We start from the raw sequence: 70,636 nt of genomic DNA on the forward strand, positions 1-70,636 counted from the left end.
AGGAGAGACCAAAAGTGGAAGAATATGAAATTATATGGACAAAATCTAATTTTTTTTTTTTTACCGGGACTAAAATCGGAATTCGCTAATATTACAAGGACGAAAAGAGGTATTTACCATTTTTTTTATAAACACACCCAATTTCCATTTTTGTTTAATTATTATGTTACATAAGTTTTAACGGTGACTAATCTCTCGAAAAGTTATATACACATATAAAATGAGTTGTCCAATCTCAAGGTAAATCTTGCTATACTTTATTAAAGGATCAAGTGATTTACCACAACCATTATATTGGTCCCACTTTCCTAATTTGTAAACAAAAACAACGATTCCGGCAACCAAAAATAAGTGGAACAAACAACCACCACGTGAAAACAAACAAGAAAGTGTTGAAACAAACGAACCAACAAAGTACGAGGTTGGGTCTGATCCCAACACAACTAAACAAAACTGGTACTGCTGCAGGCGTTGAAAACTGTGTTCATTACAAATGGGGTTTCAGAAAATAAGGGTTGATAACCCTATCGTTGAAATGGATGGTATGTACCCTTCTTTTTACTATCATTATTAATCATAGATAGAAATTCCAATTATCCTTTTTTTTTTTTTTTGTTTATTTGATTAGATAGAAATTATATTTTCAAATTTCAACAACAATTTGTTCAAATATGTGGTTAATTACGTTCATTTGAATGTCCTTAGTAATACATGTGTTCAAATATACATTTGAAAATCGTGATTAATTGTGTTCAATCGATGATTAACGAGTTGCCACTACTTGTAATATCCTTTCACCACCTGCTGAGTGTAATTAACCATGTATTTGAATTGATGTTGTGATTTAGTCATTACTGAGAATCAAGTTCTAATAGATAATTGGAGTATGTCATCCTAAATAAATGTATCATGTTAATTGTGCCTTGTGGTTACTAGGTATCAGAACAGAAAGCATCATTTTGTTGACTTACACTTTCATTCTCCGAATAATCAAGCTTTCATTGTCTTTCACTTGCAGGAGATGAAATGACAAGAGTAATTTGGAGAATGATCAAAGATAAGGTAGTTATGTTATGTTTTCTTGCACTGTCTTGTTGTTAACAGACATGGTACAGAAGAGAGTATCGAGACAAGAGTGAAATTGCTATTTGATTACACCAAACCATTTATAGGCATTAAGAAAACTGTAACTAAACTACATATCAACATACGACTCACTATTAATCTCTGTCTGACTATATCTCGAATACTTATTCTTTATTTTTGTACTTTGTACATTTTGTAGCTTATTTTCCCATTTCTGGAGCTGGATATTAAGTATTTTGACCTTGGCCTTCCTCATCGAGATGCCACTAATGATAGAGTTACCGTTGAAAGTGGCGAAGCTACCCTGAAGTATGTAATCTAGTATTTCTCACGAGTCGTCTTTACTTGTCTTTGTTGTGGAGATTGTGTATGATTTTGTTGTTGCTATCAGTGTCACATTCTTGCTTTTCCTTTAATTTTTATTTGTTGTTTCCATGACTATTGTTATGATCACGATTTGCAATACAGTTAATATCAAGAGGAAAGTTCACCCCTATCTTGTTTATTACCCTTTGCATGTTTGAATTTCAGATAAGATATCCCATTTATCTCGATACCTTAGAGATGTCTTCTTTTATTCGAAATTGCCATGAAATTCTGAAAAAAGTATACATACAACATTTGTTTCATGTTAAATAAATATACTCACGGGAACATACATGTTGAAAACGAATATGCCCATGGCAGAGTAGCATTCCCATCAGAATGTTCTTTGGAATGTCATCGATTCCCAATAATGTATTTATATTAACGTGAAACAATTACCACCTTAATGCTGTCCACGTGTTTCTTAGAAGAGGTTAACTAAACTAGAACTGTAATGCCCCAAAAGTGTTACTTTAACAGTAGACTAACCATTCATCTCACTCATCACTTGAAACTGGCTCTCAGCCATTTGTTATTTATATCCGTGTTCCCATGTTAAATCATTATAATGGCACCCTATTATCAAATTCAGGAAAATTTTGCAGTAGAATTTTCCATCAGACGTGTGTTGGTATAAATATTAATCTTTTTAAATAATAATCTTCGGTATGCTGCAAATGATTTTTTAAATAATAATCTCTGGTATGCGCAAATGATTGGTGCTAGATGAGGTGTTAGCCTAGTTGGGATCTCTCTTATTACAATGATGCCTCTTCTTGCTTTCAATGTTTTCATTTCTATATGAATTTTTTAGAAATATTCTCATATGCCAGGCCTCCTAATATCATCATGGGATTTCTTTTCCTATCTTTGTAGGTATAACGTAGCTATCAAATGTGCAACAATTACTCCAGGTATTCATAATTATTTTTATTTGGAATGATGTGCGACTTTCCATGTCATCTTAACTTAAGGTTTTATTTGTTTACCAATATGATGCATATGTGTTAATGAAATTCACATCCAAAGGTTTTGTTTTTCATAGATGAAGGCCGTGTCAAGGAGTTTAACCTAAAACAAATGTGGAAGAGCCCAAATGGGACAATCCGGAACATCTTAAATGGTAATTAAACTCTGATGCTTTTTGCAACCCTTTTTTATGTTTTTTGTTTTTTTGTTTTTGAAGAAGCTGTTTTATGTTTGGTTTGTAATTGACATATATGGAAACTATCACTCTATATCCTTACAGGTACAGTTTTTAGAGAGCCGATTATCTGTAAAAACATTCCTCGACTTGTTTCAGGTGCCTAAAAATATAAAACTTATGAAATCTGAATGTTGCTTTACGATAGTAAGTGTTAATTGCTAGCTATTGTTTAGGCTGGACGAAGCCAATATGCATTGGAAGACATGCTTTTGGAGACCAATATCGGGCAACTGATGCAGTTATAAAAGGCCCGGGAAAGCTAAAGTTAGTGTTTGGTAAAGTCAATATCCAGTCAACTGTTTCTCATGAGTCATGGCTTACATAGTTGGTATATACAATGTTGATGAAGTTGCAATTTTTCTCAACCAAAGTTGACGTCAATTTCTAAAAAATATAAAGTTGGAGGTCTATAAATTTAAAGTATCTCACAAATTCAGTTGTGCTTTACAGCACCTAGTGGACATGAAGAACCTAAAGAGCTAGAGGTGTATAACTTTACTGGTGCTGGAGGTGTAGGCTTGGCCATGTACAATACCGATGAGGTTTGCATGTGAATGGCTTTTTATTATTATTCTCTCTGAACATATTTTTAACTACGGTGGCAATAATAAATGTGGTATTTGGTCTTGAAACAGTCTATTCGAGCGTTTGCCGAGGCTTCAATGAACATTGCTCTCGAGAAAAAATGGCCTCTCTATCTTAGCACTAAAAACACCATTCTAAAGAAATATGATGGAAGGTATGCTGTTATATTCGTTGTTCATTCTCTATATTTTGTGATTCTTGAATTAATCGAGATGCTATTATAATTGTAGTTGTCAGATCCCTAAGCACATTTCTAACTCTTTGCTTTTGTGAAGATTCAAGGATATTTTCCAAGAAGTTTATGACAGCAAATGGAGTCACAAGTTTAAAGCTGCAGGAATATGGTTAGACTAATTGCCTGTCATGCTAGTCAGAAACTTTTCTTTCATAAGCATTGATTGATAATTGACATTCTTGATTATTAGGTATGAACACCGTCTTATAGATGACATGGTTGCGTATGCTCTTAAAAGTGATGGGGGTTATGTATGGGCCTGCAAAAATTATGATGGGGATGTGCAGAGTGATTTCATAGCTCAAGGTGGGGAAATCCATATGCTCTTATCACATTAACTTAGTTTTTAGTTATTGAGAGTTTTGCTGCTTTTGTTAAGATCTGAAAAATGGTTTCTATTGAACAGGATTTGGTTCTCTTGGATTGATGACATCAACACTGGTATTGCGTTTGTAATCCTTTGTACTATTTCGCTTTTCCTTTAACACATATCCTTTTATTATGTTTCTATCTGTCTTTTCTTCGGTTACATACCTTTTCTTGCATGGATGTTCAAGAAGCTAAAATATGGTACAGGTTTGCCCGGATGGGAAAACTATTGAAGCAGAGGCAGCCCATGGCACTGTTACCCGTCATTTTCGGGTTCATCAAAAGGGAGGTGAAACCAGTACTAACAGTATTGCTTCAATTTTTGCCTGGTCGCAAGGTCTTGCACATAGGTAAGCATTGAAATTGAAATTCATATAATCGTTTTTTCTTCATGCTATAATCTCTAGAATTTGATCTTTTGTCATTGTAGAATTTGTACCTTAGATTAAACTATATGTACTGCAACAAAAAAACTGTATGTATGCACCTTAAATAATACAGATGGCAGGCTGAGTAGATTAAGTGGAGGTTTATTTGTGTTTTTTCTAAGAAAGATTTTTTTTTATAAAAAACATATGAACATTTTTGAAAAATTTACTCTATTAGATAAATATTTTTTATGAAAAGCAAAAAACCTTATAAATTATAATACAAATGTTTTATTGTTCTTCACTTCACATTACTCAAGGGAAGAAGCTTAATGAAAAAATCTATAATTGAAGGACTCATTTGTTTACGCTTTAAAGAAAAAAATTAATCACAGGAAAGGTTTAATGATTTTTAATCATAATTTAAAAGTTTTTGAAGATTGAAAAAACAAAAAACAATTCTCACAAGTTATAGTTTGTTCTCCATGTATAAGCTTTGCATAGAAGTTCTTATATAATATCATTTTCTTTTAGAACTTTCCTGTTATAGGATGGAAATGTTAAGTTTAATTATTTTTGTTTTTTGGTTTTCACTAATAAAAAGTGCCGCTATACTTCTTTGGAGAGACGAGAGAGGAAATTTTGTCAGAGACAAGTTTTAGAAGGTTATGGCTTTCGTTTGAGTAGAAGTAAGACGAAATATATAGTATAAGTTTATCATAAAACTAAGCACACCTAGTTTAAAGGTGAAAGTTGGAGACCTCATACAATTCAAATATGTTGGGTCAATTGTACAATGCGACAGATATATAGAGAAGTAGAGGGGAGATGTTAGGCATCAGATCGAGCGGGGTGAATGAAATGGAGGAGAGCTTCAGGGGATTTCTATTTTGTCATACATCTGTAAGACCAGCGGTGTAATTAATATGACACAGTGTTGGGCAGTAAAATGGCAACATGAGAGTAAAACTCAGTGTAACAGAGATGAGAATGCTACAATGGATGTGTAGAATTTCCAGCGAGATAGGATAAGGAATGAATGATAGCATGAGAGAGTTATGGTTGAACCTCAACTTAGGTGGTTCTGACATGTGCAGAGAAGATCTGTAAATTATGCAGTGAGGAGAGTATATCAGATGGAGGGTATCTCAATTGCTAGAGGTAGAGGGGGAAAAAACAACTATACAAGACACTATTATATATGTATATGTGTGCGTGTGTGTGTGTGTGTGTATATATGTTTTATTTGTTCATATAACTCATGTAGCCAACCCCACTTAGTGGGTTAAGGCTTGGTTGTTGTTGTTGTGTTGTTCATAAAAACAAATTAAAAGTGAAGTTGCACTTTTTGTAAGTATTAACAAAAGTAGATGTTTTGTCAAACTAAATAGACTTTAATATGGTAAAATAGAAGTGTGTTTTTTATTTTAAACTTTTTAGAACAACGTAACTTTTGCAGGGCAAAGTTGGATGGAAACGCTAGACTGTTGGACTTCACGGAGAAACTGGAAGCAGCTTGCATTGGAACAGTTGAATTGGGAAAAATGACAAAGGATCTTGCACTTCTTATTCATGGACCCAAGTAATATCTGGCCCTGTGATAGTTCTTTCAGAATGCTTGTTATTCCTCTTGCTAACAAATCAAAACTACTTGTTCTTTATTTTGTTGTAGGGTTTCTAGGTCCCACTATTTGAATACCGAAGAGTTCATTGATGCCGTAGCCGAGGAGCTGAGAACAAGATTAACTACACAGGCAAAGCTGTAGAGTTCCCTAGTTTCTCAGGTTTATTATGTCAAGTTTTGAATTTGGAATATGTTTGTTTGAATAAAATATGGAAGAAGTTGGGTGGAGAGAATAACAAGGATGATGCAGATACTTGACAGACACAACAGACAGAATCAAGCCAAGGGACAACACAAACCCCATTTGTGATTACTTAAAATAAGCACTTCCTAAACCTGGATTTCCCCCCTTACAGATAGAAAAACTTCTGTTTACAAAGAATTCATTGGCCTGGTTGAACTTCAACTTATTTTGGATTTTTCAAGCTCTAAAAAGGGGGCTATAAATGTAACAATATCCCCAAATTGAGGAGCTAGCTATTCTCTATCTTATGTTCTGTTGTTATAGATATTTTTAAATATATTTGTGAAAATGATTACATGCATTATAAAAATTTCTGTCATTTTCTATAGAATATGGAAGTTGGTATATTTGCTAAGTTTTATTAGTAGAGATTTTTGTTAAATGAGGCCTGAAATACACCAAACCCAATGATCAAATGGCCAAATTATGAACTTAGGGATTGGTTTTGTATTAACTAGCAGTCTTGATGGTAAAAGAAAAACTATCCAAATGTGGTGTTGTTGATAGTATATGGATGGGGTGTTTTGCCCTTTTGTAAATAATAGTCAAGAACATGCTAAAAATTGTTAAGTGATGACCCATTTCATGCCCTTTTGAAAATCATGATTAGTCACACTCTCAGAATTAAAAAAAAAAATTAAAATTGGAACACAGTCCCTAGACCAAGGGACTAATTTGAGTATTTCAAATTGTTATTGATTAATGTCTTTAAAGTTGGTGATCCTTAGAGACTACTCCCTCCGTTTCAAAATATAAGCAAATTTTACTTTTTAGGTTCATTCAATTAATGATGTATGTGGTTTATAATATGGACTACATACATCAATAATTGAATGAACCTAAAAAGTAAAATTTGCTTATATTTTAAAACGGAGGGAGTATCTGTGATTTTTTCCTTCCGAGGACAAACATTTTTTTGAAAAACTCAAAGGGTCTAAAAGTTTTTGTAATGTCCTTTTGCAAGTCAGAGTTGGAAGAGAATTTATGACTAATTTGGTCTCTCTTTTAAGCTACATCTTTATGTTAGTAACCTATTTGAGTAACTTGGACATTGTTGTTTAGTTTTTATGAAATACTATGCATATTAATAATGTAAGAGCATTATAACGAGGTTATAAAGGCCTTAAATGTGGTTCCTGCAACTTCCAGAGTGTTTTGTTTTATCATCACACGTAGCGTTGAAGCTTCGTTTTGCTACCCCCACGAATCTAAAAAAATAGTCTTCTTGCTCTCTTTGAGAATAGAAATTTAGAATAGTTGAGACGAACTGTGGATGGAGAGAACTGAGAAGGCATAGGTGATACAAGAAATTAACAGAAGGGGTTGGTAATTTGGGTATTAGTATGTGAATGTGCTGTTTAAATCCCACATCGACTAGAACACAAACAGAAGTGTGTTATTAACATTATATAATGAGAGGACTTCTCTCATTTCAAACCATGCAGCTGTGTGATGAGCACATAGCGAACTATTCTTTTGCCTTTTACTAAAGAATACCGTGTGCGCGTCACTTAAAGCGGCATACGCTAATTTTTGAAAGAGCTCTCTTTATTGAGAGCTCTGCAATATCAGTTTAAATTTTTATTTGAGTAGGATGGGAATATGGTGGCTTGTTGTCGTTTAGTCTTATTGGTTGATAAGGAATAAAGTTGTACTCAAGGATAGAAAACTAAGTTAATATAATTTCCATCTAGGACTTTATTAAAGTTAGATTCTACTGATTTTCAAATCTATGTTACTCTTGGTTAACTATAATTTTGTTCGAAAGGATTAGAGCTATGTAGCACGGACACTTCTCAGATTAGGCGTGATACGTATCCGACACCGACACATAATTACATTAAAGACCGTATCAGTGCTTCATAGGATTAGAGTATCCCTTATACTCCTCAATTTTTATCTATTTTACATGCAGAAAAAATATAACAAATTAAAAAAAAGACAGTGCTACTTTGGAACTCCTTACAACAATATTAAAGACACAAAAAGATATTCAGAAGGAAAAAAATATTAATGAATTTACATGTATGCGTTTATAATACAATGATATGTTCTTTGATATGCCTTCAAGTTTTTCTCATGGAAAAGAGGAAGTTACACTTTTGCTAAAACAAGTATACATATATATTTATATCCATATATATATATATTTCTACTAAAAATACTCAAAATCTACATACGAATTATCAGTTGAAGTTTTGCCTTTTTTATCATTGGTAACATCTGGCAACTTCTTATCAACTGGTGGTGGTGCTGTTTCTTTTTTAGCATACTTTGAAAAGTCTATAGCATCTGGTATATGTGGTGGTGTTGCACTTCTAACTAGAGCCCAATTCACTCCTTCAAAAAATGGATGCTGTTTTATTTCTGTTGCTCCTCTTTTATATGCAATTCTCTTCTGAGGTTCCTTAATCAACAATCCTCTAATAAGATCTTTAGCCACAGGACTAATTTGAGGACTATCTGGAAACCTTAATGGCTGTCCAACAACATTGAAAAGTGTCGCTTTGTATCCTGCGCCTTTAAAAGGCGTTGCACCGTGCAACAGTTCATACAAGAATATTCCGAAAGTCCACCAATCTACCGCACTACCGTGTCCTTCTCCTTTGATGATTTCAGGTGCGAGATACTCGTGTGTGCCTACAAATGACATTGATCTTACATTGGTTGGTTCTGCCATTAGTTCAGGAAGGCGGTTTCCGTTAACCAATAGGCCGAAGTCTGATTTTGCTTTTCGATTTTTCTTCGAAGGTAAAATGCGAGGGAAGAAGCTTGTTGATGACTGAGCAATCACTGCTTGGTCATCATTCAATATACCTCCGGAATCACTATTGCCACTGCTGTTTCCTCCGTGGGTGGAGGACGACTTGACAAGTGTTGGACAGACAGAGCAGCGAAGCGATAAATCGAAATCTGAGAGCATGATGTGACCTTCGTCCCTAACTAAAAGATTTTCTGGCTTTAAGTCTCGGTATACAATGCCAAGCATGTGTAGGTATTCAAGAGCTAACAAAACCTCGGAAGCATAGAACCTATCAAAAGAGATTTGAAACATAAGATTCTTATCTACAAATTGAATTATCAAGGTTAAATCAAATTTCTAGCAGAAGTCTTGACAGTAGGCAAAACTCAATCGTAGAGTGAGACAATTTAGTACTTGAAATTAATCTATCACATTAGTTCACCTCAAACAATATCAGAGACTAAATTGGCTGACTCAAAAGAACTAATGTGATCGAGGATTTCCAAAATTTCGTTAATTTTATAGACCACATTTCCTGAGCCCTACAATTTTAAGGACTAAACGCACAATTCACTTGAATAAAGTAATCGCAGGTTGTTAAGTCCAATACAGACATGCAATTGCAATGTGTGGTCAAACATAATATATCAACTTATATGAAGTTATGTTTCCACTTCCATATGTCCTGTGAAATATATGCAGAAAAATGGAAGAACAGTTGAAAAAATGCGTCAAATAGATTCAACTAACCTTGCAGCTTCTTCGGTGAAACACTTATTTGGTTGTTTCTGTCGAAGCGAATGAAGATCACCGCCACTACAATACTCCATAACCAGACAGTAAAACTTATCAGTCTCAAAGTAAGAATACAAAGTAGGCAAAAAGGGATGATCAAGAAGGCCAAGAATCTCCCTTTCAGTTTGTGATCTAAGAAGTTTGTTTCTACTTATAAGAGCAGCCTTGTCCATTACTTTCATAGCAAAATGAGCATCAGTTCCTTTAAGTTCAACAAGATAAACACTTCCAATGTCTCCATAACCGATACGCTTCAGAAGCCTAAAATGGGTAAGATTTAGAGGACTATTTTTGGAAGCCATGTTAATTGCATCCCACCTTATATCACCACCAGTATGTGGCCTAATGTTCGATGAACAACTTGTGCTCTCTAAACTGTCGCTTCGAGAGCTAGCTCCACTTCCTGGCGCACCTTGATTGTTCGTCTTTGTATTAGTAGACATACCCTTTGAAACTCCTGATGGTAATGGAGTTGCAGCATCAGAATTTGAAGGCATCCTGCTGTTCCTTGGACTTTGTCTTAAGAAAGCATCAGGAATGTTTTTGTTTGGTGGACTTAGTTTCTGTGGTCTAGTTTTATTTGCAGAATTTGAATCTGTTTTTGAAACTTGGTCCATATGTTTAGTAGATTCACTTGCTGAATATTCATTTTTGTATGCTTCTTTTTCTTCTTGATTAGACTTTTTGTGATGAGTTGGTGAACTGTTTCCTGAATTTGGATAACTACGAGCATTATTATGCGTCTCGAACTGTTCTTCTGATGTATTGTGATTCATCTGCATATATGAATGAAACATAAGTTTTGATCAAGTTTTTACAATCATGAATAATTTTCACAAATGCATTCCAAAATAATTTTGAGGTCTTCACAATGATATCACAACCATAATTTCAACCAATACGGCCACATTTTCCCGCATTAAAAATGTTCGCTTTGTAACTACAATCGCGGCTGCAACTTAAAACCAATGTTGTATCTTTTACTTAAGAAACCATGGACCAACTGTGCATGTGCAGAAAAAAATAATTATGAAACTCTTACCTCTGGTAAATCAGGCATTTTGATAGGCTTTGGCACTATGAATGTGCAACACAATGACACCCCTTACGAAAATTTCTGGAAGAAAATAATTGAAAATTGGTTATGGAGAGATGATAAATGTATTGTTTTGGAAAAACAATGAGAATGTTGATTTCATGATTTTAACACATACCTCAGACTCAAACAAATCCATATATATTTATCATTTTTTATATGAAACTAAAAGTACTAGCATCTTTTTTAATGTATCTAATGTGATACCAAAATTGTATTCACAAAATGTGATTTAATTTCTTCTTGTGATATAATATGTACAAATTAATTGTGAAAAAAAAAAAAAAAAAAAAGCCTTATTGTTGAACATGCAGGGTGCCATGACATAAAAGTCAAGAGCATAAAGAACCAAAAAACCATATTCATGGTATCCACGTTATGGAATGTAATTTAAACAACAATTTATTAACAAAAAGAGAAAAATAAACAAATAAAAACATGGGGACATATATGTGACAATGATATGTTTCCAACCTTTAAGACATATATGTTGAAGATTGATGTGACAAAGAAAAGAGATTTCAAGGAAAGCAATATAAAAACCTTAAAGTTAGAAATGGCATCAATCCTTGTAACTCCTGAGGCTATGTAAGAGCTAATGACAATAATGTTTGAGTTGCATGGTCAAATGAATATAACATCTAAATTTCTTTTCAAGAAGAAAAAGAGAGACATTATGAGAACAAGGTTGTTTGGTTAAGGAAAGAAATGACATGTGAATATTGAAAATGAGCTGGTTGTTGATTGGAACACAACCTATGATCAAAAAAACATTTGAGATTCATATCATGTATGAGAGGAAATTGTGGAACAAGAGTTAGAAGATAGAAAAATAACCACAATTAGGAAAAACCGATATTTTATATATAGAAAATGGAAAATAAAATACTATATGAAAATTAATGTGATTTTATTAAGTACAGTGATGAGTTTTTTTTGAGAGAGAGGAAATGGTCACAGGTATGAAAAAAGAATGGATAGGAGTAATATTCTCAAATGGAAAATGGGGTTTTAACTGCCTCCCTCTCCTATATATTTGACCACTCTTACTTATGTCCTTAAATTGGCAACTCCATGCTATGTTGTCATCACCTTAGCTTAGCTACCATGTATGAAAATTCTTATTTTTTTCACGGTTATTTTCTCTATATTGAGTTTAATTTATATGCGTAGAGACATCCATGTAGATTTAATTATTTAAATATGTTATGATAATATTATTTAGAATATTTATACAAATATCTAAATAGTGAGGTTTGATCATACGTATAAAACTGTTTTATATTGTTTGTGCATACAAATTATATTTTTTAATTTTTTTTACTAGTTACCCTTTAAGTTTGATTTTATTTTCGATTAGTCCTTTAAGTTTTTTATTTTGGATTGATACTTTAAGTCTCGTTAAAAGTACAAAGTTATTTTTTTAGAATATCCGTCATAAAAACACATGTGACTGCTACTAAGTTCAATGTGGATTAAACAATGTTAACACGACCTTTTACAAAGTTCTTGAAGGACCACCATTAAAACTTCATTCTAGAGGGAGTATTAATTATTCTTTTTGAAATAAGAGGGATTATTAATTATTATGTAAATGACATCATTTGATATATCATTCAGCTACGTGATTAAAAAAATGAGACGTAGATCCAAAATTAAGAAAAAAAAGGTAAAATTGGGGGAAAGACGGTTTTGAAATTGGACGACCAACTGACCAAGGCTTCATTATTTTGAAAATAGTGACAAAAGTGTATTTATGGCAAAAATAATATAAATTATAATACATAAATCAAATAATTAATTATTAAGTGGTGTAAGTGTAACATAACATCTGGTTAGATAGAGACTTAAGAGCATACATATTACATGGTGATAACGTGGTATATCACTTGTGGAAAAGTTGAACTGATGCTGAAAATCAACTTCAACGTGAAGGGATAGGAATAATAGGATGGTCAATTGCCAAGTTTGTTTAATGCCAGATCATGTTTAAGATGGTGGTTGATGTTCCCTGATTACAGTGAAATCATTTAATACAGGAACCATGATATGATGTAAAAGCCATTTAGTGCATTGCAAGGGCACCAGTGATTGAAATGGGCCTACAACAGAATCCAATAATTGGATGGGACCCACAACAGAATGAGTCAGCAATTGATGAGGGAAAAATTCTGTCATATACCTAAGAATTGACTATTGAGAGGAATGCAGGCGAGGCCAGAGAAAGAAAATATTACTCCAACCTCAAATATAAGAAGAAAAAAAGAAGTTAAAGTTGATGTATTTGATTAAAAAATTGAATCCGATATGTATAATTGGAGACCGGAGGGAGTACCTAGCACTAGATTGGATGGAAATGTAGATTTGTGAGAAATTATACAGTCATCCAAACAAGGAAATTATAAATATTTTTAAATTAAAAGTTGACAAGTTTGTGAGTCTATTCCACAAACCTACAACCTCCAAGTCACACAAACAACTCTGTCTCTAACCACTGCGTTGAGATTCACTATCATTAAACAAAAAAATACAACCTACTTTTATACTAAAGATATCTTACATCAAGTTACAGATGCCAGCAACATTGATTTGATCTCAACTAGGGTTGTACATCTTGAATAGTCTTCTGCGCAGAAGAGGAATAATGGGATTCAAGTTCTTTCAGGCTAGCTGCAGCTTCCTCTCCAATCGTAGATAATGTGTGGTCTGTTTTTTCTGCCAGTTGGTTAAACTCAAGCCTTCTTTGTTCTACATGGTCATTAAGGGAAGCAAATCCTGAAAATATTGCAGTCTGCTTCAGCTCCGATACCAATTTAAGTAACGAATCAGCTGCTTGGACCTGTGTCATTCATCAATATCAAAAAATGAGAAAAATATAACGATAATGCCAAGGGTCTGTCTGGCTCGACAGAGAGGAGACATTTTAATAGAAGGTCCTAATATTTACATACATTCTAAGTGGTTGTAGGAGGGGAGGAGGAGAGGAAAGGGAAAATAACTCTTCTTGTTTGGTGGGGAGGAGAGGGACTACAATGGAGGAAAATTACAAATTTATATTTTACGCCCTTTTAACATTTCATGTGACATTTAATTTTAACCTTTTTTAGTCTGTCTATTTAAAACTTTACGAACACACTTTCTATCCCATCCAAATCTTCCAATTATTGCAGTTAAAACCCAACACTAGACATGACAAACGACCAGAACAATGGAGCAATGCAATTACTATTCAACTCTATCTAACAGTGTTGCTTAAAATATGCTTCACAAAATAATGACATGTCCAGTTATGTCAGACACAATCAACCACTCTTATAGGTAGTAAGGTACTGAGTACTGACAAGCAAATTTCTCACCAGTCCACAGTAACACTAAGAATATCGATGCACAAAACCCATATAAAACAGCCTTTGCAATATACTTGCACCGAAGCATAAGAATCAACAGAGCTGTAGTCTTACCATCCTAGCAGCACGCATCTCCATCATAAAAGCTTCCTGTGAATTTCTAACAGGTGGATCATTTACCTGCAAGAGTACAAGCAAGGTTGTATGATGTTAACAACAAACTGAACATTATGCACATATTTTAGAGTGCCAGAAAATCAAAATAATTAGTTGTGTTTGACAAGAAGAAATAACTAGTCAACACTCAACAGAAGTGACGATATACACCATTTTCTCGGAGCTATAAAAACTAAGGACAAGATGTTATAAGCAATAAGAAAGATATACATGTTTATATATGTTTAATCCCTGAACATAAGATAAGAGACACGATGACAAACAACCGACTCTTTTCTATTGATACACTCAGAGCCATTTATAAACTTGACAATGTTGATGAAACAAACACTGTAATCTTTTTTCTCAAAGAAAGTCAACTCAAAGACTAAATCTGACATTGGCATTCTCAATACACCATGATTATCATTATCCTTAAACTCCCTCCCAACCTTCTATTATAACTGTGTAAGCCAGTGGCAAACAACCGAAAATGTTAAATCATAACATATCCTCAATGCAGATGGCATCTCTCAAGATATTTCAAGATAGATTATAGCATAAGTGACTCTTTCACCATGATGTATTTTACTGCGCCTTTAGTTGCATCTTCTCATTGTTTCAGCCTCTCAATGAACAAGCATATTTTATTTGTTCTTTTCACCTTAAATGATTCTATAAGACAAATCGGTTAGTCATCCTTAGTGTCGTCTCTCACTCACTCTTTTCTTTCTTAATTCCTACACCTGATTTTATTCAGCATGTAATTGAAAGCTCAAACTTATCCCATATACCTTCAAGGACAGTGTATAACTTTTTTGACATAGTTGCATAATGCATGCATTTGGTATAATTACAAGAAAACCAAGAAATAGCAAAACATTACTTCAAAACTATGAAGCATGGACTCCGACACGGACACCTGACACAACACTCACGGACACGTCGACACCGCTAATGTAAAAAATATAGGACACCGTTACATATATTTTAATTTATTTAAAGACGATCTAAAATGAAAATTAAAATACATATATAAACATCTAACTTGAGCAATTTATGTCATTAGAAAAAGTTCTACAACAAGATATCATAGTATTTGACCTTTATTTATTCATCTACTATCAAATAAGCTAAAAACGATATAATCAACTATAATGTCTATAACCACTAATCGATCAACATTTCTCAAAACATATGTAACTCTTGTATCTATGGTGTGCGGAAGCAAGAGAGAGAAAAAATTTGTTTTAAATATTTGTTTGAGTTGTCCGACACGGCTCGTATGAGTGTTATATAGGTGTTGGAGACCGATCGTAGGAGTGTCAAAGTAAAGAAAAAATCAATTATTTAAGACACCGGTTCGACACGTGTCGTACGGGTGTCATAGGAGTGTCGGACACCGCGACACGTCTAGTCCTAGAGGTGTCCGTGCTTCATAGCTTCAAAATGGGACTCAAAATGTGCACGGTTCAAAAGACCACCGTTGGGTTTGGGTCTTTGGGATATAAGCAAAATCCCAATTCCAATAGATAACTCAACAACGGAATTTCAGAATAGTTGATATCATCAACACCATTGTGCAAGGTGCAATTACACAGTACATGGATCATCACTTATCAAATCAATGAAATCCATATGGTATCAAAATAGGACTCAAGTGTACATGTACAAAGAAAACCAAAACTCAATACTATTTAAATTTTGGATGAAATATATACCAATAACCACATACATATGGCATCTCAGTGTTCATACTAACCTTTATTTGAAAACACTGTCAAAATGGAAAATACAGAAAATTAAGATATGTACATACCCTGGCAACATTGACGAGGTGGCTGAAATTGTCCACAATGTTGGCGATATCACCTTCCACTCTCTGCAACAACGTCTTCTGTTTCTGAGCAGCCGCTGCCGCCGCTGCCGCAGTGGGCCCACCTCCGCCTGGTCCACCTTTGTTCATTCTCTTATTCTCCACTCGGTGATGAAACTCTGAAGAACAAGGGAGACGCTCACCAACTCAGCTTCCAGAACACAAAGTGCGTATTATATTATAAAAATAAACATCTTAGAGGCAAGATGAAAATAAAATTGACTTCAGTATTCAAATTGGCAAAAAACTGAAAAAGTACAAAACATAACTAATTTCAAAAAGATCAAAATTATAAGCAATATATGCCTATAATAATTGTAACGTCTCATTTTTTGACATTAAGAATTTAAAACATTTCATCTCAAATAGGAATTTACTCTAAAAATTCAAATTAAATAAACAGAATGTCTTGCATTATAGAAAACATTTACAAAATAGTTATAAATACATAATTGACACTCTTTGAAATGCAACATTTGAGATAAAACCTAAACTAGACTCTGACTGTGATCCGGCTCTGTTGATAGATACTTTGAAATGGTTTATAATTGAAAAAATAGAAATCAACATGGGGTGAGATATTGACTATCTCAGTGAACTTTCCAATTGAGATAAAACATAATCTCAACATTGAACAAAATTCGCAATTTAAAACATAAAATATTGATAAGAAATTTAAATGTTGCAGAGAAATTCATCAGTTAATTACTTACAGTAATTACATTATTATGCATTCACTTAATCTTAACTTATAACTAATAAGTATACAAATAATTGTATAAGTTATCGAATGTGGGAAAACTCTGACAACCTAAACTAACCGACTTATGAACATAAATGACCGTCACATTAGAACGATCACTAACAAGTCAATTATCTCTAATGAATCATTTGGTAAGACGGAGATAGATTAACTCCAGTAATGCCTCCAGTCACAAAACGGAACAAGTTCTGCATTTTTATCCTAACTTCAAACACGTTTTTAGACATCAATACTAATCCAAATACTATGAAATTTGTACTCAAATTGAAGGGAATTTAGTCTATTTTCCACAAAAGAAAGAATCGTTTAAAATGGAGTTATAGGGGAAAAGATTTGATCGAAATACTACAGGTGTATCCTGAAATTCAAAAACAGGGCCAGAATTGCAATATTACTCAATATCCACATTTACCCAATTCAAAAACTCTCTTAACACATATGTTAATCAATCAATGACGAGTAGCCAAATAAGGTTCAAGTAGTGAATCAATTAACATATCAATACACATGCATATAAATTTTTAAGTACTTCTTCTCACACAATCAACCATTACAACTATAAATTCATTAAATTCAAGCAATTTCATAAATCTAATTCAATAGTTTCAGGAATGTATGCTCATGCATGCAATTTCGTGATCCCATAACTACTCTTAATACTCAAAATCATGATAAATCACTAAAATCCCTTTTCTTTTCTATTCAACCCTAAACCCCATTTTACACTTAAATGGATATTCAATTAGAAAAGTGAAGGAAACCCACCTTAATTGATAAATGAGATGGTGATGCTAGCTCCTTAACTCTTCCTTTGATGCGAACTCTTTCTCTAATTCTTTGCTCTAAGCTTTATTTCCTAATTTCTCCTCTTCAATTGAACCCTAATTCAAAAGCTCCTCTTTGTTTCTAACTTCCTGACTTTGTAATCAAGTGCTTCAAGTTGGGGAATGGTGGAAGAATATAATTTTGAGAATTGGTGGTTTGTTGTTGTGTATAGATGGAGGAACGAAGAAGAGAAGAGGGAAGAACTTGTGTTCTTTTCTGATTTTGGAGTTGAATGAGAAAAATAATGAGGTTTTGTTAATACATGTATGGAAATTATAACATGAAGTTACTATAATGTCCTTTGTCAATCACCACTATTCCAATTGTGCCCCTTCTCTAAGTTTTTGGGCCTAAATTTATGTTGGGCTTGATTAGAATTCTTTGTTCACTAATTATTTTCTCCTCTAATTCACATAAGTTAGTGTCATTAAGGTTCTATGGGAAAATGTGGGTTGTTACAATTGTTTTTAACAGTTTGAAAATTATAATTATAATTATATATATAAAAACAAAAGTACTTGAAGTTTTTCTTTAAAATGTAAAGAAAATATAATACTTCATTTAGAAAATTGCATTACCAGATCCAGTAAGAAAACCCTATCATATTACTATTACCCTCTAAATTACAAGAACGCCATGAACAAACATTAAAATAAAATCCTGGTAATAGCTCAAGGCAAAAAAAAGTGTGGTATTATTATTGCAATGCAATATAACATCAAGTGATCTATCAAATCCTGAACAGTAAAAAATAAAGTTACCAGTAACAGTCTGAGTTGTTTACCTTGAGGGGTCGGCTAACCAATTAAAGAACAACAAAGTCGTGAAAAAGGCAAAGTGTGATAGCAGTGTCTTTATCTGCAATAGGTCACACATAACAACCGAATTAGAATAGTCAAGCATTAAAAATAAAATAAGAAAGAAGGGAAAAAGGATGTTGAACAAGACATAAAAACCTATGTGGAACAAAATAAACAGAGTAATTCCTACAGAGATGATGATTAAAATCATCCGAAACTATATGAATATTTTCGTAGGTGATGAAATGTATGATAAATAAAAAAGCACAAAAGCCTTGATGTTTTGGTTACATTTGTTTGTTCTTACTACTATGGGATTATTGGAGGATGTAGGAGCACAATTCTAAATCACTTGAATGACAAAAAGTTTCAACTCAGGTAGCTAAAAAACTAAAAATAACATTCAGATTTCAACCCACAAAAAAACTTGTTGCCTTGGCTTGTTACAATTGGAAAGAATGAGCTGCAGCCTAAACCACCCCCGCTATTTCAGCAGATATATCATAATTTAGAAGCTATAAGTACAATCAGATACAAAACAAAGTTCCCAATCGAAGTGTTAGGAAACCAGAAAGTATCACAGCAAAACAGAGAGAATAAAATAAGATAGAAATGAGTAAGGTAGTGTGTATTATTGAATTCAAACGAGGATTTACTGAGGAATTGGTTCCTCAACCACGGAGCAACCTCTTTGCAGAGGGCAAGTGCTCTCTACCTATTTCTAATGGAAAAATATTCCCAAAAATAAGATTTCCTCTTAGAATTTGGGTTGGGCCTAATTCAACCTTACAAGACTGGCTTATAAGGAGAGGGCTGCCCGAGCTTTACAAACACTACACAGCCCATATTTCTAGGCAATGCGGGACTAAATTGAAACCTTCACACCCAACACAATGAAGACAACCCAAATGCCGCAATTAGGCGGCTAGGGCGGTCCACAATGAAGGCAGAATTTTCAACAATAACTGAATGATTCCCTTTTTCTAAAAGCTATTTGCCACCAGCATTAGTGTGGTCCACAATGTAGCGCCTCTTTCGATATTGGTGTGGCTAAAATTTCAAAGAAATTACTATTCAAATCATTGACGACGACCTATTTTTAGGTAAGCACAGGAAAAATTAGTTCATCCTATAAAATAGAACAGTGACTTTGTAAGCACAATTGTACAAAAAAAAAAACACAATGCACAATACGTAACAAAATAAGCAATAATGAACAATTATGAACCCATACCACCAGGCAGGGAAATCTCTAGGCTTTAACAATTGTGCTTACCGAATTTTTCTTGTCGTAGTTATATATACTGAAATTGGGGTTCCTCCTGACAAAGCCAAGAAGTTGGTTCTTTGAATCTTTCCCTTTAATTTTGATAAAGTAAGGAAACTGAGATGTTAGCGGCAGTATTAGAAGAAACATTTCAACAAACAGTTAAAGGTCATGACATGTATATTCAAATTTGATCATACCTAACTAACAGGTTTGAAATTGAATAATATACAATGTGTTAAGAGTAAAGCATAATATATCAAATTTGATCCAATTCCCAATTCTGAAACCCCAAAACAAGCAATTGGAGAATTACCTTTTCTGACAACAAGAGGCGAGAGAAGAGAAACCAGCGGCGGGAAACGTGACTGAGTAAGAACAGAGTCGTGAGGCGAGAAGAAGAGTGGGTGTCTCACGGTGTTTGGTGTGATTAGAGAAGAAGAGTGGGAGAGAAGGAGTAAGTACCCAAGTAAATCCCTGAATTTACCGAATGTCAGTCAAATCTGTCACTTCATGACGTGTGTCGTTAACCTCTCACAAGATTTTATTATGTCTGTCACGTAAACATGGATTAATTTGGTCTAAATGAAAAAAATTTCAAGAATCAAATTTATTTATTGCTTAAAAAAATTGATTGATTTATAGAAAATTCGAACTCGCTTTTACATAAAAATAACTGTTATAATTTGTCACCTAAAGTTCAAAATTCCCAAAATTTCAAAATTCCTTTCTTCCCCAAATCTATAAAATAAGATTAGAATCCTAATTTTATAATTTGTCACCTAGAGTTCAAAATTCCCAAAATTTCTTCCATTAATTGATGACAACGCTGTTCCCCAATTCAAAAAACTTCAAAACCTAATTTTTTTTTGATTGAATTCAAAATCCAAAAATTGTTCAAGCTTTGGTGTTCATAAATGATGGATGGTCATATGGGCAAAAACAACTATAATAGTCGGCCTAAGGAAAGTGGCAATGAAGAGGTTTAGAGGGGAAGGTTGATGGACAAAGTTGATTGTGTATGAAGTGAGCTTAGGTTGATTAAGTATGTGTTAGTCATAGTTTGCTTGTTTGGGTTGTTTAACATGCTACTGTATTGTACTTGGTATGTATATTGTTGTAATGAAAAGAGGTTGAAGATGAATGAATGCAACTTTTTTGTCGAAAAATTTCCATCAAATTAGTCCTTAAATTATTTGCCTAAGTATCAAATCGATCCCTACATTATATAAAAATACCATCAAATAAGGCCTTGAATTATTCAAATAGATGTCAATGTGACCCTTGATGCGTATATGTGCAGAATAAAGTAAAAAAAGTAAAGAGACACAATTTGATCCTTGATTATACCATCAAATAAGTCATAACTCAGTCATTGCACTACAAGTGCAAGAATATTACATAAGCAAAAAGCAACCAACTACGAGGCATTAACAAGTCATAAGTCATACATTCCATCAAATAAGTCGTAATTCAGTCATTACACTACAAGTGCAGGTGTAACACCTTATTCCCAAATATAATTTATTTAATAAAATATACACACATCAGAGTAATAATTTCAATGGGCATGTCATACTTCATTTTCAAATTTTCTTAAATAGAAATATACACTATTTAAATAACCTTCATCAATAATATCATTAATCTGCAGCGGAATAATTGTATTTAAGCAACAACATTAACTGACTAAACTTCCATAAAACATCTTGGCATAAAAAGCCTCAACCAGAATAATCTGACAAACATAGGGCTACAACAGCATTATCCAAAATTTGATACATAGGACTGAAAGAAAACAATAAAATCTCATCCCACGTATCAGAGCCCTAGACACTTTGAGCCACCACCTACTACTCAAGATCACCTGCAAGTTACCCATAGGAAGGGCAACGTTTTCAAGCAGAAGGGGTGAGATTCTCAATCAATAAAAATAATATATAATAACATCAATTGAAAATCTAACACCTTACAACATCAATAATTATTCAATAAGCATATGGTATTTCATAATCAACAACAATCATCCAAATATAGAATTTAGTCAACAATGCAACTCATGATATGACACGACTTCCCCCCCTAATACTCTTCAATAAATGCAACTATGCATGTGGTACCATAACCAGGGCCGTGACCCACACCGCTGTCGAATGGTTAAAGCATTCTCATCAGGACCTAAGTCCTCACCGCTCAACACCGCTTTGAACAACTAGTGTTCCACCGCTTTGAACGACAAGGCGTTCCAGAGCCGAAGCTCTCCCACTTTGATGTTTATGCAACTACCCAACCTGTGTATATCTACATACAACTTAACTATTACATATGTTTTATATGACTTACTACTCCGCAACTCAAACAATCCAGAACATACACAATTATTTATAATTATGCGCATACATCAATCACATTCCACATGTTATGTATATATTCACTCGATTTCATACTCAATCATCTCCAACATTTACTAACACCAATCAATTCGATCACCGGCTAGTTCTAATAGGAGTCGGTTACCTACACCAGGGTTATACTAGTTAAAAGAAATATTATAGAATGCTCAAGAAGTCCCCTCCTGCACGAAACAAAAGTTCAGAAGAAGGCTGACTAAGACTTACTTCGCTTAAGCGACGGCTAGTTCGCTTAAGCGACCGGCTTACAGTAGGTCTGGGTTCAGCTCGCTTACGGGTCGCTCACGGTTCGCTTGAGCGAACTTCTGACAGAATCAAAATGGTTTTTCGCTCACTGGGTCGCTTACCATTCGCTTAAGCGAATCCTTGGCAGAATCAAACTTAATTTTCGCTTACCAGTTCACTCACTGTTCGCTTAAGCGAACGGGTAAAATCGCATTCTGAGCAGCTTGCTTGAATGCTCGCTTAAGCGACTATTCATCTGGGCAGTGCAAAAACCTACGGTTTTCAACCCTCTTCACACTCCAAAACCCAATTTTAATCCCCTGATCACCCAAAACGTTTTCCAGCAGATGTTTACAGGTTCTATACACAACTAGGCATCTAAAGGAAACACAAACAGACATCAACAACAACAATACAGATCATTCCACCATCATACAAAATTTCACCAATTCATCCAACCAATTCTAATTACAATTCAAATTGTGATCACAGCAACATTATAGATTAGGAATTCATTCTGAACATCACTTTACAACATATTTAACATGATCATTACCCTTTCCCCTCAGAATCATCATCAAGCCCTAACCCTCAATTTATTTTCCAAAACTATGCAATTAGGTCAATTTCAGAAATTATAGATTATGATTATTGAGAGATAGTCTCACCCTTACCTTAGTTTTGCAGAAAATTAGACAGCAAGGATCGGTTCTTAGGCTCTCCTCTCTAGCTTTGGCTCTTCTTCTCCCTTTTTCCCAAAAAGCTTAATGTTCTTACGTAAAAACGTTTTGACTGTTTTTCTTTCTTTTTCTAACTCCTATCATAACTTCCCTTATTTCATTAAACTCCCTTAATTTTTATTAAATCCTAATTAACTCCCTAATTCCTAAATTACTATTAATTTCCACTTATTTTAATTATTATTATAATAAACTATATAATAAAATGCACACACCACATAAATCACCAAAAATCATATAAAATCACATATGAGACCCCAAATAAATCAAAATAAAATAAAATAACAGCTAGGGCGTTACAGCAGGAATATAACATAAGCGAAAAGAAACCCAACCATGGGGCATAATTTAAACAAGTCTAAACATCATATTTTCCAAAAGCATAATTTAATCAGGCATCAAGCATCACTTATTTGAAAATCCTGGGGTTGGGATATACTCGATGAATTAGGGTTGAGTAGAATCGGATGATCCATAACTTGGATATGTCATTCTAATAACTCTAGGAGCAGTTGGATGTGGTGGAGTAGAACCCCCCTCCCACTGGTGTTTGCGTAGACTTCTCAGTTAAAATAACTGGTCATTTCATGTCATACCTCCTTGTACTCACTCCCTCCAATAAAATCGATCAAATCAATCCCTAGATTTTTAAATTTTTTAATCAAATTAGTCCCTAAATTATTACAGTTAATATCAAATCGATCCTTAAAAGAGGGATAAAAGAGGAAAAACAAAAAAATTCAAAGTGAAAAGTTAAAACTGAAATTTGTAACGTTTCCATCAAATTCGTCATTGTACACGTGGCTGACTGGATGATACGTGGACATCACAACACAACATGCAGGACGACACGTCAGCCTCACTACCAGAGGGAATGGACGGAGGGATGAATTTGATGGACGTCTATTAAATTGAGGGATTAATTTGATATTTTGAAAACTTGAGGGACGAATTTGGCTAATCCTAGTAAATTCAAGGACGAATTTGGGTATTTACTCGGGAGAGAAGACAAGTCTCGTGCTTGGTAAAAAAAAATCATTTTGGTCATTTAAGAGCAAGAAGTCGGTAATCTCTTAATGCATTGAAATTTTAAAAAAGTCTTATCGTACGTTTTGTTAGTTAAAATAGTGAGTAAATGGTCACTTTGGTTCATGAATCTGCATCTCGCTGCCACAAAGGTCCCTGACTCAAGATTAGATAAAAAAAAGTAGTCATTGGATGTACACTTCTGTTATCACTTTAGTCTCTAGCGTTAAATAATTATGTTAATTGATGATGTGACATATTTTATGTTGACAAGGAGTATGAGGTGTCACAGGGACTAAAGTGAAAATAGAAATGGTCACTTTGGTCCCTGAACCGAAAATAAATATCCTTAAACTCATTCCAACGAAGTGTTGCTCTTTGTCTAGAACTGGGTCATCTTTCTCAATGAAGTTGTTCTGTAGTTGTGGGAGACTTGTTGTTAGGTCCTTGATTGTGCATATTTACTATGAGTTAGGTCCCTGACACTAAACACTCACTGTCATTAAGGTCTCTGACAGTAAACACTTACAGGCACACGACATTTGTCATGCTTCCATGCAATGGCTGCTATTCCTTGAACACACAATATGCCTAAAAATGTGACAGCAAACGCTAAATATTAGCTACCAATTCACATAACATGTTTGGCATTATATCAATGATTGTTATAATAGCTAATATGAAAACAAATATTGAATCAAGTGACTTAAGTTTATGTTCTGCAATCATACTGCAGAAATGCACATACTCAGATAAATATACTAGGACAATATTTATAAATAATCAAGTGAAGTTTAGTTGAATATGTATTCTTTAAGATAATAATCTTTCTTAAAAAAATAAAATAGTATAATTTAAAGTTGACATTGAGATTAAAAAGAAGAAACCATGACGGAATTCAAGAAATGCTAATGCAAATACATAATTTGGAAAAATGTGATTCATAATCAAACCTGGAAGCCTGAAACAATTCTTCATATTGTTAGAATTGATAAATTGATATAAAATAGGATCATAATAGGCCTACTTTGTGTCTGTAAGTGTTTACAGTCAGGGACCTTAGTGACAATAAGTGTTTACTGTCAAAGACTTAACAACACATCTCCCGCAACCACAGAACAACTTCATCGAGGAAAATGACCAAGTTTTTGACGAAGAGCAACACTTTGTTGGGATGAGTTTGGGGATATTGATTTTTGGTTCAGGGATATTAATTTTCGGTTCAGAGATCGAAGTGACAATTTTCTACTTTCACTTTAGTCTCTACGGCACCTCATACTCTTTGTCAGCACAAATCCTTTATCATGTCATAAACTAACATAATTATTTAACGCCAGAGACTAAAGTGATAACGGAAGTGCACATTCAAAGACTACTTTATATTTAATCTTGAGTCAGAAAATTTACCATTTACTCTTAATTAAAATAGTCTTTAAAATAGTTTCTCAACACTGACATTAACTCTTTTTAAATAGAGACTGAGTAAGTAACTACATATAAAGACTGATATGACAATAAGTGAATATATTGATCAATCAATATCACAATATTAACGAATCATTTTAATGTCATAAACTATTTTGACTAAATCCAAAAAAGGACTGCTAGTGTGTATTTGAATAATAGGGTGTATGATATGCATAGTTTTAAAAACCGGCTCGGACAGGCCGGTCCAATCGGGAACCGGTGAGTATACTGGGTCGAGCTGCACGACGGATCGGTCATGCAGTTAAACCGGTAAAAACCGGTGAGTCCCACTGAAAACCGGTGACTTGGCCGGTTTAAGAAGCAAACCGATTTTGTTAAATATTATTTTTAACGATCGCTTAATTAGCGTTTAATGCTTGTTTTTATTGGTCTTTAATGTTTATTACTACATACATTTACTATTGTCTTGCACCAGCAATTAACTGCATTGACTTTTATATTTTTTTTGAAAATTTTCCAATTTAAAGAAACATAACGGTGAGGATCGAACCGGCACATTGATATGCAAAAAGGAACTCTTAGCCACTGCATAATAAACTTGTTTGTGACAAACATTGAAATAAATTCTATATATAAATATAGTACATGTACATTTTATTTTTACAAAACACATTATTAAGTTTGTTAACAGGTTAATAAGACACGTATTTTTTTTTAAGTGCGTAAAACATATCTTTTATATATATATGAGTCAGAATCCGTTGACATCAGGTGTCAATAGATTCGTTGACATCAAATCTCAACCGTTTAATTTATTTAATCAAAGGCTAATTTTAATGTCATGTTTCTCTTTAATATGTATCATTTCTTGCAATCATACACTATTATTGTAATCAATGATTAAAAAACTCAAATTGGAAACACAATCATACCACGATCCTTATTCTCTTGTCTGCAAAATTAAAATACACTCTTTTTCTCTTCTTCTTTTATAGCAAAACAACTTTTTGGATCTTTGCAATTTGACTTATCGACTACAATCATTTATGAATTGTTTCTACCTACTCAAATCCAATATTTGATCCCAATTTCATATATCTCATGTTTCTTGCCACCCCAATAAAACTTGGATTTAACTATTTAATTGAATCGAATGGTGGAATCTCCGGACAATAATAATAGTAATAATACAAATTATCATTTTTTACAATCGAATATTGAATTGATTGTGGCTAATGCACAACACCATTGGTACATAAGAATCTGAATTGTTGTTGGTCGTGGATTCACTACGTTAAATTGTTAATTATAAAGTAGAATTGAGTAATTCATTTAAAAGAGATTTTGTAGAAAATTGAACATTTAACATAAACAAAATATGGGCATGATAGAGAGAAAGAGACACATAAGAGGGAAACTTTTAAAGAGTGTCGACTGAAATTTCCAGAAATTTAATACAAATGACAATTTGCAAAAAATGAAATTTCCAGAAATTTAATTAAAAAAATAATGAAAACGATTTATGTATATCTACTAAGTGTTGATTTTATCTACCAAGAATCAAAAGGCAATCCAACATCATTGTGATTTCCCTTTCAACAAGTTTATGTCAATTATTCATGAAATAATAACTACTTTGTATATGAATTTTACAATCATCTCTTATTAGCATCCATACAAATAAATTGCACTTAATAATATTATAAAGAACGAGATTTTGTTTACCAAAAATAAAATAAAATTAAAGAGCAAAATTAAAGCACACTAAAAGTCACGATTACTTAATGTGAATAATTACGAGCCTTTGATTAAAATGAAACGGAATGTTAGGATTTGATGTCAACGAATCCGTTGACATCAGGTGTTAACGGATTCGTTGACACCAAATATTAACCGTTGATTTCGTTTGATCTAATGGTTTACATTTGTTCAATTAAAAGTATCATGTGACCATATCTTTTGGAGATTTTCATCCCATAAATATTCATAATTTCTTTTTGGAATAATAAATATTCCTAATTCGTTCTACCGGTTTCTCTCTTTCTCCTGTTGGTCATCTTGTTATGAAAATGGCTGCAAACAACAACCAGCGATGCTATTTTCCACCAAACACTCATCCATGAATTCCACGATGGGAGTGAAAAAACTTGGCTATTAGGATCAGTTATTTTTTTTTTATTTTTTTGATAAAAAGAAGTATACATATTTGTTGTTGCAAGGAAATCATGGTTCGGTGGTAGTGTAATAGTGGTTTTCGTTAATCAACATTTCATGGGAATAAGTATTATTCTTTGGATTAACATAACATAGATCAAATATAGCCACTTGTTTTTAATTAAAAGATATGCTTTTGTTTATTGCTTTGTTAATTTTTTACCTCTCATGATTGCCTCGTACTGTAAAAAAGAAGAAGATGAACACCATGAAAATAGTTTTGAAAGTTAGAGCATGGAAAATGACAATGGGAGAAGATAGGGAAACTGATAAAATTAATTAGGAATATGTATAATTTCCGAAAAAACATTATGAATATTTATGGCATGGAAATCTCAAAAGATATGGTCATATGATACTTTTATTTGAACAAATGTCAACCTTTAGATCAAATGAAATCAACGGTTAATATTTGGAGTCAACGAATCCGTTGACACTTGGTGTCAACGGATCCTATCTCATAAGATATTTATAAATACACGTATTGATATGTTTTGACCGGAAGACAACCTTACCAGGTTATTTAACTGGTTTAAGTTGGAAAAAAACATGCATTGGTTCAAACTAAATGAATACATTCTGTTTTAAAAACTGTGTCAATTATATTTTTTCAAATGTTAAAAATTATCAATTTTTATCAATAAATACTTTGCATTTGTACAATTCACGTGTGAATGAAATAAATTACTACTAGAATGGATGGAATAGTACAGTACAAAGCAACAATTGAAGTCAAAATTAAAGAATCAGTCAAAAGCAAAAAAGAGAAAGAAAACAATTGTGGTTATCTTATATTAAATTTAAAATTTACTTAAATTAAAAAAAAAAATGCAATGACTTCCATAATTATCTTATAAATAGCCTATATTACAAAGGTGCTTTTTGTAAACCATTCAAAATCTAAAATTAAAATCAAGATAAAATGGCAACTCATATCAATCTCCTCATTTTCACTTTTTTTGCAATTGCATTCATTGCTTCAGGTTCAGGTAACAAACTAGTATTATATAACTCAATTTTGTTCAATTTTCAATTAAAAGTCTTAAAATTCCCCTCTAAAAAAAAAGTTAAGATTTAAAAACCATGTTTTTAAGATATGTATCATATTTCTAATGTTTTATTTTTATTTTTATTGATGTAGGAGTGGACGAAACATTACATTGCTTTTATGGAATATGTGCTGGTAAAACGGGTCCTTGTACCCAGTTTTGTACAGGAAAGGGCTACCCTAGAGGTGGCAACTGTTTATTAAACACAGGATTGTGTTGTTGCATTGGAGAAGTTTAAAAGATCTATGTTTGATCATTGTACTTTCTTAGTATGATTGTACATGTATTCAACAAAATATCTTTAAGATTTTCATAAAAATAAAAATTAATACTGACATGATTTCTTATTATCAACAATGTGTTATGCGTTATTTGTTATATTATGAATTTTATAATTCGGACCATTCGTTAGCATTTTTCTAATATTGATAATAAAAATGACATTAAAAGGTCGACTAATTTGTCTATTGTGAAATAAATACAATCAATTATATCATTTTGTTTATAGCTTAATCAGAGAGAGACAAAGGCATTGAAAGTGTAAAATTAAAGAAAAAAAACTTAATCATAAGTATATAGTAAAATTGAACATAAAATGCAACCAACTGGAATCTGGTTAGCTATTTCCTGCAGTCATACTCATGATATGCTCGAGATTTAATTTTTATTTTATAATTATATTTATAATTCTTAAAATATCTACTTTGAATTTGAACTATAAGATCTTAACCATCAAGTATAATGTTTAAAGGGATTTTAGTGAACTTAGATTAGTAAATCAAATCAGTTAGTTGAGGATTAATTGTGGAGTGTACTTGGATAATAATAGGGTTAAAGGTAATAGGATGATGGCTTTAGGAGATCAACTTCTAATGTTAGTTGAGTTAAGATGAGGGTCGAAACTTGACATGTTTTGAAATAATAGTATGATTTAGATGATGAACTGAATTGATGTGATAGTAAATGATGAGCAAAGATGAATTATTTGACGATATGTAATGAAGAACTTTTTGACTATGTGTAATGATGAATTATTACACATGTACATTGTCTTGTCTTAAAGATATAAAAATGCATCATACAAATTAGCCGATTATCAATCGTCATGAAAGTCCATTGTCTTGTCTCTTTCATTTTTTTCTCCCAAACTCTTCTTCTTCCTTGCACTAAAACTCCTTGCACCTAAAACTAGGTTTTTTGTATTAGAGCCGGTGGTTTTAGCAAAACTGAACCGGATCGACTAGTTCAACCAATTGGACCGAAAACTAAAGCCGTGTCCGGTTTGGAAAGACTTTAAAAACCGCTGGTCTTATATCAAAACGGTCAAGATCGGGGCCGGTTTTTTATTGGACGGTCGTTAATACACTCATAAAACTTAAAGATGTATGTAGAAAGAAGAAGAGAAGAAGGAGAGAGATTTTTTAAAACAAAGAGAAGGAGAAAGATATAGGTTGCTGGGGGCGCATAATCTGAAGACATCATATATGTGTGGCATATGGGTGTTCACGTCCAATCCAATCACAGTAATCGATCCGAAAAACCAAAAACCGAAGAAAAAAACTAGGGTTAATTGTTTAATTCGGCCTGGTAAAATATGTGATGTCTGGAAAATGACCATGCAAAATAAAAAAAAAAAAAAATACTTATTCTAACCATGTAATTTCATATTCTTCTTATTTTTGACCCTATAATATATGCTTGGTCCCAAAAAGTGATCTAGAGATTGAATTTTTTCCAGGCATCTTTAGGATGTTAAAACATGACTTTACACACACACAAAAATAGATTTTTTTCGTTTAGGGATGAATTTATTATGAATTTTTATTTCTCATAGCTATGAATTTCTTAAACAATTCATAATTAATTTGTATCTCGTTTAAAAACTCTAAAATTTCTTGGTGAAGGTTCTTATATGGTCTAACCATGCCTAAAAAATTAGAGAATGGAATTTGACCCATGAGTATACGTTTACTCGGATCAAAATTGCAATTTCGCACGTTTTGGTTGAAAAATAAAAATAAATTGAAATATCTTTGAAATGCTACGAAACTTTGCAGATCCTTTTTATGTATTTTTATAGATGTCTCTACAAACAATTAGCTCAAAATTTGATTTCAAGGTTGGGGTTTTCGTTGTTTTTTTTTTTCTTTTTTCTAGTTTTTGGCGCTTTAAAAATTCATAATTAATTCGTCCTTAGTTGAAAAATTATAATTTTTTGTGTAGAGTCATATTTTAATGTCCTAAACATGCCTGGAAAAAAAAAAATCAACATCTAAGTAGCTTTTTTGGACTTCAACTATATTACAAGGTAAAAAAATGATAAGAATCTCAAATTACAGAGTAAGAATATGTGATTTTTATTTTACATAGTCATTTTTAAGAGCTTGCATATATTAGGGTCAATTTCAATAATTAACCCAAAAATCTAATTACATTCTACAAAACTCTCTTTATTTATTGATAGCGGAAAGACGAACACTCATTTATCCGATTTTTTATGGCTCATAATTGTATAAAAAGATGTATCAATTTTTTCATATACCATGATCAAATATTTCTAGTAATTAAGGTTAAAATAAGTTATTTTTATAGTGTTTAATAATATTGTAGTAAGATAGTTCCATGAGAGCAAGAAAGTCCTTGACTCGAGCGCTGGTTAATTTTAAAAGGGTAGTGTAGCAGGTATAGGCAGATATTATATATAAGCTTTTGGTTTCTCGGTCACTTTTACTTGCATGATCTTTTTACTTGTCGTCTAACTTTATCTCTTTTATAGCGCCGAAGAAAACCAAGAAGTGAGCAGCATATCCAGAAACCATTAAAGAGAATTGCAAATATGATATGTCCTCAGTATCCAAAACCAAATGGGAATTATCAAATTGTAAATTTATAGTCTAGAAAAAAACAACTTTCATTATTATCTTTCTTTTGACAGTAAAAACAACTTTTATTAAGTTAACAAAAAGTCATTATATATAACATGGTAAATTTGGTTAGGGACATTTGCCATCAGAGGAGGCTACACCTACTAAACTATGATATTCCTTTTACTGCTTACAAAGGACACTGAAACATTAGGAATAAGAGTGGCTAGAATATTAAAGTAGTCTACTTATACTTTAATTAAAATGAAAATTGAAGCATCAGGAAAACTTAAGCTTCATATCAAATTTGAAACCAATGCCACTACTTTAAATTAAAGCCACCATACAGCAGTACAGTTTATAATGTTGAAAGACTCAACATTATGGTCTGATATTTTTCAATATATTCATGAACAAATAAAATACAGAATTCTACTTAACTAAGTTACCGTAAGGTATTGATATGCAAAAAAGGCTCTGTAGAAAGAAAAATAGTATGATAAATTCCAGCTTGGAGAAGTTACACAAAAAAGAGATGTGTCCAAGTTTGAAGAGTAAAAGGTGGAATCAAATAAAAGAAGTGACCTTTGAGCTAATACTTGTAGAGCTAAAAAGGAGGGAAAACTGAAATGATAAAAAAGAATGCCACAACATAGTGTAATTTGAATAAGCGTTATTAATCAACAATAAGCAACTTAGTGCGCAATTAGAGGCTATAGCGTACCATCAACAAACCACTATTTTCCTCCAGAAGCGAGATATGGAAAAGTGGATGTCACTCGTACAATGCAAGTGTAAGTAAGACTCATTTACACCGATACTGTAAATGAGTTCCATCCATTAAACTCTTGAATTTATAATGTTTATATTTTTCGATGACAATAATAATATAACTAACTATAACAAACCCACTTGAATTAGCTTGGTGCTATTGACTTGAGACCTGAGAGTGTTCTCCTCCTCAAAGTCTCGTGTTCGATTCTCCCTGAGGCTAATTTGGGTGGGCTAATTTAGCTTCATCAAAAAAATATAACTAACTATAACAAAATATTTAATTTCATTATTTTCTTAAATGCATTTTATCATCTCTCCACAATCTTTTTTTTTTCTTCCTCTTTTAACAAATACAAAAACTAGCACAAATTTTAAAAATTATAATAGAAAATATTTTCACCAATGAACTACGATACGAATATATGTTTCAAATTTTCTATAATACATCTTTTGATATTTACTACACTCATTACTATTTCCCAAAATTACATTCACCATCTTTCAATATTCCCACTTCTCACCTCTAAACCACTTCAATTTTTTCAAAAAATATCTTAAATCAAACCCCTTTCTTCCTTCAAACAGTGGGAATGAACACTCTTTTGCCTTGAATTAACTTAGATGCTATTGTATAGTTAATAGAATTGGAATTTCATACATCAATCTTCTTTTATCTCTTTTCTATAAGAAAAAAATTCTACTATCCCCACAACACTTGGCTACAAGGTGCAAATATGCACATTACACTCAATAAAACAGGGGATGGAACCTTGAAAATAAAAAAGAACCAAATAAATACAAGCGCTTTTGTGATTGACTAGCCAATGCTAACAAGAAATGTGATTTAACTTTCGTCCACACAACGATTGTGTATAAATAAAACCATAACCTCAACGGCGCTTGTACAAACAAGGTTTAAGTGATGGCCATTCAATCTCCTTCCTTTTAGAATTTTGCTTTTCCTACACAAGAAAAAAGAAAAATCAATAACGAGAATCTAAGAAGAAAAGTAGAATGACATGAATGAATTAGCTACATACCTTCTTGGTGAAGTAAAACAAAATAAACATTTTATTTGAGAAGTCCTGCAAGGATTAAACATCAGTAAGCACAATCCAATACATATATATTAAGGGGATGCTTAATTTTGGTTTCACCTTTTTTCTTCTATTTTATCCTTCATTTACTTTCACTCAATCTAATAACTGATTTGTTAAATAAGCACATAAATTTTTTGTAGCTTTCATTATTATTATTATATTTTTTTGCAGCAAGAAAAATAGAAGAGAGGAAGTAAAAGAGAAAAGAAGAGACGAAAAAACTGAGACAGACAAAACTCAAGAGAGGATATGTTTGCACACTAGTATTTATAGAGGCAATGAAATGGAACATCTTCATACCCTTTTCACGGAGTTAAATCCTAGCTCAGAAATTGCATTTGAAAACTTCTCTGGGTCTGCTCCTCCAGTATTTGGATCAAATCTGCTCTTCACTTCTGCTATCAAAAGCCAGCCACTGTTCAATACTACAATAAGTCAGATCCAGACGAGGAAAGCATGCCCGGTTGAAAAGGAAAATTTGTTATTGAAATAAAAACACATACCCTGGCTTAAGCACCCTGCATGCTTCTTCAAGATAAGTTTGATAGTTCGTTCCCATCAATGATAGACAGAATACAGCAACATCAGCAGATGCAGATCCTAGTGGAGTCTGCAAGTAATTCACAAAAATGAGCATGTCCTCTTGTAAGTAATCCAACTATTAAAAAAAATAAAAATAAAATGTGAATTGTTCTCCATTATGTGCTTCAAATATTATTACGAAATTCATGTACTTAATTTTTACAGAAGACAACTTGTACATTTTTTTTTCATTCTGAAGAAAGGACCTAACTATCCAAAACTAATTTGTTTTTGACATAACTGTGACACGTGAAGGCAAGAGAAACAAATACGGCTACTAGTTTCCACTGCTATAAAACTAGTCTCCAAATCCAATGCATACAAAGCACATGAGCTTGACAAGCAAAACTTACATTTGCCATGTCACAAGCAATTACATCGGGATCGCTGGAGACAAGGTCAAGAGAAAAGACAGTATTCTTCACGCTTTTGGCAATGCGTGCTTCCCCTAGAATGCATCAGAAACATGAAAACATTAGCAGTGAACAGGCAAAAAATGAGTATTCTGTAAGAGTTATAATTAATAAGATCAAGAATATTCTCACCACAACCAAAATCAGCAACAATAAAAGAAGGACTCTGTTTTTTCAGCCATTTAATAATTACATTAACTGGCTGTTCCGGCCAGTTTGACATTTGCGTTTTGTATCCTGCATGATACTATCCAAATAAAAATTGAGATGACCAATAAAAATGAGCAATTCCAATCATTACAATACATGCTAATGGACTAATGTGAAAGAGGATATGGAGCCAAGTCACTAGTGTTGCAAGACACGCTCATCAGACAAAAATTATGAGTTGCTTGATGAATTTTTATGCTGTTTCCGTCAGTTACATGTTTAACTCGGATTTTATCATTAACAATGTGGATTTTTCTGTTTAAACAAAAAAATTAAGGTCACTAGACCTGAGAAGTCAAAAATTGCTATAACATCTCAGTTCAATGTTTTGCCATTGAATCAAAGGCATCTTATCCTTTATGAATGTTAGGTTCTTAGATGCAAGTAGTTAAAACAGAATACACATTTTTGAAAATTTTAACCTAAAGAAAGGAGTATTCAATTTGAGTTCCTACTTCGGTGTCAGTAACACTAATCAAGCGACACCATTATATAGCTTATCATAAATCATGACTAATGACAGATTCAAATAAAAAGTTCATGTAAACAACCCTTACCAAGTTAAATAGAGACGAATCTTCACGGAAATAATTAAGCGCCTCCTTTCCACTGAAAAAATGACAATTCCTTAAATCTTGTCAACCCAAAAAAGAATTACAAGAAAGAAAGAAACAAAATACAGACAACAGTTTAGGAAGTCTAGTTATAGGGTCATTTGAACAAGAAATTAACAAATTAACAAAAAAAATTAAACTAAAAACTGTCTAACTAACCAACTCATTATCGAACCCCACTGAAATAATGAGGATCCAAAAATAATTAAAAAAAACATTATGTCCCAATTCATTGCCCAAACTACATAAAGGAAGAAGTCACACTGAACCTCTCAATTTCATCTAAGGCTAGGTTGGGCAAGGCCATACCACTAGCTTATAGCGGATAACTTATCAAATATAAGATTGTATGTTCAAAACAGATTTATTTCATAACGACCCTTCTCTCATTAATTTATAGCATTTTTTCCATATATTACTTCAACTATCTTTGGAGCATATACCTAACAGCATATCATTTTCTCACATATTTACCCGAATCTACAAAAAATTACAAAGAAATATATCTGCGTGTATACAAAAAATTACAAAGAAATTTACTTGCGTGAATGTTAACATCCAATAGTTTAACGAAAAACACGTTGATGGTATGTGACATTAGTCTGTTGTGTGTAAAAATTTATTTAAAATTTACATAATTTTTATACTCCTATAAATATCCCAAATTTCACTTTATTTAAAATTTACTTAATTATAGTCCTATAAATATCTCAACTTTCACTTTTAGTCCTTCTAAATTTTTCGCGGAATAATAATCCCCTTGAACTTTTCCATCCCCGTAATTTAACTTCTAACTTAAGTTGGCATGGCATTGCCATGTGGCCAATTTTAATGACTAAGAGGTAACTACGCTTTTAGACGTGGGCGGTATGAGAAATATTGATTTAAAATAAATAAAGAAAACAAAAATAATATTATATTAAATGAAAACTCTTGTTTCAGAAAAAAAATCACAATTTTCATCTTTAAACCTTAAAAATCATCTTTAGTTTCTACTATTTGAAAAAAATCTAAAAACCTATCGTCATCTCATTCCAAAATCCTATTCTTTCCCTCTTTCAATCCCAAAAACCTCAGTCGAAAATAGCTGAAATAGGGTTTGAATCTCTGTCGGTTGCTGAAAACAACAATGCATGTGTAGGCAATATGAGGATCAAACCAACTGAGATTCATGAATTAGGGTTTGGATCAGCGTCAAGTGCCGAAAATGGCAATACACATGTCGATGATGTTATGATGGAATCAACTGAGCTTTATGTGAGCCTCATAATTTCAATCAGAGAAACGCTGAATCGTCATGAAAGTTCAAGATTAGATGCAAATTGGTGAAAAAAAATGGTAGTGATTGTTTGGAAAAAGTTGCTGATTTATGTGAAGAACATGTACAAATGACACAACCTAGTGCTGTGATTTATGATAATTTAGTAGTTAACGGTCATGCGAAGAAAACGCAAGAGGCGCTTCTTCTGGTAATGATGCATCCAAAAATTTAGGAGAAGGTTTTTTCGTATTAAAGATGCCCAAAGAAATAGTTCTCTTCTCAAGAGCAAATGTTTAAGTGCCTTTCATGCTTCCGTGTTTCATTTTCATCATTGCTTATGAGTTAGTTAGATATTTATGTGAAAAATGTTTTTTTTTTGCTTGAGATTTTTTTTTGTCTATGGTTTCACTGTTCGGCTAGTGATTTGAAATCTTGATGCAGATACTCAAACCACGTTTACCAAGGAAGAAGTGGTGAATGGATATGTTGCTTGCGAGGGAGGGGGAGGGATTGTGTTTATGGCTTGAGAGTTGCAGTGTAGTAGTGAAGTGCCTTGTGGTTTTGCAGCTAACTTTTGGTTTACGAAGGTCGAAGATGAATGAGGATGATGATGATTTATGGGTTTCAATTTCAAATGCTGAAAACGGAATCAATAGTGAAACCATGGACAGAAAAAAACTGAAGCAAATTTTTTTTATATATAAATGTCTAAAATTTATAATCAAGCAATGATGAAAATAAAACACAATCATAAAGGCAACTTACAGATTTTCCCTTGAGAAGAGAGCTATTTCTTTGCCCATCTTTAATACCGAAAATCCCACTCCTTAATTTTCCGATGCATTACCAACAAGAAGCACCTCTTGTGTTTTCCTCGCATCAGCATTAACTTCTACTTTATCGCAAATTACAACGCTAGGTGGTGTCGTTTGTACAGGTTCTTCATACAAATCATCAATTTTCTCCGAACAATCGCCAACATTTTTTTCATCAATTTTCACGTGCTCTTGCAATTTCGGACTTTCATATGATGATTAAACGTTTCTCCTGTCGAAATTTTGAGGCTCAAAAGAAAGCTCAGTTGATTCTATTCTCACATCGTCGAAATGTGTATTGCCATTTTTTGCACTTGACGCTAATCCAAACCCTATTTCACAAATCTCAGTTGGTTTGTTCCTCACATCGTCTACACATGCATCACCATTTTTAGCAACCAACAGAGATTCAAACACTATTTCAACTATTTACGACTGAGGTTTTTGGGATTGTAAGAGAGAAAGTAAAGGATTTTGGAATGAGATGAAGATAGATTTTTAGATTGTTTTCAGATAGTAGAAATTAAAATGGAGATGACTATGATGATTTTTTGTGGGTTTAAAGATGAAGATGGAAATGACGATTATGAAAAAAAATTGTTTTTTCTTTTCTTTTCTGGAACCAGAGTTTTAATTTAATTATAATAAAAATAATAATAATGTTTTTTTCATTTTTAATTATTTATAAATCAATATATCTCATACTGCCCACGGTTACAATCCTAACCAGCTACCAGTCATTAAAATTGTCCACATGGCGATGCTACTTCAGCTTCCTTAGGCTTTGTTTGGGAGTTTGGATGGGAGGGAAAAGGAGAGCTTTGGGGTGTAGGCAATATAGGGGAAAATGGAGAAATCTTTTAAAACATTTGAAAAAGTATTTTTCTAGAGAATGATAAAATAATACTTATGATTAATATATTTTTTATTTTAAGAAATTAATATACATTAAATTTGAAGAACTCATGTAAACCCTCCAAAACCTCCCAAAACCCTCCTCCAATACAATTTGTGAGTTCCCCCAAATGAGGAGGGAATTGTATTATGAAGAAAAATGAACCCCCCAAAGCCCTTCCCTCCCAATGCTCTCTATTTTTTCCAAAACTCTTCCCTCCCTTCCCCTCCAAACTCACAAACAAAGCATTAGGGGAAGTTAATAGTGGGAACCAAAATTAGGGACAGAAAAGTTTAGGAGACACCATTACTCGACGTATTTAACCCATAAAAATATTAGACATATTTCTAGCATGTGGTTGGCATTGGGTCTACATACTACTTATACCGTTTGCGTTTGACAATTTTGGGTTCCTAGCACTATTGTGGATCTTCTACAGAAAATTCAAAGGGTCATGCGTAGCTATGTTGTGTCTCTATGTCTGGATGTAGTTTTTAAAATAATTTAGTTTTGCCAACAAGAAAAGGTTAGCGGGCACAACTTGTTGCCCGCTTGCCTTTCGTTCTTGTGTAATTAACATTGATTACATAAATAATAAATGAAAATTAACATTGCTTCTAATATTAATTAAAAAAAATCACCTCATTTTATTATATTCATCAACAGCTAATTTTACTCAACATTTAAAATTTAATTTAGTTTATCCAGTATCAATTGGCTTATTAGTTATCCTCTACAAGTTCATCTAATATAAGCTAACTTATCTATGAATTGGTACTTTTGTTTAACCAAACAGAACCTAAGTCTTAACCTGAATTTTGATGTTCAAAAACAAAAAAGACAAGAACATGAACAATAACATACGTGCAAGTGTATAGCTTCTCATTAATCATTCTAAAATGTCCACCAGACAACCTCGCTCGCATCTGCAAAATTAATTACCCAACAAATCAATATTGAAACTCAAATAAATATATATAAAAAATAAAAAAAATTGAATTTTGGGTATACCTTTTCAAGAAAGCTGGAAGGTTTGGCATTAGAAGCTGGTTTTTGGATCTTGTTCAATGAATCATTTTTGCCTTGTCTCTTTCGTTTTTTGTTCGTCATTGCAAACTCTTGTTCTTCTTCCTTGCACCTAACACTAGGGTTTTTGTATTAGAGCTGGTGGTGTTAACAAAACTGAACCGGATCGACCGATTGGACCGAAAACTAAAGTTGTGACCGGTTCAGAAAGACTTTAAAAACAACTGGTCTTATATCAAACCGGTCAACATCGGGGCCGGTTTGATAGAATAGTGACTTTGTAAGGAAAATTGTACAAAGAAACCACAATAGTGTCTAGATAACGCAACCATAAGCAATATTCTAAACTCTTAAGTCTCTAACCATAAGTAAATTTCCCAATTATGCATAGCCAATAAGCAATTTTCATGAGAATGAGATGCAAAATTGGGGATTAAACATTTCTTCAACACATAACAAATATCAAAATTGGAGAAGGAAAGAGGAGAATAGAGTTGCTTACCTTACCTAATGTTAATGTGAAGAAGAGAGGCGGTTAAGTTCCTGTTTGGGTTACGAGAGCTAGAGAACTGAGTTGAGAAGAGAAGCCTGGATACGAGAGATTGATTGAACAAGAGCTTGGAGTTGTTTCTCTTTGTGTTTATTCATTTAGGTAAAATTACTGTCTTAGGATTTTAAAGGATAATTTTTGTTTAAAAAAATCTTGAGGATTTTACAAGATTTTGCAAGATTTCCATGATTTTGATTATTTTAAAAGAACATCCTTTGAAATGATTTTATGAATTTTAAAAGATTTCATCAGATTTTATGAATTTTAAGAAATAATTAAAAAAAAGGGATCAAAACGCATTCTCTTTCACAAAATCTCAATAAAGACTATTTTATTTATTTTGCCAGAGAGAGAGAAAGCGGGGGGGAGGAAGAAAGGAAAAGAGAGTGAGAGAGAAGGGAGGAGAGAGATAGAGGGGGAGAGAGATAGTAAAATCTTAAAAGAAAAAACAATCCTAAAAAATCTATGTTTTCATCAAAAACTTTTAATGTTAAAGTTTCACTAGAAAATCCCACAAAATCTGATTTATTAAACAAACATTCGAAATTTGAATGATTTTGAATACCACGTGACTTTTTTTAAGTGATTAAGAGTCTTGATTGAATACTACAAGACTTTTTTTTAATGACAAAGAGTCTTGATTAAATAACACAAAACTTTTTTTAAATTAGAAAGAGTTTTGATTGAATACCACAAGACTTTTTAATAATAAAAAAGTCTTTTAAAATCCTTTAGAAACATGATCCAATACACCCCCTTATAGATAATTTTTTAGAGTTTTTATATAAAATTTGGTCTAATTTGGTTTAATTTGTGATGAGTTGGCAGCGGGTGGTCACCGATCGTCGCTGACGTTGACTGCGGCGAAGCTTCGTCAATCCCATGGCGACGGATGGCAGAGCTCCGACCAACTTTCCAGAGACTCACGACAACGATATGTGATGGTTCAACGACAGTGCGCAGCGGAGCTTCGGTAGCGTTAGGTCCATGTGGCTGTTTTTTTATACTATTACTTTTTTTACTATATGGTATTCTTGCGCACCCTATTTTTTCTTTCAAAAGTTACCCTTTATTCGGATTCTATAATCTGAACGCTTTTCGGATTATACAATCCAAACAATGTAAAAACTGAAGGTCAGCATGTCTGAGACTCATCCTTGTCTGGAGTTGGTGAATTTTTTTTTAAAGTATAATCTGAAACATGACTTGGAAACCTACTTTTTGAAAAGCGGGAACCGTTTCAAATCATAGAATCTGAAACCTTCAATATATAAGGCTTGCCCAAAACCTAGTAGAAGTTTGTCACCTTTATCACCAAACACTCTCTACACCTCCAAAAACTCACAATTTTGGGCGAAAACTTGATTTGGAGTTGCAATTTGGTAATCAAGGGGCGTTAATAACTTCATTTTTGTCTGAATGCAAAGGTAATGTTCCTATAAAACCTTCCTCATTCGATTTCTTAGCGCTTTCCTTTTGATCACGTCAACCAAACTCTACTGCATCATTCAGATTCTGTAATCTAAAACCCAGCAATGTGTTTCAGATTCTATAATCTGAATGGTACTAGTACAAAAACTAGAGATTGCGAAATGGGTTGGACCCGTCGGATTGGCCCGTTTAACCCGCCATTTTTAGTGGGGTGGGTTGAGAATTTGAACCCGCCACAAGTAGGGTGCCCGCTCAGCCTAACCCGCTAAAAAGTGGGGTGGTGATGGGGCGGGGCCTGGCCCGTTGGGTTGATAGGTTATAAAAAAAACTCTCTTTTTCAGTTCTTTTTATTTATAAGTCACAATCAATTTTCCAATTTTCATCTCCATATATTGGGGAAAAATTCAATTAATTTTATCACTCTTGTTTTATGATTTTAGCCTTATATTTTTAACAGTTAGTTAGTTGTTAACACATGGAGTTTTTTTTTCTCAATGTTTTATTGGTTTATTATAGAATTTTAGAAGATGTAATTTATATGTTTGAATAATTATTTTCATGTAATTTATATGTTTGAATAATTATTTTCATATTTTTAGTGGAGTCATTAGTTATATATTTAGATTTCTTTAAATTGGCTTTAAATTTATATATTTTTATATTGTTTATGTGAAGATTTTAATTATTATTATTTTTTTTAAATATCGACGGGTCAACCAGCCGGTCCGCCATAAAACGGGGCGGGGTGAGATTTTCAACCCTATTTCTCTAGTTGGCCCGTCCCGCTCCTCCCCTTTTTAGACAGGTTATTGATGGGGCAGGGCAGGTTGGCCCTTTTGCAATCCCTAACAGAAACTTCCCATTTTTCATGTCCATGATTTTGCAATGGATGTTTCCATTGATGCCTCCCATAAATTGGCACCCTGCAACTTGACGACCAACTAGGTTAGAAACGTCCCAACAGCTTCATCACTTGTTTAATCTATCTAAGACAAATACGCAACATTACTGTTATTTAATATCCAACAATATAAATAGGGGGATTCGAAGAATCCTAACCGCTGCTTACTTTTCTACAACCAAAAACAGGTAAACTGCTCTGTTGCAAACAGATAAAAATTGCAACATCTATCTTTTATCATACCGTCAAACCAAAAATAAGTAACGTCAATTGTTTGCACGAAAAGACAATCCATATAAATACGATACTCTACTTATCACTTTTTTACTTGATAAACAATTTGGTACACTTGCCTAATCCGCACATCAAGATAGCATAGGGATTTACTAAGGAGTTTGAAGTGGAAATTGTGGAAGCATCCAAGCTATTGGTTGAAGAGGCTGAGAAAAGGAATAAGTTTTTAGAGGTATCAAAAACAGCAACTTCCCGTGTTAAAGGTAATGTTTTTTAAGGACTACATAGGATCTGCATTCAAACCCAACAACAAATTAAGGACTTAGAACAAGAATACACTAGGATAACCCAACCCTTACATCTGCCTTATCAGACTCTATCCCTGAAATAGATGAAATACACCCTCTGGCCATGGTACCAGTTGGTGATGTTTCTGACATTCCTATCCCTCTACATGTTATTTCCCATAGCTTCTGGAGGGTTATTTGTTTTAAGAGAAAACCTAATTGCCTTTATGTAATGAATTTAATATTTTTAATGGTGTAATTACATTATTATTGATAACTTGAGCAAAAAAATGTAACAAGGATGGCATAATACAATAATATGCTTTAGACTCAATTAAACAATTTTTTTTTTTTTTTTTTTTATGATATAAGAGTCAATTAAACAAAAGTAAAGGCCTGACTAACAATAATTTTTTTCCTAAAAAAATGGCGAAGACAATTATTATTATTATTAGACAAATGTTAACATGTGCCTCAAGGGCATAGTTTAGAAAATTTAAAATAGAAATAACTGTATTAAAAGTTGTGCGTTCAATCTTATTCAACTTTTCAAAGTCAAATTTTTATTCTTTTCTATGACATATTTCTAACTTTGGATTTCTTAAATTGTGCCCTAAGGATACAAGATAACAAGACCCTTATTATTATTATCGTTAACGGTGGCACTAATGGCCATTGTACAATTCTCTTTTATGGATAAAGAAAAAGTATTGACATTCTAGAGAAATCATAGAAGTAAAAACAATATATTTTCAAGTACAACTTTATTTTACTAAGTACCATGAAATTATTTTTTATCATATTTTCTAGATTGACTCACAACGACATATAAACTTTAAGCATTGTAAAGGTAAAGGAGATCCGACACACAAATTCTGAGGACAATCTTTAATGGATAAGCAGTAAAATTCTGTTATGATGCCAAATATGAAAAAGTAAATGTTAGTAATAGGGAATGAAACCTTTTGTATAAGATAAAATAAGAAGAAAAAAAAAAGAATATTGACTTACCGCCTTTGATTCCTATGATAAAAATCAAAAGACAAAAAATCATAATAGAAATAAAATTGTGAATTTCAGCCATATTTTTCTTTGTTTGTATGTAGTAATATAAAATTTTATCTCTCCTTGTTTGTATGTAGTAATAGAAAATTGTATGATCATTTATAATGTCAAAATCCCCATTTTTTAAATTAGAAGTATTGTTAAATGTCTCTTAGGTTTAACAAAATGTTGTATTTGTCTTTATAGTTAATTTAATTGATCACGTTACATTAATTAATATCACACATAAAATTCTTGATGTTCATTCGAACTCATTCTTTTTTACTTATCCTTTATTATTATTATTATTATTATTATTATTATTATGTATATTTTATCATTTCATTTCATGAGATACATAGGGAAAAATCCCGAAAGAGAAATTATAGGGTTTCCTTGTTGTTCATTCGAACTCATTATATTATTATGTATATTTTATCATTTTCAGCACTGACATGAAGTGAAAGACAACGCAATCTAGTACAAAAACTATAAAATCAACAACATGCACATAGCAGCAAAAACCAGAAAAATAATCATCAAACTTTCTTTGTTGCTTTCAATTCATAATATTTGCATAAAAATTCAAACAACGACGACATGATGACAAAGGAACGGAGACAACGAAGGCAAAGGAGCGGCTACAACACCGAGGAGATGACACGCAGACGCACAAAATGGAGGGAACACGACGTCGGCATGCCGAGCCAGAGTGCATAGATAGAATGAGGAGTTGAATTGCTCTTCAATTCTTCAATTTGGTTACAGTTAAATTAAATAATTGATTTTAAATTATAATTACAAGTTTATCAACTCATTTAGGTTGGTCTGGCAGTGTTGACTTGAACCGTGGAGTATGCTCCTCTTAAGATCTTATGTTCGATTATCTCTGATGACAATTTTGATGGACTAATTTAGCTTCGTAAAAAAAATAATACTAATAATAAAGTTATAGGAAAACCGTCTAGAAGTCCTAGCTCAACTGGCAAATGCCGAAATTGCAAGGCCGGACGTTGTGACCCGGGTTCGAACCCGGGACCTCACAGTTGTGTGTGAATTTATTTTCAGTGGATTACCACTTCATCTAAGACCAAAAAAAAAAAACAAAAAAAAGTTATAGGAAAACCTAGATAATTGCAATGTATTCACGTGCATTCAAACTTTTGAGTACATTAAGAGCACATTTGATGGTCGAGATAGGAAAAAAGACATAATAGAAAATAATGTTATATAGAGATAAGTTATGATATAAAGAAGATGGACATTTATCCTATTATATGTTTGATGTGTGCATGATTACAAACAGGAAAATGATGTGATATGATATACATCATAATTAAATGAAAAAATTGCATTTGAAATCAATTACACTTTTTAACATATTTTAATATTATACATAAACAGCAACATCACTGCACAGAGAAAAATATATAATCAATCTCAAAAAGAAAAGAAAAAAAGAGGAATAAATAAATAAATAAATAAATCTAGCAAGAAGAAGATAATATATTGAAATCGACAAAAAAATAAAAAACAATTTTTTTTTTATTTTTAAAACTGGTGAGAGCAAGAAGCTAACTCACCCAAAATATATATTAAACAAGATTGATACACAAAAAAGAGTAGTGGGATCAAGCCAAAACCTTCTGAAGCTAAAGAGTAGTGGTAATCCTAGTCTATTATGCACATAAGCAGATCTTGCTTCAACAGGAATTGTATCAAACAGGAATTTTATGCTTGACCAGATAGATGAAAAAAATGTGATGATTTATTGCTTTTCCAGTTCTAATCTAATAACTCTAGTATTGAGAAGAGAAGACCAACTTTCATGAGAGTAAAGCATATCCCAATTCCCAACATGGTTCATGTTTATACATTATAATTTTAAAATTCGGCTCGATCATCGACTCGGCAGGAGTACTGGGTTAACGGTCGAACCACTGAGTTAATGGTTGAACTGCATGACTGAATCAAATTAAACCGAATAACTCGGTTAGATGACCCAATCTTAAGATTAAATTTTTATAGGTATTGAACCAGATTAGATTGGATTGAATCGATGACTCGGACACTTGAAAACTAAAAAAAGGTCATCTAATATGTATATTAATATATGTTATAGCTATATATTTTTTATTAAAAGTATATATTTTGTTAACAGGAAATAGATTTTATTTTGGATATCCATTAATGTTAATATAATTTGTAGTTTTTCTAAAAAAAATATGATATGTATATTTTCTTAGGGGATAGATGATAATATTATTATTTTATTTTTTGAAGGAATTATTATTATTATTATTATTATTGTGTAAATATTATATTTGAAAAATGATGTGCTCGTTTTGGAAGAAAAAAAAAAACTATGTGCTCTTTGTATAGAAAAAAATGAAGATGCAATATGTTTACTAAAAAGTAGTTACTAATGAACACAAAAAAAGTAGTTGTTGTAGTGGTTAATGTTCAAGTGAATAATTTTAATGCGTTCAGTTTGATTAGTATTAAGTGCATAAATGAATAATCTTATCAATTATGAGGTTTAAGTTAAAAGCCAAAGGAAAAAAAAAACAAGAACGGTCCGACCAACTACTCGACCAAGTCGCCGGTTTGATCGGTTCTCACCTAGCTAATTACACAGCCGATTCAAAGGTGACCGGCCTACTTATATGAACAATTACACAAGCCTTTTAAACTTTAACTTATATGAACAATTTGTTTTCCCAGTCATTATAACTAATTTACAATTCCTTTATTGATGTATTTATAATGTTTTTTTTTGTGATATATAATGAATTTTATTCTTTATCACCATGAAAATGTCCCCGTAGATGAATGTGGTTTTTAATAAGTTTATTAAACTCACCATCACATATAAATGTTGCATTTATATTCTAACTAAATGTTCCTTAAAAAAAAGTAAAAGATTGAACTCAAGTGATTAATGAATTTCAACAAATGCTGAATGATCAGAGATATCAGAGTTCAGACCTTGACTAAAACAATCTTTATATAGATTTAACTTTTCACTCAATTGACCTCACAAAGTAAGAACCCATTTTCCTTGAGAGTTAGAGAGTTTAAACTAAAAATAAAATACACACACTTTTGCACAAATAGAACAATATGTCATGAAGTTGGGTACCCAAGAGGCCAGAATTTTCCCCAAAACAATAGATAGATAAATCTATTGAGATTTCAAAAAGCAGAAAATTTAAGTTGTCATAAATAAGGAAAATCAAGTTACTTGTTGATGAAAATACTCCCTCCTTCTCTAAATTATAATAGTTTAAGGTTTGTGCACGATTATTAAGAAAATGATTAATTGTGTTGATTTCAATGGTAAAATTGTTAAGAAACATGACATCCATGAAAATAGAGAGAAAAGCTTAGAAATATTGTATTGATGATAGTTGAAAATGATACAAGAATGAAAAAGATAGGTACAGATGAGTCAACCTTGTGACTTATATAGTAACTGAACTAGTATCCTAACTAACTATATCATTATTCTTAATAAAAATTAATATCATTTACTAAAATACTCTTATTAATTATAGTTAGTGGATTAGTTAAGTTGAATGAAAATAATTAAATAAGGGTATAATAATGAAAAAAAATATGTTACATGAGTATTGTAAAGTGACAATTATTTTGAGAAGAAAAAAAAAATGCTAAGGAGACAATTCTTGTGAGACGGATCGAGTAAATTTGAGAGCCTTGAAATTGAAGCTTCACATAACATAAATGAATTACACGTGTCACTTTATTGAGTTTAAGACTAAACTACCAGAATTCTACTACATGATACAAACATTCTCAACCACCTTATTAGATTATTAAATTTTTAACAATCTATACTCTATCTCACCAAATTTCTCAATTCTGGTAGATTGGAAATACAATTATGAATCAACAGTCACTACAAACTAGACATGATTAAACTTGAAGACAAAGCAGTGACATAAGAATTGATAACTAAGCAGAAGCAGTGATGCACTGGATTGCCTGTTTGCATATGCCAGTCATTGTTGCTTCAGGTCCATATACCTGAAAAGAGAGAATTAATCAATTTTTTTGTGAATAAACAATAATTAGTTTCTTAAAACAATCAAGTAAGACATGTTATATAACCAACCTCAATTGGAATGCCAATTTCCTCCCCAAGTGCTCTCATTTTTGCTAGACCTCTTTGGTAGTTGGGACCTCCTCTCCTCACATAAATGTGCATGTTTGCTTCTTTTAGCTTTTGTTCCTGGTTAGTAATACATCAACAATCAATTAAGGGCTTGTCAAAATCAATTTTTTTATAATCAATCACAAACGGGAACTAGGCTTAAGTAAAACAAGAAAGTTATCATGAGGTAGTATGTTATAAGGCTTACCTTCTCCTTCAGAGCCCTAATTATGCCACTGAATGTAGCAGCAACATCGGTGAAGTTAGCTATTCCCCCTCCGATCACAAGGGCTCGCTTTTGGCCATCAGGATTAGCAGTTGCGCACTGCAAAGAGATTATCATGGAGATACATAATGACATTAATATCTTGTTTCAAATTAGCATGCATTTGATAATACTATAGTATACAAAAAAAAAAAAAAAGAGATGCGAATTATTTACATCAATTACAACTCTTGCATACTGCAAAACCTCGCCTTCCTTGGGTGCACCGCTGTATTCTGCATAATTTCCAAGTTCAGGAGCATAACCAAGATCTCCTACCTGTTATAATAATTTGTATAAAAGAAGTCAGTTGCTTAATGTTGCAAGAACATAGAGTTTATGAATGAATTTAGATTTTAAAAAAATAGAAACACGCACCGTATCAGCATAGATTACACTCGCACCTCCTCCAGCTACCATAGTCCAAATTCGTCCCACTGGGTTTAACACCGTGAATTTCAAAGATGCGCTTGTCTGGAAGAAGGAAACATTCAAACAAAATATCCTAAGATTTTCATAATAAAATTTTATAGAACCATGATAAGTCTAGTAGTAATAATATTGTTGCTTATTCATAAGATATTAGTACAAGGAAACACTATATATCTACTGAATAAGAATCAAATTGCTTAAGATTAGTAACTTTGGTAGAAAGTTTTAAATGAATTGAATATGATTGTTGGTAAATGTGTGAAGTATATTTGTTCACCTTTTCGTCTAATCCATGAATGAAAGATTCGGTAGGACTCATAACCCTTCCAAATGGTAAAGGAAATTCAATGTTTCCCCATCTGAAAATAAAAAGAACATCCATACTCATTAATAATGAAATATCATTCAGTTGATTAATTATAAGTGGTTAACTAAAGATATGATACTCATCCTTCAAATAAGAATTAATATTCTCGGCAGGGGAAAAAACTCACTTCTTGAAGTTCTTGAAAGTAGCTGTGTCATCTAGCTCTCCTCTCATATCCAAAGGATAAGGCTTTCCATCGACAAGAGCGAAAGGATTCATCTCTAAGAATGTGAAATCCAGATCTAAAATGATAGGGAAAAAGAAAACAAAATAAGGAAAAATTTCATGAAACTTTCAATAAAATTGTATTCACAGGCACATTCATGTTCTGTAAATGGATAGTTCACACTATACCTTGAAATATATTGAAAATCACCTTGAGAAAATCTTCAAGTTCTCCCTTGATCTAAAAGCATGAAGGAAAAACTAATAAATAATTGAAACAACTTGTCCACAAACATAAACTAATTAGTTGATCCTTATTGATCAACTAATTAGTTACACATGTGATCAGAGGTGTGGCTGGTGTCCAACACCAACACATGTAGTTACACTCAATTATTTTATTTGCTCAAATTTTGATCGGTGTGGCGGTCTCAGTTTCATGTTTGTGTCATAACCAACACAGAAAGCTGGAACACATTTTTTGTAAAACAAAGGCACCATAGTTGACATGTTCACAGAATAACAAATTAGCAAAGTGAATATACCTCTAAGGGGAGGGTAGCAATAAGTGGAGAAATATTCTCTGCTGTAAGAGATTCCCCTGTTGGAATAAATACGGTCTTAACCTGAAATATGAACAAACCACTTTGTAGCTTATATTGAGTTATAAAGAAATAAATGAGCAGGATTTACTTTTGAGAATTGAAGTTTTAGGTAACAAAGAAAATATAATTCATTTTGGTACCTTATCCCAGTTCTCTTCAATATCAATTCCTCCACATTCAGAAAAGCTTATACTGTTCCCTAGTCTATCTGAGACAATGTTAAGGTAGAACTCTTCATTATGTGGGATGAAAGGCTCAACAATGAAGGTCGTAATAGGTCCTTTGCATCCACCCATCTCAACCTATATTTTAAAGAAAGATATGAACAAACACTTAAAGGATGAACATAAAGCACTAACAAAAATTGATCAACAAAAATGGGAAAAAAACAGTTCTAAGGTTTGGAGGACAGAGGAGAAAAATCACCTCTTTTCCTAGACGTTCTTTTACAAAAGCTGCAACTCCAGCCAAATCCAGATTCAAGGCAACCAAACCACTTTTACCACGTTTTCCAAATAGCATGTCGGGTTTCACAACCAATTTGGAAGATGAAAGCCATGGTTCCTTCTCTACTAGCTCATTGATATCGGTTGATTCGGTAACCTGAAGAATAAATCAAGAACATACAACAACTTTAGATCATTTCAAGATTCAACCTTTTCAATTTGAAAAGTTGCAACTTCTCACAAACCACTGTTGCATACATCATCATATAACAGTACAGATCAAAATACAAAATTAGTTGTCATATTTAATATAGACTATGTGTGTTTGGTTCTACCGTGACATAAATTGATTATGACTGAATTGATTTTAGTTAAAAGCGAGTTTACAATAAAATGATTTACAATTGGATATGTTGATGTGAGTGAGTTGAAAAATAGATTTGAGTGTAAAATTTATGTTTGCGGAAAAGCTACAAATCCTAGTTTCTAGCTAGAATCAATTCTAATCGAGAACCAGAAACATACAAAAATCAATTTTAAGTCTTCAAAATCACTTTTGACTATCCAAAAAGTGAAACCAAACATGCACATATTTGAATCACTTTTGACTATCGTTTGAAGCACAAACCTGTATACATTATTTTGGTTACTGTGAGCATCCTTTATCTGAAAGTAAGACTAATATCCCTAGGTACAGAGATCCAATTAAGGGACTCTCGATGTTTTTCGACACTCACTAGTCAAGGATCAAACTCTAGTCCCCATGCTCAAATTGGTAATTGATAACTTGTATACATTGCACATCATAAGATGGTAACAAAAATAATCACATCATGTATTTTATCTTATAAGGTACAAACATCAATGTGAATGAGTAATCAAACCCAACAAAACTTAAGCTAAAGAATGAAATTCAGAGCTAAACCATAAAAAACAAGAACTATAAAAGAGTACTTACTTGTGCAGACTTAATAGGCAAGTCCTGTCCAGATATTCTCTTAAAATGCTCCTTCAACAACCTCTTAGAATCATACTCTCTGATCTTCTTACGTGCCATTGGTTCTTCTTAAATTTTCAATACAAATTATTTCCCTTCATCACAAAAAAAGATAAACCCAGATCAAATCAGCTTAAAGAGTCATCAAATCTCCAATCAAAAACAAATTTTGTAAAAACTCAAAAAAATGATCACAATTATACATGAAAATGAGTATGAACAATGAAGCACATTGAGAGAGAGAAAGAGCAGCTACCGTTAGAGAGAGGTAGATCCAATGGTGAATGAGAAGGTGTGATATTGGTTGGTGGGTCTATGAAATGAAATATGTATTTATAGAGTTAGGAGAAAGAACATGTTACAATGAAACTGAAAAAAAGGATATGTTAGGTATTATGATAATGTTTTGTTTTTTTATTGACAGCTATTATAATAAATACTTTTGATGTCGCACGAGGTGCGCGCGAGATGCATAAACTTGACAAGATTTAGATGTACAAACTTGAACAATGATTTAGATAATGGTTGGTGTTTCCACAAAAAAAAATGTGGTTTGTTGAGCCTACTTACCACTTTGGATTTTCAATCTATCTTCCATTCATCCTATTTGAATGTTTTTCTTTTATTATTGATACAAAGATTTTACTGTCATTTAAGGGTGATTAATCTAAGTTGAAGAAGTTTTAAGGCATATATATAAAGTGGATTGTTCACTTTCGATTGAAATTTTTAAATGTTTAAGTGTAATTCATAAAAATTTATAAAGGGATTTTAATGTTTCTTTAAGAGTATTGTTAGAAAGTAAAATGTGTTTGTTGTTATAAAAAACTTTTTTAAAATATTTTTTTTTGGAGAAATGATTGGATTTTTTTTTAAAGTTTGGAGTTTGTAACATTTGAGTTGTTTAAGTTAATTCGTTCCCAGCTAAATTTTTTAAGTTTGTAAATGTTTGCATCATTGCTCTTTTATTCACCTTTACTAATCTTTAACTTTGTTGTTACTATATCTTTGGGAATCATTCACGTTTGAATGTTCCCCTCTGACTACTTGTGCATCGTTTGTGTGGGAAAATGATGAAATGGCGGCAATTGGAGAGCTCGAGATCAACGAGACGCATTGATTGACATGTTGCCTTCACAATAGATGGTTTAGTTTTTTTTTCTTTTATAAAGTGAATCATGTCATCCAACTTCGAAAATTTGTTTCTTTCTTTTCTTTTCTCTTCGGATTGAACAAAGTTAAAATCTCCGGAAACACACCCATGTTACACCATTCAAGAGTTAAAGTCTACACGTAGAAACAATGTCACGACACTTCACTCATTATTTTTTGTTTTTTTTGTTTCATATTAACAAGTGTCATTTAGACAAATTGCGCGTTTTCACTTTAATATATGTTTGACTTGTATTTTCAAAAAGATTTTTTTATTTTTTTTGTAAGTTTCCTTAAATATACAACACTTGTTAGCATAATCTTAAATATAAATGGAGTATACAATTTGGAGAGATATAGATACAAAAAAAAAAGATAATAAATGCTTTCAATAAAACGAGTCCCGCCATAATTAATTATTGTATACTCTTTTAGAAAAAATTGTGTCTATATCTTTTCAAATTAAAAAAATGGAGAGAATCGTAAATAGAGAAAATCTCAACTCGATTTATATGACTTTCTCTTCTCTAACTGGGAGGGAGGAGAATCTCTTTCTAGACCATCAAAAATTGATCTTTCATTCCTCTTTATTTAGCAACGAAACCAATTAACGAGTATGAAAATTGTGCTTCAATCTCTTTAGCTTTCTTTCCTCTTAAAATTAGTTGGTCCATACAATGTGTTAATTTTTTTCTTTTCAAAAGTGGATCCATACTATTTTTATAAGAACATAATTTTTTTTTGTTATGAAGTACTTTAATGGTTGGAGTTTCATCCCTTAAAATGAATAATAGGAGAATCTCATGGTTAAACCTTGACCTTACATATTGCAATGCTCTTACCAACTGAATTATACTCACTATAGAACTGTTAAAATGGGCTAGCCTGCCAACACAAATAAAGCACAAGAAAAATGATTTTATCCCAACAAAAATAACACTCCCTCCCAACTGAATGGAAGTGTGTTGGACTAAAAAACAAGTAAGTGCAATTCCTCCTAAACAATAAAATATATTGACATGAGGAGGAACATATTTATTAGTTATATCATCGGCAATCGCCTGAATCTCAAGACGTTCTTCGAACCAATCATAGACTTTATTGAGATAGGTAAACCAAAGGATCCCCCTGAGAACCGTATATGAGAATTTCATCTCGTACGGCTCAAACAAAAATACCAGTTATTTGGAAAACGGATATGTGGAATAGAAAGTTTTAAACTTCTTAACTTAATCCTATGATTCCAATCTTTTTTGAAGATAAAAAAAATGGAAATCCAAAAGGTATTCTTTGTGTTTATAATGCCAAAATTTCAAGTCGGCTCACTCGTCTTTTCTCTTGATCCTTACCGGCCTCTTGAATATTCTATTATTCACCTCTTTTTTTTTGTCTGTATTTAATACGATTTTACTGTTGTTTTTTTATTATTATTGATAGGAATTTTCTTGTTAAGACCCTATAGAATCAATTCAAAAACCTCAGATTCATACCAGAACCACGATGATTTTCAAAAAAACCTTTAATCCAAGTCCAAAAATTCCCTGAGTAAGAACTGCTGGACCATCACTTATTTAATTTTTTTTTTTTGAAATTGATTATTCTAACTCTTTAATTTTTTTTCGTCCGGTTGCGAGGTCTAAATATAAATATTAAGTATGAATCATAGTTCTAATACTTTAGAATCTATTTCTTTTCTATATTCTGTGCTCCAGATATTAGAATAAATATCTGACGGGGTAAAGCCATCTCTATCAAGATAAGAAAGATGACGCATCCTTTTTATGTTATGTACTATCAATAGGATCAATTGTAACAAGTCACACACTCATATTCCAGAAATACAGAAACAAAGAAGTTTCGCGGTCGAACTACCAAATAAAAATGGAATGGTCTAAAAATCAACGACCTAAATGCTAAGCTAAACTTTACTTTCTATTGAAAAACTAGTTAGTTGGTTCTTGTGAATCTAATTCTCTAATTCGAAATTTGGTCCAGTAAAATGGACGAATTATAAATCTCTAAAATAATAGAGAGAAATATCGTAAATAGAGCCATTGCAATACCCATCAAAGGGGTAGTTCCCCATCCCGGAGCTACTTTACCATATTCTGAATTCAACGGTTTCAATAAATCTCCTACAACAGTTCGTCTTGGACCAGATCTAGAACTATCCTCAACGGTTTGTGTAGCCATAAATCCTATTTTTTTTTTTTTTCATTGAGATCTGTTGACTTTGTATACCATTCCACTGTAAATTACCCTATAGATCCATTGTAGTCTTGATATTATATAATCATGGAAACAGCAACCCTAATTGCCATGTTTATATCTGGTTTAATTGTCAGTTTTACTGGGTATGCCCTATATACTGCTTTTGGGCAACCCTCTCAACAACTAAGAGATCCATTCGAAGAACATGGGGACTAGTTGAAATAATGAGCCTCCAATATCATAATATTGGAGGCTCATTACTTCAATTGAGGTAATTCAAAATCATTTTTAGTTGGAACTATAGGGGGTTCTCTTCAAAAGTGGATCCATACTATTTTTATAAGAACATAATTTTTTTTTGTTATGAAGTACTTTAATGGTTGGAGTTTCATCCCTTAAAATGAATAATAGGAGAATCTCATGGTTAAACCTTGACCTTACATATTGCAATGCTCTTACCAACTGAGTTATACTCACGATAGAACTATTAAAATGGGCTAGCCTGCCAACACAAATAAAGCACAAGAAAAATGATTTTATCCCAACAAAAAAAACACTCCCTCCCAACTGAATGGACAAAAGTACCCTTGCGTGACTTAAGTTACGCTAGGTACTTTCACCGTGAGTTAACTCACGCTGTGTGACTTAAACTCACGCACCTTTAGTCGGTGGTGCGACTTAACTCACGCTCCTTTCTGCACCACATAAAACACGTTTTTTTGGAAGGCTTGGACGGTGGTCAGATGGTAAAACTTGTTTTTTTTACACATTTTTTGACTCATCATAATGGTTAGATACAACCTAGGCATTCATTCCCCCTATAAATACCTTCCAACCTTCACCATTTTTCACACCATCATCTCACATTCTTTCCTTCTCACTCTCTCCTCCTCCTCCTTCTACAACAACAACGTTTTTCCATCATTGGCATTTCATAGAAAGAGGCCTCTCTGAAAATTTCAGAGATTGTATGAACGGTTAATGGAGATGGCAACCCACTACAAAGAAGTACGGTTTGTTTGGGTGCAAGGTTGACATTGAAGGTCTTTTTCGCATTAGACAAGAAACATACTTTACCCCAGTCCCCTTCTCCCCCACCATCTATTTCTTCGTCCCCTTCCTTTTCTCCCCCATCACCTTGCACCACTAGAGGTTTAACTTTACCCCAGTCCCTCCCCTACCACAGATTTTGCTTTACCCCATCACCTCCATCTTCTTCTGATGTAGTTTTACCCCAATCCCCCTTCCCTAGACAAGAAACATACCTTATTTTAAATATATTAATGTAATAATAAAATGACACTTTATGTGTATCAATTTTGTTCTTTTGTTTATTTTTGTTTATATTTGCATTTATTTTATGATTTTGGCAGCTAAACAATATAATGTCTTCGAAGACTAATTAAAACCAGCGTGAATTCGAATAAAATTGCGTATTGAATAAATTCGAAAAAAGTGGCACAAGTACACAAAATCAATTAAAAAAATACACAATTTTATTTAGTTTTAATTTAATCTACATTACATTCTCCCTAAATATATGTGGTATCATCATGATGTTGGATTTAAGTTTAATTTTTGGAAGTTTGCGAAAAACTGTTGGGATTGAAGTGTCGTATACTTCGGATAGAGATTTGCAACTTTCTTTGAAAAGTCAAAAGAATGAAGAGAACACAACACATGTATTCTAGCAAATCAACTATATAAGTTCTTACATTGAATCCCTTCATAAAGGATGAGTATGGCCATAAAGGAATGAGGTGAATTCTCTTACGCCCCACTCATCCTATAAAAAGGAATTCGATGTGAAAACATATATAGTTGATTTGGTAAAATACATGTTGTGTTCTCTTCATTCTTTGATTTTTCAAAGAATCTGCAAATCTCTACCCTAAGTATAAGACACTTCAATCCCAACATAATTAGCAAACAAACAAGAAATAAAACTTAAATTGCAACAAAATAAAGACACTACATAGTAATGAAAAACCTAATCATAATCTTCTGGTTCTAGCGGAATCAAACTCTTAAGAATATCTTCAGGCGATCTCAGCAACGTGACAAACATATCGATCCACGGGGACATGTTGTGTTGACAAAAAATCGAGAACATGCTCCTAACATCGTCATCGTTCGTTAACTCTGGCCAGCTACACGTTATTCTCCCCTCGTCAACGTTGGACGTTCATACCAAACGTATTCCACCCTCCTTGTGTCTCTGGAGTTGAGTCATTGGTTGATTTCATTTAGTTAATCCTTGAGACCTTTTAACGTGACATTAATGTACCGAACCTTGAACAACTGAGGATTTCCACCGTTGAAGCGTATGCAAACACTGAACAAATCAGCCATTGTTTGAAATCTACACCATAAAAAATGAAACAATCAATGAAAAACTCATTCAAACATTTCATCAAACACTTGGAGTGAACATTATACATAAAACCCTAAAACTCATAACTACAACATAAACATGCAAACATCTTAACAATTAAACAATATAAGTCATTTACATGTAACGCTGTATCATTTCTTGTCAAAAAATCAAAATTAATGCAAACCCTAAAACAAAAAAATTCTAATTTAAGAGAAAAAATCTAACATATAAACATAAAAAGGTTAATGATGTTTGATTATGAAAACTTACTTGCTATTGGAGTGTTGTTTGATTTGAACTTGAAGGAATTTTGGATTTGGATGATTTGAGAGAGATTTTGGAGATTTTAGATGTGAAAGAGGAAATGAGGTTATGTCTGACCTTTAAAAGGACACGTAGTGTGAGTTAACTCACACTGGTTTAACACATGCGTGAGTTAACTCACGCCAGGGGCATTTTCAGAAGTTTGGTTGGGAGTGAGCAAATTAGGAGAAGATCATTTTTCAAAGCACAAAGCTTGGACTTTAAAATTCTAGCCCGAATTTTTCAAGGCTTTTTAGCCTTTCTCTAAGGCTTTGTCCGAAAGTTTGGAGGGAAAGGTAAGGGACGACTTTTGGCATGGGAAATAGAAGGGAAAATGGAAAAATCTTTCACATTATTTGAAACAGTAATTTTATAAAGAATGATAAATTAATGTTTATGACTAATATATTTTTTATAACACCCCCCTTCCAATAAAATTTATGAGTTCCCCAAATGAAAGGGATGATCAAAAAAATAACCCCCCAAAACCGTCCTCTCACAATGTTTTTTATTTCTTCCACTTGTTTCCTTATTTTCAAAGTCCTCCATGTTGGAACAAAATGTGTTTAACATTACCCTTTGAGTTTTGATAATAACAAGATATTAAAAATTGTCAACTGGATATGCTAATATTTGTTCAAGTGTGCAGGACCATAGACAAAAATTTAGTGTCTCTTTTAAAGCATAGATCTGGAAGAACAAATGAGAGCAATGGAATCAACAAGAAGGAAGCTTGAAGAGTCTGAAGAAAAGAGGTTATGAAAACAAGTGGTTCTGAAGTACATCAGAAGCTGACATCATCAGAAGCAAGTTCACCAGAAGCTGACATCATCAGAAGTTCTGAAGATCAACAGAAGCTGAAAGAATTGAAGCTTCAAAGGTTGTTCAAATGATTTAATCACGCCTATCATTGCAGAAGACTGGAAGAATGAAGCAACAACTATTTCAAAAGAATTTGAAGGCATTGAATGCTTATTCTTTGGAGAACGTTGAAAAAGGACAATTGTACGAAGTGTACAACCACTATCTCCACTACTCTGTTTTGTGTCTGCAATAGGACAAGAACAACAGCTATGCCTGCATCAGTGTTCCTCCATACTTGGAATGGATTTGAAATTGATCCTTCATAGGACAATAATCAAATCAGGAAAAAGATCATTGGTGATTTGATCAAGCTTTAAACGACTCTTTTTGATGTGTTGGCAATCAACAATGTCTCTTTCACACCTCTATATAAAGGAGTGAAGACATAGAGATATGATATGACTCTACAACAATTTTACAAGTGCCAAAACTCTGCTGAAATTGTTCCACATCAAAAGTTCACATAGAATTTCTTAACAACTTTCATATCTTAGAAATTCTAGAGTCTTAAGAGTCTATATCTGATTTGTATTGTGAACATCACTGATTGTATATCAAGTGTTCAACCTCAAACATATTTCTTTGTAATTCTGTTTGAATAGAAGTCTCTTGCAGTTGTGCTTGAGCATATGAAGTCTCTTGATTTAGTTCTTGAGCATAGGAAATATCTTGCAGTTGTGCTTGAGTAGTGTTATCGCGATTTTCGGGTGTCAAGTCATTAATTAGGCTTGAACCTTTCAATCTTTGATATTCTCTATTTTTTCTTGGGAAGGGCAAAATTGAGAAAAAACCCTTAGAGTCTAAGTTCGGGGGTCGTTTTCGCTACGGGAAGGTGTTAGGCACCCGGAACGATTATGGTATTCCATAAGAACCGTTCTCCTAAATTTATTTCTACGCTTTATTTTTATTGCCTACTTATTGAAAAAAGAAGTTTCATTTGAGTGAAGAATGGGGGAGAGAAGATGATTGAGATTTTATTTTACTTGGCTTGGAGGAGTTTTAACTCATTGCCTACGTACCCTTTTAAGGGATCAAAACCAAACGTAGTTCGTTCTCGAAAAGTGTTTTTGGTTTTTGTTGGTTGATTTTAAGTTTGAAAAGAAAAAGAGAAATTTTGAAGAATGGAGATGAGAGGCCTCAAGGGCATGAGATTTGGAAAATGTGAGGTGGAATTAGTTATTTTGCAAAATAAGGTCTAAGTATGATTAAAATTCATTAAGATTTTTTTACTTAAGAAAACAAAAGGAAAATGAGGAGTTTTGACTCCTATTTTAGAAAAAAGGTTTTCAAGTGAGGTTATTCACATTTTTTTTTGGGAAAATGATTTTTTGTCTAAGCATTGTAAGACCTAAACATACATTCCCTAATCATACATCTAGAATATCCATGTGGGATGTGTGCATGTGTCGGTGCTTGTGTCGGTGTACATCACTTATAGTGTCCATAGTCCTTTACATCGAGTCCTAAATACATGCTATAGTCTTGCAAGAATTTAAAAGATGAATTTAAACTAGCCTAAAATATTACATAACCATTGGAAATAAAAAAAAGGAAAAATTGCAAGAAATAAAACCTATCCTAATAGAAATGAGAATGATGAGGTGAGATGCTATGGGATGAGTGAAACATGAGTCAACAATGTTAGCAAAACAAGATGAAAAAAAATATAACATGAGTGATAGGAAAAAGTAATCAATTGAATATGAAATAAAATGGTGAAGAAATGGTGAAAATAACCAAGACATATTGAGAAGAAAAGTTGCTTGAAATGCAAGAAACACACAAATCATACCAAAACAGTAGCACAATCATAAAATCAACATCACATTTATCATAAAATTGTATACTAATTGTTCATAACATGTGCCAAAATTTATGAGGAAAAATATGGCAAGAAATTCACAAAATTAGGTCAAAAAGAACAAATTAAACAAGAAAATGACATCTATATTTTTACCACTTTTTCACATGCAAAAACATCACATCAGTACCAAGAATGAACCAAAAAACAATAGGAATTTTTCTAGAATTTTTTGAGAGAAAAATTGAGCAAGCAGGGGTTCAATCAGCAAGAAAACAAGGTGTAAATAGCAAAAAAAGCAAAAACGTACAGGAACCCTAGGCCCAAACCCAAAGCCCAACACTCAGCAGCCTGATGACACAGGGAGCGTTGGATTAATCCAACGCTGAAGATCAAACAAGATAAACCAGTCTTGAACCAGACCGGTTCAGTGGCCTATATATATGTCTCAAGACCGGTTTATTCATTTGCTCCCTGCTCTTTCTCTCTCTAAACCTCTCTTTTCTCTCAGATCTCTCGCCTCTCTCTAGAACTCACCACCGGTGAGGATGAAGTGACGGCGGAGACCTTGAAGGTCCGCCGGAAACTTCATCTTCTCCGGCGAGATTATGCACTTTCCGGTGACCTAATTTCCAGAATTCAAAATTTTTTACATCAATCAAATCCTCTCTTCAATCTAAACGTGATTTCACCGCTGATTCTCACAAATAACAATTGAATCGTCGTAGATCTGAGGTTTTTGCTCCGGTTTTAAAAGTTAGGGTTTCACACTTTTTGAAAGAGAAACCTCTAAATCTTCGCAGATCTATGTTTATTCGTTTCTGGTTGATATTTTTGAAAGAAAATAAAGGAAACGAGGCTTTGAACGACGTAGATCTTGGAATTTATTTTCGGTTTTGATGACGTTTTTAGGTTTTCAATCTTTTTTGAACCAAAACGTTTTTCTTTTCAAAGATCTACACTGTCTTGGCTTCGTTGTTGCTTTTGAGGAAGAAAATTGAAGTTTAAGCGTTTACCTGAGTTTTAATGGAGATTTTGTTGAATTTCTTCGGAAACACTTGATTCTTCGTTTTCTGTGTTGTTGATTTGGTTGCTGGACCGGAAATAAACCAGTGATTTCACTGGTTCTGCTTCTTCATCTTCTTCGCCGGTTTAAACCTTGCTTATTTTCTTCTTCTTCTCAAATTTCGGATCCTTCGTGATCGTGTTTGAATTCGTCGCCAACGGTGATGAATTCGCACTGGAATTGCGAAGGGATTGATTCGATGATGAAGATTCGCAAAGAATCTCTGAGAATTACAGAAAGAAATGATAATTTTGATGCCTTTTTGGTGAATCTGGAAATCTAGGGTTTGAGATTGTTCTTGGTGTTCTTGGTGATTCTCTGAGTTTTGATCTAACTGACAAGAGAGAGAAATTTCTCAGGTGTTTGTGATGATGGCGCGTGATCGATCCTTTTTGACTTGTGCATTGAATGCGCCTTTTATAGGCTGCCACTTGTATCTGAGACCCAATGGGACACTGCCACCTGGAATTGGACTTGATTTGGCTCGGCCTTGGGCAATTTGTGCTTTAAGGACCTTTCTGCAAAAAAGTGAAATTGAGGACTAAACTGCAATATATAAAAAAGGACTAAAAAGTAAATTTAAGAATTTTTGGACTAAAATGCAATTCTGGAAACTATTTGAGGGACCAGAATGTAATTAAAATAAAATTGAATTAAAATTGGTAAATTGAATCAAAACGTAAAGTGAAACAAAAAAATAAAATCAACAAAAGGACTAAAACGAACCAATTACTGACATGAGGTATTTTAAAATACCTCCCTGCCGAAATTTTGACAGGAAAAGACCAAAATGCCCCTAGGGACTAAACTGACTCAAACTAACTCAGATGCAATTTTTGAAATGATTTTTTAAACAAAGACTCAACAGTGATTTGTACAGACAAGCTAAAAAGACTCAGAGGCAAACACAGGGACTAAAATAGGTTCCACTGCAGGAAATGACCAAAATACCCTTTTGTATGATTTTTTGAAATAAAACGCAAGAAAAGTAATGCGATGTTTCTGAGAGTTCTTAAATGACTTGTAATGCAAGAAAAGACAGACAGAGGCAGTAAAATACGCTTGAAAATAGAGTAAAGGTTCAGAGGAAAATAACAGAGAATTGACAAATATCAGTGTTAGAAAAGAAATTTGAACGAGTATTTTTAGGTCCAAAATCAGGGTATAACAAGTAGTTTGGAGTCTCTTGCTAGTTTTAGTAGTGAGCAGTTGTAATCAGATATTGCATTTTTAATGAACTCTCCTTGGAAGTGCAAGGGGGACATGACTACTTCCAGTTTGTGGAAAGAACATGTATAATTGCTGCGTGTCTTTCTTCTCTCTCTCTCTCTCTCTCTCTCTCTCTGTTTTTATCCGATGCATTTAGATTCTGAACATCACTTCAGAAGGTGAATTCTATCTGCTTCTGAACAGTGACTTAAGTAGGAGAAAACGAAGAAAAACAAAACACAATTCACCCCCCCCCCCCCCCCCCCCCCCACCTCCTCCTCCTGTGTTTTTTTCACCTTCACTCTCCTCCCTTCTCTTCCAAACATGCAAACAAAGCCTAAATAGTCTATTATCCATTTGGGATTTTTTTTTGTAAAACAATTTATAATTTGGGACGGAAGAGTAATATTTTACTAAAAATCGATAGCCCTCAATGTTTAAATGATTTTAAACCCATCTATTTGGTCGGTAATTGTTATAAGGTTTTATCTAGGGTTCTTGCAAATAAACTACAATGTGTTATGGGGAGTGTCATTTCTGAATCATAGTTGGCTTTTATTCATAATCTTCAAATTCTTGATGGTATTTTGATTGCTAATGAGTTGATGGAAGCTAGGCACACGAAGAAGGACATGCTTCTTTTTAAGGTTGATTTTGAAAAGGCTTTTGATTCCGTAGACCCGTGTTATCTTGAAGCAGTTATGAAAAAAATGAATTTTCCTACCTTGTGGAGAAAGTGGATTATGGAATGTATTAGTACGACTTCAACTTCTGTACTTGTAAATGGATGCCCTATTGGAGAATTTAAATTTGAGCGGGGCTTGAGGCAAGGTGATCTTGTTTCTCATTTTTATATTTAATTGTTGTTGAAGGCCGTTATGATGAATGCTTTAGTGGCAATTGGTTTTTTTTTTTCTTTTCTTTTTTTGGTTATAAGGTGGGAGTCTCTGATTTAGTTTCCATCACTCACCTTCAATTTGTTGATGACACATTGTTAGTCGGAGATTGAAGTTGTTGGGCAAATATCAAAGTTCTAAAAGCTTTGCTTATTCTCTTTGAAGCGTCGTTTAGTCTCAAGGTGAACTTCCATAAGAGTATTAATATTCATGATTCTTGGCTAACTAAGGCAGGTTCTGTTCTCCGCTGTAAAATGGGTCATTTACCTTTCCATTACTTAGGGTTACCTATTGGGGGTGACTCCTGAAAGCTAAACTTTTTGCGCCCTATGTTAGATCGAATTAAATCAAGATTGTCTAGTTGGAAAAGTAGAAACCTTGTTTGGGTGGACGATTGGTTCTTCTGTAGTCTATCTTGTCGTCTCTTTTGGTCCTATTTTCTTTCCTTCTTAAGGGCTCCCATATGTACCATCTCTTATATTGAATTTATATTTACTAGCTTTTTTGTTGAGGGAAGTGAGGAAACTAGAAAAATATCTTGGATCAATTGGACACTGTTTGTTCCAAAAAGGACAATGGGGGTATGAGGTGAGGATGATTAGGGAATTTAATATGTAGTTACTTGGTAAATGGTGGTGGAGGATGCAGGTGGATGATAGGAGTTTGTGGTATAGAGTTTTGGTGGCAAGATATGGGAAGGTTGAAGGTTGTATAACACAGGGAGGGTCGAGACAATTCTTCTTGGTGGCAAAATTTGATTGATATTAAACATGGGGTTGGTTTGGAAGTTAGTCGTTGGTTTGATAATAATTTAGGGAGGTAGGTTGGAGATGGCACTAAAACTTTATTTTGGTGGCATCCGTGGATTGATGGTATGATCTTGAAGAATAGTTTTAGCCGCTTTTTTGATCTAGCTGTTAACAAAATGGTAACGGTGGCTGAAATATTTTCTCTTGGGTGTGGGGAGGATGGTGAAGCTTGGAAGTAGCTTGGGAGGAAGAAAAGGTTAAGGAGTGTTGTGAGATCTTAATCAATATTGTTTTGCAGCCTAATATTCATAATGGGTGGCTTTGACACTTACATGATTCCAACAAATACAACGTAACAAGTGCTTATAATGACATAATATCGTCGGTTAACATTGTGGCAGCTGATAACTCAAACACGATTAGGAATAACGAGGTCCCTCTGAATGGTAGCTTTTTTGCTTGGCGTTTGCTCCGTAACTGTTTACCAATAACATACAATTTAATCATAAGGCATATTCTTCATCATAATGCTCAACTTTGTGTTGCTGGTTGTGGTATAATGGAAGATATAGACCGTTTATTTATTTATTGTGATTTTTTTGAAATTTTTTGGATTGGTATCTCTAATTGGCTCGGTTTTATTACGGTGCATCCAAAACATGTGGCATACCATTTCCTTCAATTTGAAAATTTAGGTGGGTTCCAAAAATCATCTGAATGACTTTTCAACTCATATGGTTAGCTTGTGTGTGAATGATTTGGTGTGAAAGAAATGCTCGGATTTTTCGCAATCAAGATGAATCATTACAACAACTGCTTGACAAAATTAAGCTACAATCTTTCGGGTTGCTAAAAGCGAATAAAATTAATTTTGCTTTTACCTATCACTTGTGGTGACTTAACCATTTAGCTTGTTTGAGAATTTCTTTGCAATGAGATCTCTTTATCCTCTTTTTCTCTACTTTTTTCTATTTCATGTAATGTTATTTCTCCTGTGTTCGACACTCCTTGTAATCCGCTTTTTGAAAAAAAATATATTTTACTAAAATTTATTTATTTTTGAAAGAATTTTACTGAAATTTATTAAAAATGGTAATGTTCACTTTGGTTGGACCATATACACCTTAGACAACCCGTACTTAATTAAGTGCATCAATAACGAATTTATGAATGTGATTAAGCAAGTGGTCCTTATAAATACAATGTCATGGAAGTAGTGGTACATTGGCAACCGTATCTGAAATGGCCAATTCTGAGTGGTCTCAAATCTTTGCCATAACATTGGCAACCATTTTCCTATGCAACAACAATTTCACATTTGCAACAGACCCATTTGTCCAACAAGAACAAGACAGGATTGATAGACCACTCCCAGGTCAAAACTTCAACATCAGCTTTGAACATTACTCTGGTTATATAACAGTGAATGAGGATGCTGGTAGGAACTTGTTTTACTGGTTCATTCAAGCTGATCATGTAGATCCTACTTCAATGCCACTTCTTTTGTGGCTCAATGGTGGTCCTGGTTGTTCTTCTATTGCTTTTGGTGAAGCTGAAGAAATTGGCCCTTTTCATATTAATTCTGATTCCAAAACCCTCTATCTTAATCCATATTCTTGGAATCAAGGTGATTTAGAGTGATTCTTTGTTTAACCTTTCCAAAAATGTATGTATGTTATGTTTAATTGTGTTAATGTGTTGGGTTTGGTCCATACAGAACTTCTGTTTTCAATTGGGCCGTACAAGTGGACAATGAGATTTGTCCCCGTATTAATCGGTTATTGGGTCGGATACTGAGTTTAAAAAAATTACTGTTATGTTAAACTATTTCATTCGTGTTTGTTTTTTTTGTTAGTTGCCAACATTCTTTATATTGACTCGCCTGTCGGAGTTGGATTTTCCTATTCAAAGAATTCATCTGACATTCTCACCAATGGCGATAAGAGGACAGGTAATGTATCACTAATTTACACATTCCATCTATTTACAAATACACTAATTTACATGCATTAATTGATTTGGATAAACAACTTATTTGCAGCTTATAGCATAAGCTCTTATCATGATAAATACTTATGTATAAACTTTATAGCAAAAGATAAAACGAAAGTTAAATTGTTTTCGTATAAGCTAGAAGCTGTTTTCATAAGCTATCTTGCAGAACTTATGAAAATAACCTGAAAACAGATTATGAACAATGTCATAAGCTATTTTCGTAAGTTCTCCCATACAGTGCCACAACTCATATCACTAGATTAACTCAAATAAATCAATCTAAACATGCCCTTAATGAACTAGTCTTTTGGGATAAGTTCTTCCTCTGAGCTTATGCTCATTATATAGAGGGTTCTAAATAGTGAGGAAGTTGATGAAGTTTCACTTAGCAAAGTATCATGACGTCGGGTCTCACCTAAGTAATCAAGTTTACTGTGTCTGTTTTGTAGATAAAATTTGATTTTGAATGAATTTATTTTGTAAAATTGAGTTGGATGTAAAATAATGGGTCATGCTAACTAGTCCTTAAGAGCACTAGTTAAAGAAGCAAAAAATAGAATTTTGTATTGTGAAGAAAAGTTTTTAACTTCTAAAATGTTGTATGCACCACTTCCCAATGCCCAATTACACTCATTAGCAATTTCCTAAAATAATTTATGTTCATATACATTTAAGTAAAAGTGACTTTAACAATAAATTTCAGCCATAAAATCACGTTTATAGGTAAAAGCTTAAGGTCACTGATTCAAGTTAAAACCATTATGGAGGAAAAATCAATTCTATTTGACAACACTCAAACATATCAAAATCAATTTAACACTTCAAGCATTACTCTTGCCTCATTCAAAAGTGAAACCAAGCATAGGTGCTTAGAGTTTCTCCGTAATGGACTGGTTGTTTTGGATGAGTTCTCCTTTTGGGCTCACATAACACTTTACCAACCATTTTTCATGTATGTCAATTGAATCGAAGCAAATTAAATTATTAATTCGTTATGTGCAGCTGAGGATAATCTCATATTTCTATTGAAGTGGTTTGAGCGTTTTCCCCAGTATAAAAACACAGACTTTTTCATCAGTGGTGAGAGCTATGCAGGTAAACACAAATGGTGAGATAGATAAGGACACTTATCATGTCAAATGTTTGATTTCACTAATTCTAGTTTTCCTTGTTTCAGGACATTATGTTCCGCAACTTAGCCAAGTTATTGCCAAGTACAACTTAGAAACAAAACAAGATTCTATAAATCTCAAAGGGTACATGGTATGCATTCCATTTTTGCACAAAAACTAGTAATGATTCCATTTGTTTGGAACAGTTAGATCCTTTCACATTATTAACTGAATCAATAATATACACTTGTCTGCTGCAGGTAGGAAATGCTCTAACAGATGATTTCAGTGATCAATTGGGGATGTTCCAGTTTATGTGGTCCAGTGGTATGATTTCGGATCAAACATTCAAGCTCCTGAATCTGCTATGTGATTTTCAGCCAGTTGAACACCCATCAGATTCATGTGACAAAATCTGGGATATTGCCTATGAAGAAATGGGTGATATAGACCCATACAGTATCTTTACCCCTCCTTGCCATGTGAATGATAATCAGCTGGATAAAAGAAAGCATGTAAGTTGATCTTTCTAGCTTCTACTATTGTTTTATCTTGTCTTTAAAGGTCCTAATATTGTTGCCTGTTGAAGATTTCCTTGTTTGTGATGGTGCAGTACATGTTTACAAAAACATACTGTATTAAGATTTTGAAAAAGATCTTCTTAATGAGTCAAAAAAAAAAAGTTCTTAAAGATGTGATGTGCTCAGTTTGATTCTGTCCGGATAAATGCAGAGTTCCTTCTAAATTAATTTAAGATGAAGATTGATAGAGTACATGGCGTACATCTCATTTTTGTTAGTAATCGACTAGGCAAAATATTAAGCATAATTAGATTAACTAATGTTTGTTATGATAGCTCAGTAGTTAGATCATTTGCGTTATAAGCAGTTACTGAAATGGGCTTTTGTTCTACGGAAGTATGAGTTTAGAGAATTAGAATACAAAAACCCATCTTTCACAAACTTTAAATTTCACTCTAAGCACTCAGAATTCTCTGAAATCTTTATGGTATGTCAGAGTTTCTAAAGCCATCACGATGGAAACCAATCCTTATATTTGTTCGCCATTTTCCGCATCACAACGGTTGGATATTATCTTTGAGGGCTCACTGATTCAGTTTGAATCTCTAGTAATACCAATTAAAATCGTAGTGATTTGACATTGACGAGATTGAGTCTCTGCTTTTAGCTCTTAAGCAACACATTATAAACATAAGGGTGTTGTTGATTTTGCATCCCTGAATCTAACTCACACCTCTGCATCTATGGCTATTCCAAAACTATCTTGGCACATGAAAGTCTACCTCGGGTTCAAAATGATAGTTCTTTTGTTCCTCAAACTAATTTTCAGCACATGTGATGGATCTTTAGGATGCAATAATAATTTCAACACAAGTGTTCTAGTGTTGTCTTTGCTTCCTCTTACAGGCTTAACAACTAATGAGAAGTTTTCCGAATATTCGATAAAACCCCATCATACTCTTTCTGTGTAGCGGTCCTCCTAGGAGGAAGGGCTTAGGCATGCTTAAAAGTGGAGCCCTATTATTTTTGATTATGCAATTGTGAAGATAAGTGTACGATGCAGTTTAGGAATGGAAATATGTTGGGGTAAGATAGGATCCTAACACAATTCCTGACTTGGCCCTTGTTTGCATTCGATGGACAGCTCTGCAAACTAAATTAGAAAGGAGGAACCTGGATTAGTATTACTTGAAGCAGTATAGTAATATTCAGGAGAGGGAGAAGTGGATGTTTAGGTATGATTTTGCATAAGGTGCAGGTGAAGGAGAATCAATCTGTGCAGTAGGAGGGGAAGAGATGGGAGGAATTTGAAGGGAATGAGAAAAAGGGAAAGATAGAGGAATCCCTCAGTTTTTTTGAGAGAGAATTTTTTAAGGGAATGGGATGAATATACTTATGAGTAATTTTTTGTTTGTTTTAAGAGTATTATCAATAGAAGTAATGAATTTGAAATTTATTTGATATCCTCCAAAACCCTTCCCCAATGCATTTTTTTAGTTCCCCCATATGGGAGGGTTTTAGTTCAATGAAGAACAATAAAATCTCATGCAAGGTTGGGAAGGGAACAACTCACGCTTCATTAGTTCATTTTCTCTTTATTCCGTCCTTTTTCCTCAAAGCTCTCCCTTTCCATCCCAACTCCCAAACATAGCCCAAGATGGACCTGATAGTTTGAATAACACCAAGTGGGAGAACTCTGCAGGTTGCAACTAATGCAGGAGGAGATTCACTGGAAAAAGGGAATTTAGTTTCGTGAAACAGGACATCTTTAGTAATGAACATTTAACTTGGGGGTCGCACAGCTGCTGCCATCTTCTGACTGCTGGATCTGTTGCTCTGTTACCGCCACCAACGTTTCAGTTGTCTGGCGATATAATATGGTTGCAGTGTGTTTCATTTCAGAGTTTTGCGTTTGTTATCATAACATTAGGTATATTGAGATAAAAGAGGATTGAGACTTAGAAGAATCCGGGTTCATCCTTTATGACAATAAGTAACCAAGAAAGGTATATTCAGTAGTTCTAAATTGAAGTTAATTTTGTTAAACAACAAAAAATCTATGACTAATACTTCTGCCTATTAATTTGAAAATAAATTAGATATAATTGCCCATAACTAACTTTTTAATTATTGCCTACGTACTGTCCATAACAACCTCAATTATCACAAAACATCCAAAATGATAGAAATTCTACACTTTAGCTTATATATTCCAACTACAGATACCGAGGCATATTCTCAACATTGAATTATATGATTTTTTTTATAACATAAATCCTTATTAATATCACAAAGGTATATGATTTGTAACAGAGTTTTGGAAGACTCAGAAGTGTGTATGATCCTTGCACAGAGAAACACAGCATTATATACTTCAATCGACCAGAGGTCCAAAGGGCTCTACATGTTGATCCAGATCATAAGCCTGATAAATGGCAGACCTGCAGGTAAGGCTCAAAACAGAAACTTTTGAAAGTCTTTACATATTATAACAGCATGTGTTACAAATCACATAACCACCTCATTTCAAATATACGACGAACTGAAATGTAGAAACAGTATGAAAATAGTACTGAAAACAGAAATACTGTTGGAGAAGCAAAATACTATTCTGCACTATTAACTAACAATTGCAGAATTCTTGCAATTATATTAATACTTGGTACTGATTCCAAGGATTTTAGGCACAACATAAAGTGCATCACTGTATTTCTTTCCATGTTTGTAACAAATTCATAAGATCATAATCCAATTATTATCATTTATTGCAGTGATGTGGTAGGTACTAACTGGAAGGATTCACCTACATCAGTGCTCAATATATATCGTGAACTTATTCCTACCGGGCTGCGAATATGGATATTCAGGTTACTCATTCATCCACTGTCACTCGCATCGCATATCATTTTTTTCCAAAAGTAATTTTAGGTGCCAAAGGGACTTACATTTTTGTGTTTCCTTATTTCATCTATGTCATGGCAGTGGTAATACTGATGCTGTAATCCCAGTAGCATCTACTCGCTATTCCATAAATGCTCTCAAGCTTCCAACTTTGAGCCCCTGGCGTGCATGGTATGATGATG

The 70,636-nt window shown here is 33.1% G+C and overlaps 6 protein-coding genes, 1 long non-coding RNA gene and 1 other non-coding gene across 16 annotated transcripts in view; 3 read left to right on the forward strand and 5 right to left on the reverse strand.

Moving 5' to 3' along the window:
- Nucleotides 1–296: 296 nt before the first annotated feature.
- LOC11445769 (isocitrate dehydrogenase [NADP]) lies at nucleotides 297–6,415 on the forward strand. The gene is made up of 15 exons (XM_003595830.4): nucleotides 297–542; nucleotides 1,019–1,062; nucleotides 1,286–1,395; nucleotides 2,329–2,366; nucleotides 2,498–2,575; nucleotides 2,702–2,755; nucleotides 2,833–2,934; nucleotides 3,110–3,201; nucleotides 3,295–3,398; nucleotides 3,520–3,588; nucleotides 3,670–3,785; nucleotides 3,886–3,920; nucleotides 4,056–4,198; nucleotides 5,676–5,798; nucleotides 5,889–6,415. The coding sequence occupies exons 1-15, from the start codon at nucleotides 494–496 to the stop codon at nucleotides 5,980–5,982; spliced, it is 1,251 nt and encodes a 416-aa protein (XP_003595878.1). The 5' UTR covers nucleotides 297–493; the 3' UTR covers nucleotides 5,983–6,415.
- Nucleotides 6,416–7,527: 1,112 nt separating this feature from the next.
- LOC112419564 (U5 spliceosomal RNA) lies at nucleotides 7,528–7,644 on the forward strand. Its single transcript, XR_003009692.1, has one exon. It is a non-coding gene; the product is annotated as a U5 spliceosomal RNA (small nuclear RNA).
- A 430-nt stretch (nucleotides 7,645–8,074) lies between these two features.
- Nucleotides 8,075–10,980, reverse strand: LOC11446731 (serine/threonine-protein kinase RHS3). Of its 2 annotated transcripts, XM_024776152.2 has the most exons (4): nucleotides 10,837–10,980; nucleotides 10,665–10,739; nucleotides 9,578–10,398; nucleotides 8,075–9,116 (listed from the first exon to the last, which is right to left on the reverse strand). In XM_024776152.2, exons 2-4 carry the CDS (start codon nucleotides 10,680–10,682, stop codon nucleotides 8,240–8,242), a joined length of 1,716 nt encoding a protein of 571 aa, XP_024631920.1. In that variant the 5' UTR covers nucleotides 10,683–10,739; nucleotides 10,837–10,980; the 3' UTR covers nucleotides 8,075–8,239. The 2 variants fall into 2 exon arrangements, with proteins under 2 accessions (XP_024631920.1, XP_003595879.3); XM_003595831.4 differs by lacking the exon at nucleotides 10,837–10,980 and having other exon boundaries at nucleotides 10,665–10,829.
- A 2,026-nt stretch (nucleotides 10,981–13,006) lies between these two features.
- LOC11446732 (mediator of RNA polymerase II transcription subunit 22a) lies at nucleotides 13,007–20,278 on the reverse strand. 6 transcript variants are annotated; one of them, XM_024775629.2, is made up of 7 exons: nucleotides 20,069–20,278; nucleotides 19,762–19,844; nucleotides 18,470–18,543; nucleotides 17,626–17,901; nucleotides 16,041–16,216; nucleotides 14,180–14,245; nucleotides 13,007–13,557 (listed from the first exon to the last, which is right to left on the reverse strand). In XM_024775629.2, exons 5-7 carry the CDS (start codon nucleotides 16,185–16,187, stop codon nucleotides 13,318–13,320), a joined length of 453 nt encoding a protein of 150 aa, XP_024631397.1. In that variant the 5' UTR covers nucleotides 16,188–16,216; nucleotides 17,626–17,901; nucleotides 18,470–18,543; nucleotides 19,762–19,844; nucleotides 20,069–20,278; the 3' UTR covers nucleotides 13,007–13,317. The 6 variants fall into 6 exon arrangements, with proteins under 6 accessions (XP_024631397.1, XP_039686551.1, XP_003595880.1 ...); XM_039830617.1 differs by having other exon boundaries at nucleotides 16,041–16,291; XM_003595832.4 differs by lacking the exon at nucleotides 17,626–17,901.
- Nucleotides 20,279–33,083: 12,805 nt separating this feature from the next.
- On the reverse strand, nucleotides 33,084–40,060 carry LOC11428321 (ribosomal RNA-processing protein 8). 3 transcript variants are annotated; one of them, XM_024775612.2, is made up of 10 exons: nucleotides 39,907–40,060; nucleotides 39,385–39,517; nucleotides 39,238–39,299; nucleotides 35,346–35,397; nucleotides 34,711–34,825; nucleotides 34,519–34,613; nucleotides 34,087–34,193; nucleotides 33,884–33,998; nucleotides 33,524–33,568; nucleotides 33,084–33,445 (listed from the first exon to the last, which is right to left on the reverse strand). In XM_024775612.2, exons 2-10 carry the CDS (start codon nucleotides 39,481–39,483, stop codon nucleotides 33,374–33,376), a joined length of 762 nt encoding a protein of 253 aa, XP_024631380.1. In that variant the 5' UTR covers nucleotides 39,484–39,517; nucleotides 39,907–40,060; the 3' UTR covers nucleotides 33,084–33,373. The 3 variants fall into 3 exon arrangements, with proteins under 3 accessions (XP_024631380.1, XP_024631379.1, XP_013464158.1); XM_024775611.2 differs by having other exon boundaries at nucleotides 39,902–40,053; XM_013608704.3 differs by lacking the exon at nucleotides 39,907–40,060 and adding an exon at nucleotides 37,429–37,849 and having other exon boundaries at nucleotides 39,385–39,462.
- Nucleotides 40,061–43,314: 3,254 nt separating this feature from the next.
- Nucleotides 43,315–43,942, reverse strand: LOC11424658 (uncharacterized). The gene is made up of 2 exons (XR_003008951.2): nucleotides 43,814–43,942; nucleotides 43,315–43,712 (listed from the first exon to the last, which is right to left on the reverse strand). It is a non-coding gene; the product is annotated as an uncharacterized lncRNA (long non-coding RNA).
- A 3,473-nt stretch (nucleotides 43,943–47,415) lies between these two features.
- LOC11425415 (ATP-citrate synthase alpha chain protein 2) lies at nucleotides 47,416–51,599 on the reverse strand. Its single transcript, NM_001423579.1, has 13 exons — nucleotides 51,554–51,599; nucleotides 51,259–51,392; nucleotides 50,281–50,457; nucleotides 49,995–50,156; nucleotides 49,795–49,875; nucleotides 49,439–49,490; nucleotides 49,212–49,326; nucleotides 48,995–49,076; nucleotides 48,664–48,759; nucleotides 48,463–48,564; nucleotides 48,229–48,345; nucleotides 47,982–48,098; nucleotides 47,416–47,893 (listed from the first exon to the last, which is right to left on the reverse strand). The coding sequence occupies exons 2-13, from the start codon at nucleotides 51,355–51,357 to the stop codon at nucleotides 47,822–47,824; spliced, it is 1,272 nt and encodes a 423-aa protein (NP_001410508.1). The 5' UTR covers nucleotides 51,358–51,392; nucleotides 51,554–51,599; the 3' UTR covers nucleotides 47,416–47,821.
- A 13,535-nt stretch (nucleotides 51,600–65,134) lies between these two features.
- The window catches only part of LOC11440727 (serine carboxypeptidase II-2), a 5,994-nt gene continuing 492 nt past the window's right edge, over nucleotides 65,135–70,636 (forward strand). Inside the window, exons 1-8 of the mRNA XM_003595842.4 lie at nucleotides 65,135–65,552; nucleotides 65,781–65,876; nucleotides 66,923–67,015; nucleotides 67,098–67,183; nucleotides 67,293–67,547; nucleotides 69,867–70,000; nucleotides 70,325–70,420; nucleotides 70,536–70,636. The exon at nucleotides 70,536–70,636 is cut by the window's right edge and continues 5 nt beyond it. Of these exons, the coding sequence (XP_003595890.1) occupies nucleotides 65,168–65,552; nucleotides 65,781–65,876; nucleotides 66,923–67,015; nucleotides 67,098–67,183; nucleotides 67,293–67,547; nucleotides 69,867–70,000; nucleotides 70,325–70,420; nucleotides 70,536–70,636 (1,246 nt within the window). The 5' untranslated portion in view covers nucleotides 65,135–65,167. The remainder of the gene's footprint in view (nucleotides 65,553–65,780; nucleotides 65,877–66,922; nucleotides 67,016–67,097; nucleotides 67,184–67,292; nucleotides 67,548–69,866; nucleotides 70,001–70,324; nucleotides 70,421–70,535) is intronic.

Source organism: Medicago truncatula, chromosome 2, assembly GCF_003473485.1.
Source record: "Medicago truncatula cultivar Jemalong A17 chromosome 2, MtrunA17r5.0-ANR, whole genome shotgun sequence".
Taxonomy (NCBI): Eukaryota; Viridiplantae; Streptophyta; class Magnoliopsida; order Fabales; family Fabaceae; genus Medicago; species Medicago truncatula.

What these genes read in the sequence shown, in the direction of transcription:
- LOC11428321 (XM_024775612.2), bottom strand. Translation starts at nt 39,483, where the DNA reads ATGACGAACAAAAAACGAAAGAGACAAGGCAAAAATGATTCATTGAAC. An exon ending in GAGAAGCTATACACTTGCAC is followed by an intron (nt 35,398 to 39,237) that starts GTATGTTATTGT and finishes TCATTTTTTCAG; the next exon opens with TGGAAAGGAGGCGCTTAATT. An exon ending in ATTCGTCTCTATTTAACTTG is followed by an intron (nt 34,826 to 35,345) that starts GTAAGGGTTGTT and finishes TTATTTGGATAG; the next exon opens with TATCATGCAGGATACAAAAC.
- LOC11446731 (XM_024776152.2), bottom strand. An exon ending in TTCACCGAAGAAGCTGCAAG is followed by an intron (nt 9,117 to 9,577) that starts GTTAGTTGAATC and finishes CTCTTTTGATAG; the next exon opens with GTTCTATGCTTCCGAGGTTT.
- LOC11445769 (XM_003595830.4), top strand. Translation starts at nt 494, where the DNA reads ATGGGGTTTCAGAAAATAAGGGTTGATAACCCTATCGTTGAAATGGAT. An exon ending in GGAGAATGATCAAAGATAAG is followed by an intron (nt 1,063 to 1,285) that starts GTAGTTATGTTA and finishes TACATTTTGTAG; the next exon opens with CTTATTTTCCCATTTCTGGA. An exon ending in CCATGTACAATACCGATGAG is followed by an intron (nt 3,202 to 3,294) that starts GTTTGCATGTGA and finishes GTCTTGAAACAG; the next exon opens with TCTATTCGAGCGTTTGCCGA.
- LOC11425415 (NM_001423579.1), bottom strand. Translation starts at nt 51,357, where the DNA reads ATGGCACGTAAGAAGATCAGAGAGTATGATTCTAAGAGGTTGTTGAAG. An exon ending in TTCATGGATTAGACGAAAAG is followed by an intron (nt 48,760 to 48,994) that starts GTGAACAAATAT and finishes TCCTTCTTCCAG; the next exon opens with ACAAGCGCATCTTTGAAATT. An exon ending in AAATTGGCATTCCAATTGAG is followed by an intron (nt 47,894 to 47,981) that starts GTTGGTTATATA and finishes CTCTCTTTTCAG; the next exon opens with GTATATGGACCTGAAGCAAC.
- LOC11446732 (XM_039830620.1), bottom strand. Translation starts at nt 16,187, where the DNA reads ATGAACAAAGGTGGACCAGGCGGAGGTGGGCCCACTGCGGCAGCGGCG. An exon ending in ACCTCGTCAATGTTGCCAGG is followed by an intron (nt 14,246 to 16,040) that starts GTATGTACATAT and finishes GTACTCTTGCAG; the next exon opens with GTAAATGATCCACCTGTTAG. An exon ending in AGATGCGTGCTGCTAGGATG is followed by an intron (nt 13,558 to 14,179) that starts GTAAGACTACAG and finishes TGAATGACACAG; the next exon opens with GTCCAAGCAGCTGATTCGTT.